The sequence below is a fragment of the Diadema setosum genome, chromosome 20, assembly GCF_964275005.1.
Source record: "Diadema setosum chromosome 20, eeDiaSeto1, whole genome shotgun sequence".
NCBI classification, from domain to species: Eukaryota; Metazoa; Echinodermata; class Echinoidea; order Diadematoida; family Diadematidae; genus Diadema; species Diadema setosum.
Window position 1 is genome coordinate 19,815,914 of NC_092704.1, and position 72,089 is coordinate 19,888,002.

Sequence of the window (72,089 nt, forward strand, 5' to 3'; positions counted from 1 at the left end):
GAATTATTCTTGAGCTGTCATCTCTTTAGAACGCTGATATATCGCTTTCAGTAGTTTTTGAAGAAGAAAGACGAACGGAAAGATTGAGAAACAGAAAGATAGATACAGACACTACATACTTCGATACATACATTGGAAAGTTTATTGAAAATCGACATGTCGGATGTGAATGGACATATGTTAGAGCTATCTGTGATAACGATAATGATTGTCATTGTGATAATATTGCCACTGTCATATAAACAACAGCTGTTATACTACTTGCTCATTCTCAGTTAAGATAAAATTAACAGTATCCACTTGAAAAATATGATTCCCATGAGGGGGGGGGGGGGGTACAATTAGAACGCCAACTCAGATGCAAAACAAACAAACAAACAAACAAACAAACAAACAAACAAACAAACAAACAAAATTGCAATCGGCCAAAGCTTAACCACGTACCACATTCTATTTTTTTCTTCTGGTGCCACTTCCGGGGTAAAAAAAAAAAAAAAAAAAAAAAAAGTGGGGGCCCAAAGTTACTACACCATATTTACATGTATTCCTATCATATGAATCGTGCAAAAAAGAGGGGGGCCGAGCCCTCCCTCCCCTCCACCACCCCCCCCCCCTCTGCCAGTTCCGACGGTCCTGAAAGTTGTACGATGCAGTTTGTGGTGGCTCTAGTAACTCATCATTACTACTCTCTTGTTCTTCGTGGTTACGTCAGACGTGACGCCACCCTTGCTCGAGTGTCCGCGGGACCGGAAGTACTGGACAGGCTCGATGGAAACAGCAGCCCTCATTCCTTGGGATGAGTGGGAGCCAATCATGGTAACTTGTTGTTAGGTTTATCCTTATCTCACACCTACAATCTTCTCTCCAAGAGATGCGGGTTGAAACATCTCAAACTTTGTTTAGAAGAATGCGATAGTTTAGATGTGTGAATGAACTCCATTGGTAAATACGAAAACCAATTTCACTTGTTTCACTTCGACCCTGAAAATCCCAAGATTTGCTTTGTTGTTGTTGTTTTTTTTTTTTCTACTTAGATTGTGATCAAGGGATCTCACAGCTTGAACCTGTATTATTTTCCATAAAACTGTTTGTGAACCTGCTCAGATATTAATCATTTTGCCACTGTAAATCGCCATGTCAAACCTCCAGGTCCAGGTAGAGGAGCTCGATTTCATGCAGCAATATTTACGTCTACAGCAATCATAGCTTATTATCCATGCAGTATTTCAGCTAGTCCAGTATCTTTTATACCGGAAAACAATATATTATATTGAACGCATTTTTTTTTTTTTTTTTTTTGGGGGGGGGGGGGTTAGTATAGGTGTTAGACCCCGAAACTTAGGCTTTTACTGAATACCGATAATATATCAGTAAATTTAAGGCGTGATAGACGCTTATTAGCTTTCTGTTTGTGTGCATGTAGCACTTTTCATTTATATGATTTACTTACAATACAAAATTCAATAGTCATAAAATGATGCACTACAAGTAGACAAAGCGAAGCAGCCAATACATCTGTTGTTTTTTTTAATAAGGATAGAAATAAGGGATGCTGAAACGAGTATCATCTCGAAAGGTAATGGAAAGTTGCTCATTATCCCTACCTAGATAATTTCTTTTCATAATGATATTATGATTATTTCCCCTCTCTGCCATAACAGAAACTACGTAAATTGAAATATTCAGCTTTCATATTGTCATTGCAAACTGATATAAAATAAAGGTTGTAGGTGTGACTATTAATTTGTAGCATGCTATAATGTAAACACTAAATATTCAAAATTGAAAAGATGGCGTTCAACTTGTCGACTATCATCCCGACAGGCAACCGATCTTGGTGCACCTCTGGTGGCAAGTCTTCACAGTATCGACTCTATGGAACTGTCTGGCATTCCTCCACAAACCCTCGAAGAGGGCGCTCATACGGTTGTCTACCGAGCAATTGACGGGTCCGGCAATGTGGCTACCTGTTCATTTACTATACGAATCGGAGGTCAGCAATCCTTTGTAATCCCAATTGTCAGTTCTTTACTGTACCTGTTGATATAACGACGTTTTGTAACCTGCACGCATTCTTTGTTTAGCCAAGGTTGTAGTTGCAACATGTGGCCTTTCTGTATTTTATTTAGTAACACTTATTAATTTGATCTGATTTTCGTTCGTTTTAATCGTTTCCCCCAGTTATAGTATGGTCTAAAAAAAAATCTGTATTTCATACTTCCCCTAATCTGATTTTATCACGGGACCTGCGGCTCTATATAAGCTTGCTTGTACGCAGGCCCCATCATTTTTTTTCGCATTATGACCTTAGTTTAACTCGCATGTATACAGACCTTGTGTTTATACCAAGACAAACTTTTGAACATTCCGGTGAAGTTCCATTTTAAATTATGTTCTGTATAATTTTTGTATTTATAAGATACTTTACTGTGATATATGTGAGAAATATGAAAATAAATTGAAATGAAATGAAATGAAAAAGAAAATAGTGGTCTATGGAACGAAAAGCAACTTTCGGATAGATGCAAAGAAGATGCAGATGATGATGAAAAATGACGAATTTCATTATGTGCAATGTAGCTCAAGACATTTCCATACCTGCCACTACAGTTGTGAATGCTTTGACCAATACATCCGCATAACACTAAAACTTATAGTACAATGTATGTTAGTATAATATTAACTGTGAATGGTTCCTTTATCTCCTTTACCTCCAGTAACTCGCTGCCCACCTTGGCAAGCTCCGTCTAATGTGAATGTCTTTGGTAGCTGCCTCTTGGGGGGTTTGTTCGGTACACGTTGCCTAGCAACCTGCTCACCTGGCTACACCCCGATGGGCGAATTAGAGATATCGATCAAATCATGCAATCGGTCATCGGCTGGCAGAAAGCGAGGCTTCTGGTACGGCCCAGATATCGCCTGCACAAGTAAATACTCGCTCGGCTTCTTATTATCTGTTTTCGACATCATCAGGCTTCAAATCGCAAAGATTCTTTTTTCTTTATTTGTTTGTTTGTTCATTTCAATAAAGAAACTTCAGCAGTATTCTTGTTGATGAACATGAGGCCCCCATCCATTTCAAGCTTAATCGTTTACGATGGTGGTCTCCTGCATTCAATTATCTCTGTCATTTACTGAAAGTACTGTATATTTTATCTTATGTTTTTGTGTATGTATAATGCTCAACACAATCACTTACGTGTATCTATTTGTGTACTGTTATCGATTTATTTCACTGCACTTGCTATTCTTTGTCTTTGTACTTTTGAAATTTGTATTTAATATGTATCTGACTGAATGCAGAAATAAATCAAATCAAATCTAATCAAAATAAAAAAAAACATCCTTGATAAAGTGAAGGGGTGTCCTCTGGCTAACTCACTAACTTAACGTTTTCGTAATAACAAAGACTAGATGTTAAAAATGATACACTTATGATATTTAATAGCTCAATGAGTATGCATCCGATGATACTGAAACTTACATGGTTCAAAGCTAAATTTTGTCAAAGACAATTTGGACATGATATTAGGTTTTAGTTTTATGAAATTCACGTTTAGTTTTTAAGTTAGTTTTCCAATAAGTGCACACAGCCATTTACTCGCACACAAAAAAATTCGTAACTACAGCGAGTTTGAAAATGAACAAAATCTGGAACCTAACTTCAATGAATAAACATGAATTTCAAGTAACTAATTCATCTATATCATATCCAAACCACCTCCATCAAAAGTGTACACTGTTCAGTTATACCCTATATCCATTTTAGTATCATCTGATCAATAATTTTTGAGTTGTTATAGATCAAAGTTGTGCCGTGTTCTTTTTTTTAAACAAGTTCAATTTACCAGGGCATCCATTTGTGCAGCTTCAAATGATTACATTTTAATTCTGTTTAATCACAGTATTGTCATAATTATTACGGTATTTAGGTATTTATAATGGATCAGTATTATGGGGAGTTGACTGTAATTATAGTACATGATGTGTCTTTTATAATCATTGTTCAATCTTTTGTTTATTTGTCATCCTTTTTTTTTTGAGGGATAACACACATGATTTCAAATAAGCACTAATTTTAGTACAATTTTGTGTTCTACAGTCGTACGCTGCCCTCTACCGTCGGCAATCAACGGGTTCAGCTCTGACTGCTCGACGAACGTCACCTCCGGAACGACCTGCAAATTTCAATGCAACCCAGGTTATAGGACACCCTCTGGTGACGAAGTTTCAATCAGGTCTTGCCAGTCCGACCTCACTTTCAGCGGACAAGATTTTCAATGTACAGGTATTCCATTGCTGTACGCTATCATATCTCTTCTCATGTCAGCGCCATTGAACTTGCTCGTTCCACTCACGAGAATCAGAAAGAAACATGAATGCATTTCCATTGTAAGATTTATAATATCAAATCTACAACCATAACAATAATTGATATAACATTTGCAAAATCCTCCTAAAGGAACTTAATCCATTGCTCCAATTGCTTACAAGAATCCGTTGCTTCCTTAGCGGTCAGGTAAAACAAATCATAATTCAAATACATATTTCATAACTCTGCAGGCTAGCAGGCTTTTACATCAGTCAGATTTGCAGTGTTGAGGCTTAATTTCCTCTCGTCTATCACAAACTTTGGTTTGATTTGATTTGATTTGATTTATTCTTACAAAGTAATGTCACTTCATTGCAGATACTCTCATCTGATTAACACTAGATGCAACTCGACTCTTTCTTCGTTAGTGTCGAACCCGATGTAATGCAAACGTATGCAAAATCGTTAACTCCAAGAAAAGAATTTGAATCACCATTCGCGTGTTCAATGCAAAATACTCCAACAAAACCCATTCTGCATGTTGGATCTGAAAACATTCTCTTCTCAGCAGAAGTCTGAATCTTCTCATGCTCATAATGCCACGACCACTGCAACTCCAAATTGTTTCTTTGTTTTCAAACGTCAGAAATATATTTTCGAAATATGAACAAAAGCTGGTAAAGCACAAGGCTGCATGTCACTTCTTCTTCTTCTTTTTTTTTTGTCTAATCTTTTCTCATATGCGTTGTACGTTGTACTTCCTGCAAACTATTTTGGCTTCTAGAAGTGGATTCCAGTCAAAGATTTGATTTGTCTCTAAGTAAACACAGGGAGGTAGAGACATAAAAAGATCCGGGAAAAAGACAAACATAGACGTACGTACATGTGTCAAATTAGACGAATATCTACGGCCTATATCCATACTGCGAAGCAATCGATAATATTACCAGTCCATAACGATGACTGACAGCCTAACCTTCCCCTGTTTCTCCCCAGAAATCAAAACCTGCCAGGCCGGTTTCGACATTGACCACGGCAGTGCTACACCGACAGAGTGTATGACACCGTCATCGCTTCCCTTTGGAACCAACTGTTCGTTCTCCTGTAACCATGGTTTCCAGCTCCACGGCCCCCAGTCTCTCCTGTGCACTACAGATGGAGTCTGGAATGAGCTAGTCACGCCCTATTGCCAAGGTAATCACAATCACCTATACTAATCCAGGTAGCCCCCAGCTGTTTGTTAGATTGATGAATTGATTTAAAGACTAATTGCAAGACTTTTTTCCGCACTTTCAGTAACAAAGATTTCTCAGCATTTTACAGCAAGACAATTACATGATTAAAGAGGATACGTTCAAAATAAAATGGTCCAGACTCTTGGGAATATATTGAGAGTAAGAAAATAAAACTGGTGGATTCGTTTCACTCTTACTGTCACCTAACTCATGATCTATGAAAAAGTATATTTGGTATGTGGAAATGTCAATGGTCCTGGCGTAATACTTGTGCATTGCTGTACCCTGCATTTGTGCCATACTTGTAAGAGCATGTCTCACTTTAATGACAAAACCTAGCTTCTGCAACACTTGTCATTTTCCATGAAATTTTGCCTGTATAGCAGACCATTGATGTCTGCATAGCAAGAGTAAACTTTAACATCACACTGCCTTCCTCCGCACACCAATGGAAGCTGCATTCTCTGTTGTAGTTCTTATCGGCCTGAAACAAACCAACAAACAACAACAATAACGATATGTGATGTCAGTCATACGTAATTATTACAGCTGATTTGCTGAACATGATTTGCTGAACACTGAATCCATCAAGCCGTCAATGACTGATCTAAAGCTTGTATAAATTTGAAAAAGATTAACATAATAGGAATAACTAATCTCTTTCAATCTCCACCAGCAATGGTAGGTTTTTTAGCTGAGAACAGTTTAGGGTTTTGGGTTTCTAGTTACGGTGTTCGTCCACGATTATTTGATGCGGTGAGGAACACGTTTAATCCTAAAGATCCTAAAGAGATTAATTTGATGATCCTGCATGCTACTCGCTCTGCAATCTTCCAACAGATATCCAGGCACCATCCTTCGACATGGAATGCCCTCACGTCATCAATGTGAACGCCACCAGGGGTTTCACCTCTGCTATGATGGGGTACACGGAACCCGTTGCCAGGGACAACTCGGGCCTAAACATCACAACTCGGTAATCTGGATGCGAAAGCAAATGGGAAAGTCAAGTACTCTAAATGTATCTAGATCTCTTCTAAGAAATATTACCGAGTACTCGTTAAATTATTCTTGGGAATAAGAGAGTTAATTAGGTGAGAGTAATGAGAGGAAAGTGTAGATGAGGAATATAAGACAGGACAAGATTGCGCAATGATGCAAATTTACGCCAAATCACCCTAAATCATTTATGACGATTAAAATCCGCCGAAATGCCGGATGTGAGGCTATGACCATTACGAAAAAAAGAATCAATCGTTTGTCCTAATTTTGCCTACAATCCCCTACATAACTAGAATCCCCCTTTTCTCTTGAAATATTTACTTACAATTTGATGTCTGTATCTGTTATTGGTAGAGGGTCTCATGGAGCATAGTTGTTGTTTTTCGGTCAGTACTACTTTGGGCAAAGCAAGCTGAAAATCAAATGGTATTACTAGTATTTGAAATTATGTCTTTCTCATATTTTTTTTTTTTAAAGAAAAAGGGGGCCAGAGAGCAGCAGCGTATTCTGAAATGGGTTTGACATTATGGTTTCGCTCGTAAAAGAAAAAAAAAAAAGACCCAAGTCATCTTTACCACTCTGTACTCTCAATTACAGGATCACGTCAGGTTCCGTCCCCCTTGATGATGTTTATCCAGAGGGAGTGACAACAATAACCTACGAAGCCACAGACCCCAGTGGACTATCCTCAAGATGCGACGTCAGAATCAATGTCCACGGTTCGTTGTAGTGTTTTTGTCAATGACTTCATATCATTTTCACTTTATTTCAATATCACTTTGGTCAATTTAGATTCACTCCATTTTATGGCATTTCATTTCATTTCGTATCATTTCGTTTCGATCAGTTTCGTTCCGTTTCGTTTCATTTCATTTCACTTCGTAAGTTTCCAGTTTCCACATAGGTAATTCGAGATGATTATTCAATTTGATAGTATGCGTGGCCGGTAAATAGTAAGTATGAAAGCTTTAACCAAGTGACAATATCAAATGAAACTGGTATTTCCGTAGTCGTATAAAGCAACTTCCAAAATATAGATAAAAATGAGGATCGACTTGTTTGAAAAATCTGTAAACATGAGAGAAGCATAAATCACTGCACACAATACACACACACACACACGCGCGCGCGCGCGCGCCCTCGTACAGATATTTTGACGACAGGAACTGGATACAGGGGGGCATTTCATGAAGGAACTTGTCGGATAAAATATCCGACAAGTCAATTATATCCGACAAGTTTTGAGAAATGCTTTAGTCTGATTGGCTGATTTCTCTGAACTTGTCGGATATAATGACTTGTCGGACATTTTATCCGACAAGTTCCTTCATGAAATGCCCCCCTGATGACATTATGACCACGATGGCTATTTCGAGGTACTCTCATTAGGGCATGCTGAGTAATTTTGTCAGATTAATTCAAAATCTAAACCACTCCCTTCTTAAAAGAAAAGAAAACAAACAAAAAACAAAAAAAAAAAAAAAAAAACAAGTTTCCTTCTGTTACCCATTGTTGTATGTAAGAGCAAATCTTGGAAATAGCTCTTATTCATCAACTGATGAGAAAAATCAGTGACAGATTCCCGGATGATCCTTCATCCAGTCTTTAGGTGTCCCAGCCTGCACTCCCCGATACATGGCTCGATGGACGGGTGCGAAGATCCGATCTACGGCAGTCAATGCAAGTTTAGCTGTGACCTGGGCTACGAGCTGATTGGACGTCAATATGTCTCATGTGACCTATCATCTGACTTCACACCTATTTGGGACAGCGCTCTGCCAATGTGCCGTAGTAAGTTGAACTATAAAGCTGTTCTTTACAACGTTATACGTGTATTATTTCTTCATTTTCCGCATTAAATCAACAGTTGTCAAATCTCGCCCCTGCTTAGTTTGTCTCAAGTTAAAACAATTTAACGAACAGCGTCAGCCTTTGAGACCTCCACTGCTTTTTTCTTACACAGTTTCCTTACAGCAATGTATATATACGACGGAAATGGCTTTGAATGTGATAAAGACTACCGATTTACGAATTTGGCCTGTGCACATTAGTTATCGTCACATGATGGGATTGAGTAAACAAGCTAAGAGTAAACGAAGCTACCCAACCCGGTAGAAACGATGCTCTCTCATTACCAAACTGTATAGTTGTAAGTATTTTGTACCTGTAATGTACAGTTGAGAACCACGGAAACAAGAAACTTGACAGCTCTTTTTGTATCCCATCATTCCATCCCGTTTCTTTCCCCCTCCCAGTAAGAATGTGCCCACAGCTCGTTGTACATGCACCCGCCTCTCTCTCGGGATGTAACCACCTCTCCCCGCTCCCGTACGGGACTACGTGTGCCTTCAGCTGTCCCACTGGCTTTGAGGCAATAGGTGAGAAGCAGGTGCTATGTCAGGCAGATGGTACGTGGACATCTGAGGACATCAAGTGTGAACGTAAGTCTAAGTAGTTGACAGTAACTAAGAGTTATTATGCCTGAATATGCGAATTTTAGACATTAAAGCTAGGTGTATTAATTAACTATTTCCTACAATTCTATTATACCACTTCCTATATATTTGACAGTATGTTTTATCGAAATTTCGCAGTAGTTCGATAATTCAACGTGTCAGTCAATTTTTACTATTTCGTACTTTTTGTTAGACGTTGTTGCCTTTTCCCCGGCCCATGTTTGCTTGTTTGTCTCTTCCGCTGTTTAATAATTCCATCTTTGGTTTTTGTCAAAATGTGAAGTCATTCCGCCTCTGACATGTCTGAAGGTGTACAAACTGCATGTTGAGAACCGGTTGCGATTTCTCCACTGAAATTCAATCAATTATTACTATTTGATTTATAGAATTATAGAATTATAGATGGATTTAGCACATCTACAATTCTTTAAGCTATTTTTAACATCTATTTCATGCAATGATGTAACTTGAACAATTTTCTGTTGTTTACGTTCGCTACTTTTACAGCATTGGAAAGTAGGCTTTATAAGGGTTAATCCTTATCAATGCGGCTAAAATCAACACCACAAAGAAATAAAAATTCTACAGAATAGGTAATGAAAATAATGAAGCACCGGGATTTGCAATGTGTCAAACAAGTTTCATTCTATTCTTTTGTATGTTTCTGTTTGTCTAGGAGAGGCTTGCCCACCACTCATTGAAACTTATGACGTCATTATTGCTCCCTCAACGTGTTTGTCCGACCCTCGTTACCAAGACACGTGTCACCTTAATTGTTCACTGGCGGGCTTTGACATCCATCCGACCGAGCTCCTCGAAGTCACGTGCTCGCCGAATCACACGTGGTCACGTGATGTCGCTGAGGCCACTTGCATTGGTTAGTACACATTTACTCTCATTGGTATCACTTGCATATATAGTTACTTTTATGGGTGCTTCTAAATATCAATGAGATAGCATCCCTTTTGACATATAGCTTTGACCAGCGTATGATGAGTATTCAATAAACAACATACATTTTGCGCATGGTTTGCCGGTTTTCATCGTGGTGTTATATTGAATTTGTTCGGTTATAACGAGAGAAAACTGCCAGTCCCGAGGATTTCGTTATAAAGGGGGTGCACTGTACGTACATACGTACGTTGTTATAACTAGCTAAATCGAATGGTCAGATAATCAGCAAGGTGAAAGTTGTGTTTTCGTCTTTATTCAGGGTAAACCTCTGTTTTTTATAGTCCACTCACAGCCCGCTATGTTATTGTCATCATCCTGTTTAAAAAACAAACAAACAAACAAACACTATCCTGTTTAAGGTCCCTATAGTCTTTTCCGCTAATCATGCTTATAATACCGCAGAAATTTAACGTGGGGGAAAAAAGTCTACACCACTGAGAAGGTAGTAGAAAATACCATTATGTATTATATTGTTTACATCTATCTCAGGGTGGTCCGAAAAAGAAATATAGTGGCCCGAAGTAAGTAAGAGGGGATAGTCCCAGTGATACTGTAATGCCCTTAAGATCCTTTAGTATTATCATGTTTTTGCACGATGCATAGCCACCTCCCCATAGGCTATTCATTATTGTTTTTCACAATCGTTTCTCAAAGCATTTTCACGTAATAGTACACGTAGATTGATCATGTACGTCTTCCTGCTTACGCTGTGAATATCTTCGAATAATTCCATCTGTGGTCAAACATATCATTCATCCGAGCTAAAAATCCAATGTCTTCTTTAGAATAAAGAAAAAAGTATACATCTAGTAGGCCTACTCTGCTTACAATACTGTAATTTTCCTTAGGGTTAGTACGTGGCACACTCTATTCACGTTACCAACATTACCCAATGAGTTAAGAAGCAGTAACTTTAACGTTTTATTGTTTGTTTGTTTGTCGCTGCTGTTTTTCGGCACATAGATATTGCTCCCCCAACCTTCACAAACTGCCCAGAGCGTGTTGTGATGTACGCAGACCGCAGTTCCGACCAGGCAGCAGTTTCCTGGACAGTAGCTGCTGAGGACAACAGCGAGAACCAGCCGACTGTGACATGCTCTCACGAACCAGGTTGGATGACGGCCGGTCAACACCACGTTTCCTGTACGGCTATTGACGAGAGACACAATGACAACCAATGCTTGTTCGACGTTGATGTCAGAAGTAAGCACAATCTCACTCGAAGTAATTTCGTTAGGAAAATTAAAAGTTGCTACAATAATATACAGACACTGGACAGATATTGCATCGAAAGAGGTTTGGAGCTCTATCTTTTAACCACAGTGCTTAGAGATAACTGCTCACTGACGTCGCTTATTCATAAACCAAGGTGGTGTGTGATGAACCAATAGCCACGGGAAGAACTTATAATAAACTCAACCTAATGAAACAGAATACACGACTTGCTTAGACTCACCTAGGAAACTTAGGTTAGAGAGAAAGGTTCCCTCTATCTGTCTATCTTATGATTGGTCATTGCACAGATGAAATTCTCTATGGAATATACAAGAACGTTATATGCAACAGGGTTTAGTGATTGTTGATTGTTCACTTCACCTTTCATTCTTTCCCACGCCGTTTTGCCATGTCTCAGTCCGCCGGTGTTTAGCATTGATTCCTCCCCAGTACGGCTTTATCGACGGATCATGTGACACATCCTTTGGATCGGTGTGTCACGTGAGCTGCTTGCAGGATTTTGTATGGGCTGGTTCCTCGGAAGTGAGCTGTGAATACAATGGAACAGACATGTATTGGAAATATGTCGACAAACCAGTTTGTGAAGGTACGACAAAGCAGTTTCCCACTACACTTATACGGATACGTTCAATTTCCATAACTTCATCAGAACGAAACTTTTCAACGCACAAAAATAATAAGGCCTAAAGTCATATAGAGACCTATATTTACACATGTCAGGAAGGAGTAGTCCATATCAACATGCTTATCGTCGCATCAACGTGCCGTTATTACTATTACCGGGTATTTTTATTAATTTATAGGTTTTGGATATTAATTGAGGTCTAAAATGACTGGCATTGAACATCTGTAGTCACATGCTTACTTCATGAATCATTTACGCATGAATGACAGGTATTGTTCCTTTGGAATAATATCCTCTACCCTCTTCTGCCTTTCATCTTGAAGACAGTGCATGCTTTTATCCATTCTCACATTCACTTAGTATAAATATAATTCAAATTCAAAGGTTTTATTTTCACTTCTTTCAACAGAATGTACCAAAAAAATATAGATTCGACATGCGTTTGAAGGAATGATACATAGATAGCATCATAGCAAAGAATAACATTTGTCAATAATCATTACAAAATTAGGCATTTTTCATACAGACATACATTCTGCGAAAAAAAGTGGAGGTACCCACTCAAAAGACTATGCTTGTACAACGTGGGCACCTCACAGGAGGAAAAAAAAAAGTGAAAACTTAACTACAAGTGTGCGGGATGAAAAAAAGAAGTGGAAAAGGGGAAAGGGAAGAAGCAGAAATACAAATAAAGAGACGAGACAACTAAAAACAAAAAGCCTAGATCAATCGATACATTCAAGATCAAACCAACAGAGACTAATAGCCATATTAGAAGTGTAGAGCGTTGAAAGCGACGAGAAAGTGATATATACAATTGTATGGAATTGCTGATAGCAGAACATATTATCTGCTCTGTGAAGGCACGTGTAATAATGTACAAGTTTGCAGTAAGAAAAACAAGGGATGCGATGTGGAATTCCGCGAAAGACGCGACCTAACAAGCCTATGAAAAATCAATAGCATCCTGGTGCTTACAAAACCTACCTACTGAAAAAGATAAACAAACAAAATTAATTTCTTTCTGTTACATTATAAGACTTAAGGAGGAATGATTTCAATCTTTTTTTGAATGAAAACAAAGAAGGAGCATTTTTTATGTCTGGACTAAGGGATTATTCTTCCATTATGACAGACTGTCACGGGCAAATTGTAGAAAGGACATTGACTTTGAATTTGATTGATTCTTTTAGTGAGTAATTTGATTTACAGAAAAGAAAAACAATTTCAAAATATTTGGAATTTGGCTTTTAAATGAATTAGAGCTCGGTTGCAGCGCCCTCTCACGACCGTTCGCTGAACTTCAATCGAATCCTGAGTATTGCTTTGGGTCTGGTAAAGTGCCCACCGGAACCACTTGTACCTTTAGCTGCAAACCTGACCTGACCTTCCTAGGTGATCATCAACCTTTGACCTGCTTATCTTCTGGTGACTGGAGTGACGAATTTAACCTCCTTTCTCTGGAATGCAAAGGTACTGTTTATTTGTTTCTTTTTATTAATACCTGACAGTTTTGCTCCAGCTTTGTCTATATCAACAACGTGATATGACTTTTTTCAGTAGTTCATAATAGATATTTTTTTTTTATGTATTACAGAGTTTCCATAATCAGTATGGTATTCTATGCAGTATGCAACAGTATTGACTGTACTGTTTCTGCCCAAGTTTGACCAAACATTTGAGCCACGGTTCCTTTTAGTACTCAAGTAATGCATGTACTCTTCGGCCTACTTGCATAACTTCTTACAGCAATATCCGACTCAGCAATAGCAACTATGTTTGCAAGATTTAATAATATTAATATTTGATAATTACATTTTATGACAAATGGGGAAATATTGTCGAAAAATAATGTGTTTTCTAGCGAATTCCTGGTGTAAAGCTAGTGTTTCTCTTACCCCGATTTGATCCAGGTTTTTCTTTTGCGACATAATGCTCAAGTACTTTGTTTTTTCTGTCTGCTGTTACTTCTTCCATTTTACTATTTCCTTTTCTCTCTATTTTGTTCTCTTCTTCTTCTCTTTCTCTTCCCCACTTTTTGTAGTGTGTGTATGTTCATTTTTCCAGTTGATTTATGACATAAAAACATACCGTTATTTTCGCTTTTTGTGTATCATTAAAGATGCATGTCAAATCTCAATAATTATATCGTATATTTTATTGACAAATCGTTTTACTCGAATTGAATTTTGTCAAAACGCAGACACCGAGGCTCCGTACATCACCTCTTGCCCTACTGAGCCAATCACCGCCATTCGAACAGAGATTTGGGGAGTTCAGGTGACCTTTGAACCACCCACTGCTGAAGATAAGGTCACTACGGAGCTAAGGGTCACTACCTACCCACCTGACCTAGGTTCACCCTATAACTTTACCTCCGACACGACTTGCCGCTACACATTCAGCGACTCAGCCAACAACAGCGCATCCTGTGATTTTGACGTGTCGGTCACAAGTAAGACTGGCTCTCATATATGTCTCCTCTTTATACAGCTGATCATCTTCAGTCATTGGCACATCGAGAAATGTGAATCTTTTTACACTTCTGTATAATTACAGTTAGCGAAGTCCTTGGGACGGGCAGTTTTCTTTCGTTACATCGAAATTTTGTTATTACCGTGTTCGTTATAACAGGAGTGCGCTGTATAATTCTGATCACGTCCGCTATGACCGCAGGGCAGCGTGATTTCATAGCTGATTGTAACGTATTACGATGTATATCGATTATGGCGTTATCCATCAGAAAGTGTAATATTCATTTCACAGCAAGACATTCTCAGATCTTTATCTAAACTAGGCGCCTAATTTTTTTTCTAAGTGCTTGTCATCAGGTTTATCTTTCCCATGTCTGACCAAAAATGAGATTAATCATGTCAGACACAACATGTAACGAGTACGAGTACGTTACAAATTACCTCTGGCCCTTTTATTATTGATGTAAACGCTTTTGAAAGGGAAAGTGCAGCGAAAGAAGAAAGCCATAAGTTTACGTATACTAAGATTTCGTGCATTGAGGTAGATTTTGTAGCTAAGTTGCTGTTAATACTGCGGTTGATGTTTGTTATTCCTTTAGGTCTGTTAATCCGAAAATGAGAAAAAAAGGTTCATTAATCCCAACATTTCTAGCGTAATTCTGAAGGTTCGTTATTCCGAAGATTCGTTAATCCAAACATGATATCAGGTTCGTTATTCCGAAGATTTGTTAATCAAAAAGGAAGGTGCCTACTAAAGAACATTATAGAATTAAAAAGCTTATTTCGTTTTCGGGTTAGGCTAAACGAGCCTTCGGAATAACGAAATTTATTTCATCTTGAATAATTCAGACTAACGAACTTGCGGAATATCGGATCTTCGAAAGAACGGACTGTGACCTCTTTTACTGATCTTTTCCTCTTTTTTTTTTTATTTTCCTGTCAGATGAGGTGACGCCTGAGATCACGTATTGTCCTCCCGGGCGAAACATCACAACAGATTTGTTTGTTTCTGAAGTTTTCTGGGAGAAACCGACATACCTTGATGTACCTGACATTGAGCTTCAGGTTTTCTGTAACATAGCAGACAATCCCATACAACTACCCCTGGGTGATCATCAAATCGTCTGCTATGTAGTCAATCCAGAGAGCCAGCTGCAGGTGGAATGTACAACAGATATCAGCCTTCGACGTGAGTTCGAATTCCAGTGTGTCTGAACTTAACAAAATGTGATTAGAAATTAGAAATGTAGGTTAAATTGTCGGGTTTTTTTTGTTTTGTTTTTTTGCTGTATCCAAAGATCAGTCAAGATTTCCTGCACAAATAAACAACAGTAAATACGAAACATCTGTTTTCTTAAAAAAAAAAAAAAAAACCAACGTGATCAGAAACAACAGCAATGCCAAAAAAGAAAATGGGATACTACGGGAGGTGACTGTCTTGACTCAGCTAGTTAGAGAGTTGCATTTGAAGAGTTTGTTCGCAAAAACCGATAAGTCCATTTTTGAAGATTTTGAAGTACGGTCTCTGTCATAAAGTACAAAATAATACCTTTTAAATGATAAATTGGTCACTACATATAAAGGTACATTTTTGAAGTTATGGTCAAAAGAAGCAAAAATTTTCTTATTATTTTCTTTATTTTTCTTGACCTTTAATCGCAAATATCTCCATTTGGCAAATATGGACTTATCGGTTTTTGCAAACAAACTCTTCATTTGTTTTTAAAATAATACAGAGTTGCATTTTTGTTCTAAGAATAATGAGCTTACTAGCCCTGTCTGTGCTGGAAGTAGATGGATTCTCCTTGTTTCACACTGTCTGCATTTAAGAAAACGATCTTGACAAGCGTATCACAATCGATGTATGAGTGCCAAACGAATGGGATGCGAGTCACACCTGCTCGAGACTTTTAACAACAATTGAAAAAAAAAAAACATTCACGAGGGAATAATAGCAAAGGCACATTATAGAAGAGAGAAAAGGTGGATGGCTGATATCACACCATCACTTTCGTCTCCATCTCAACCCGAAGATCATTCCCAGTCCTTGTCAGATAGCCATGTATGCACTGACATCACATCCGGTATGAATGCCGACATAATAGCCAGACAATTATTTTTCTCTGATTTCCTTCATTCAGCGGTGGAGTGTATTCCTCTACAGCCACCGAGAAACGGCTTTCTGGCCTGCGACGAGTTTGCATCCGGGCGATTTTGCAGCGTCTTGTGCAACGACCAACACGATATACCGCCCCCTTTGTCAAGGAGCATTCCCGCCCTCTACGTCTGCGGGATGTCTGGCAGCTGGTTACCAAGCAACACGGTTCCTGACTGCACAAGTTAGTGTAGAATATACAAACACAGGCGACTCCCGTTATGGCGTAGTCCTCGGGACGCGCCTTTTATCTTCTTCTTTCATAGGCAAGCGAGAGGTTATCTCATAAATATACATTACACAGACAGTGGAAAGTCCCGAATCTCTCATAAATTAGCATAAATCAGCGCGACTGCAACTACTACATTATTGTGTACCAAAGGAGGTACCACCTTGCGTGTAAATACATACATTGTAGACGTGTGTGTGTGTACACGAGCACAAGATATTCATCTGTGTATTGAATCTGTCTGCATCCACTGCACCCACAGTGAGAAAATGAATTACTGTGTAAAATACAGAAATCATTACAAGTACGTACATGTACATGGAAGTAAGTTCATTGAACAACAATAAATGACAAATAAGGAATTACATAATAGATAATATAGATCTACTGAAAAGCAGTTTTAAATAAGTGAGTCTTGAGGGCAGGTTTAAAACAGTCAGCATTCGAAATAATGGATAACTTGAGGTAACTAGTTCCACGGTAAGGTCCAGCACGTGCGAACTTTGGGTTTAGTGTTCCCTTTAAATCATAATAAGCATGCGGATTCTGGCATGGCGTCGAGATTGGTCATGTCAACAACATATTGACGAGGGCCTTCGGTGCGGTAAGTTGGTTGCCGACTCGCTCGGTACAGCAGAGCTCACTATCCAGCTGTTGGATGTTCCAGAGAAATGTGAACATTGAACGTTTGAACCGAGACGTTTGAAGTTCGACTCACCACCCTGAATGTTCCTACTGATCTTATAATTCGGACAAGTTTCTTGTATACTACCATCTGTTCTACGAAGGACATAGTTCCATGGTTCTACCAAGGAGGTTGTTATGGGATGTGGGGTGTACGTGGGTTGCTGGGTGCTGGGTGTTTCTTTCATTACCAGTTGCCACGGAACTTTTTAATTCTACTTCTTCAAGTTCAGATCGCAGTTGGTGCACGCAACCACCAGCTTGCAGACAGTTATACAGTTCACCGACGATTTGTGCACGCGTACACCAACGCACACAGACACACACATACACAAAACACACAACATCTCTGTTTGAACACACGCAGAACTATGAAAACTTCAATAAAATCGAGGTTTCGCTGCCCTGCCTAATGAATATTCATGATGTAATCTCTCGTTTTGCTACGACAAAAAAGGCCAGGGAGTTTTCTTTCGTTACAGCCGCACAAATAAGTATATGAAATATAATTACAGATAATGATTTTTGGACCTGACTATGAACTTCGTTGTAACGAAAATTCATCGTTATATCCGTGTCAGATAAAACTAATATGCACTGTATGCAAATTTTGAATGTGGTATCTCCCTGTACCGCGAACCTCTACCGAGTGAAACTGTTAAAGAACGGTTGTATTTCAAATTGTCATTGCACGACCAAAAAACATAAAAATGTATTATATTAAAATTTCCACATGAGGCAAGGGCGGATCCAGAAATTTCGTAAAGGGAAGGCGCCTTTACAAAATAGACCAGTTCGTAATTCCACTTTGCGTATGAGCAGAAAAAGGTCATTTGTACCAACAGGCATTTTGGTTTGTAAATTCACTGAGATAAGCATCTGTGATGCGATGATTATTCATGTGATCCTTATCTAAATGGTGCTTGCTAATGCCAGCACATCCACCTGACAGCGATAATGGTATTTCACAATATAAAAGGAAATAGACTGTTATTGCATTCTTTATTGCATTCAATACAAAACAATGAAATGGATGCCTGCTAAATTGTCAACTGATGGAGTATTCTGAGCTCACGACATTCTTTGAACATGAATTCCATAAATTGTTACGTCGGGCAAGCTTATGTATAGGTTTTCCCGGCCAATTTCGCACTTTTGTCAGTCCATTTGATAAAAGGTTCATTCAATTTAGCGAAAATCCTCGTCATTGCACATTCTGTCATTCGAAATTGCAAGTTGGTCGTTCAATTTAGCATTTCGATCAATGAAATTTGCACATGTGCCTTTCGAATTCGTAAAACGAGCATTCACATTGGCACGTGCTCTTCAGTCATTCAAATTCGCCAACACTGGCCGAAAGGGGTATTTCAGTCATTCAATTTCGCGTATGGGCAGTCAAATTCCTAACATGTTCATTCAAATTAACGTCATGTTATTTCTGTCTTGAAAAGGTGATAACATTTAAACGCGTATTTCTATGTGACTTTTTGTTTCATCAAGGAGGTTTAAGAGATGGAGTTCCAACTGGCTGTAATTATTCAAACAGTTGTCACTTTTCTATTGATGTACAAAAGAATTCCACAGGTGCATCTGTGCCTTTGGTGGCGGGGTTTGATGCCGCCGTCTTGCTGAGCAATCTGAAGATTCATTTTGAACGTTAACTTAATGTTGGCTATATTTTGCTTGTTTATCTATTAAATGAAACGAAATCTCACTTAATGATAAAGCTCATTAAACAAAGGTCAATCCCTTCAAGAAATATGTGCAAAAGTGTAAATCAGAGCTGTATTATGTGAAAGTGTTTAAAACTGTACCCTCCTGGAAAGCCGGTTTTATCGCTTTTCAACTTGATTCCTCCAAATAAAACTGATATGGAATAATCTTCGAGTATAATTATATATTAATAGATATATCAGATTAGTGGCCGGGCACGGCCAGTCGAGTAATTTTCATTTTCATTTCATCATTTTTTGCGCAATTTCTATTCGCGCATCCCCGTGTCTTTACCAGTATATACCACCTATCTTTTATAAGTAGAGATGGCGAAAAGTAATTACCATCACAAAGACATATTTTCGTTAGAAAGTGGCTGATGATTATGCAATGAGACATGAGTCAATAATATGTCTTCCTATCTGCGCGGCAGATCCAGTTTGCCACATGCTTCAAATGCTTTCGAGTGGCGGCATCAAACGTGACTTCAAATGAAATACGACAGTTGTGACTCCATTCTCTTGAACCTCCTTGGTTTCATCCACGCACTGTTAAGCAGTAAAAGTATCATATTTTTTCACCATATGTAGCTCGAGTTTGTTGTTCTGTAACGCCCCTTCTCTTTCATACATGTTATTTTGGGTCTAGGGCAATTACCCCCTGGGCAATTACCCCGGACCCTTCCCCTGTCCCTAATCCTAATCCTAATCCTGAAACTAATCCTAACCATAACCCAAACTCCTAACACTAAACCCAACCCTAACCCTAATCTTAACTTTAACCTTACCACTATCAAGTATTTAGCCGGGGGGTAATTGCCCTCTGGGGGTAATTGCCCGGATACGTGTTATTTTAGGCCTACATGTACCAATACTACAGATTATCTTCATCTTCTTACAGTCATGACAGCACAAGTTAGATACAGACGTATTTCTCAAGAAGACAGAAAAAGAATTATAGGAACATTAAATGATGATCATAACCTCGACTTCCTAGAACTGGCCGACACACTCGGAATAAAGCACTCAACGGCCAGATAAGTTGTGGCCACATGATGCACTATATCCTCGGACTGGAAGAACCACTAAGCACATTAATGAAGAAAAAAACGGTTGCCAAAATCTCTAAAATAATTACGAAAATATCAAATGTAATGGCGCTTGCAAAACAATAACTATGTTGACAAAAAAAAAAAATGAAGAAAAAACCAAAGCATAAACATGAGTGCTAAATTGACTGCAAAAGATGTTAAATTGGATGCCCAAAAATGAATTTGAATGAACGAGTGCGGCATGTCCGTGATCACGTGACTATATCATTCTAAATTGAATGAACGAATAACGAAATGGTGCTTGTTTTACGAATTTCAATTGAAAAAGTGTTTATTAGAATGAGGCTGAAGGTAATTTGAATACTCCAAAATGAATTTGAATGAAGAGATCATAAAATTGAACTACCGAACATGTCATCTACGCTAAATTTCGCTAAATTGAATGCAGCAATTAGGAATTGGACTGACAAAAATGCGAAATTGGCCGGGAAAACCTATATTATGCCGCTTTGAAAACGAGTGAAGTGCCTAACCAACTGAGAAAAAAGAAAGGTCATTTGTACCAATGTGTACATGAGCTAATTACGAACTGGCTTATCAAAGGAGAGCGCACGCGCCCCATTTTTCTTTTTATTTCTTTTGTTTTAACAAAAAAGTAAAGAGGGGGCGCGCGCCCGGTGCGCCCCCTCCGGATCCGCCACTGTGACTCGGACAACTTTACAGCAGTGACGACAGTGTGTGTGTGTGTGTGTGTGTGTGTGTGCGTGTGTCTATAAGCATGTGTGATTATTTGCTGTTACTACGATGTCCTTGCTGCGAAAAGAAGAGACTATGCTGTATGTGTGTGTGTGTGTGTGTGTGTGTGTGTTTTGTTTTGTTGTTTGTTTTTTTTCCGGGGGATGGGATTGTAGTTAACCAAGATTTATTCATGATGGTTGCGTGTGATTTGCAATAAGCCAGTTCGGAGTTAGCTCATGGGCGCATTGGTCCGAATGACCTTTCTTTTTTCTCAGTTGGTTAGGGGCATTTCACTCGTTTTAGAGCAACATAATGCGTAAGCTTTACATAACAATTTATGGAATTCGTTGATCCTGTTCAAACAAAGAATGAACTTGCGTAGACCAGATGACCAGAATGATCCGTCAGATAACACTTGGGAAAGCATCTTTCATTATTTTGCACTGAATGTATTAACAATCTCTTTCTATTGATATTGCCAAATACCACTTTTGCTGCCAGGTGGATGTGCTGGCAAGCAGTATTTATAAGTATTTCATGAATAATCATTACATTAAAAATGCTTATCACAGTGAAATTAAAAACCAACATGCCTGTTGGTCCGAATGACCTTGTTTCTGCTCATGCGCAAAGTGGAACTCCGAACTGGCTTATTGTTGTACCCTATTAAAATTTCTCTGAAATATAATTGCACGAAAATGTTACTAAGAACAAAATCTTAGACACATTAGTTCACAAAATAGGCCATACTATAATGGGCGTACTTTCACCAGTAAACTTCAATACCACGATGCAGGCAAGCGCGTGGCTTCCCGCCTGAACCTCCCGTTGGATGTCATGTACTTCGACGGTGACTGCTCAAACGAAGACGGGCTGAGAGAAGCATTCACTGCGATATTCCGCGAGAGCAGCTTCGCCGGCCTGTGTGCAGTGGGCTATGATTGCACGGTAGATCAGGTTTCGATATCCTGTGGGCCTATCGACAGTAGGAGAAAGAGATCGATCCTGGCAGAAAAAGGACTGGACAGCCACGATAGTGACGTCATCAACACAGCTACCGTGTCGATTGTGAGTTTCTAGGGCGGAAGATAATCTCTGAAAGTGAGATACTAGGCCAATGATTCCCCCCGTTTATTTGCTAATCAGAATTAACGGCAGTTACAGTAACTCCAAGAACATTATAAAGCCGCAAAGGATAACAAAGAAATAAAGAATTTGATTGTAAAAGGGGTTAAACGCCAATATAAACATTTCAAAGTACATTCATCATAATTATAGAGCAAAATAAAACATTCCCAGGGATACCTCACTTGTATCATAAAAAGAGATATCATTGAAGTTATGATTTAAAATATTCAATATTTGTGTTTTTTCATATTTCTCGGTTTTAAGGAGCTTTAACCTCAAATATCTCAAGTTGTCAACAGCAATGGAGTTAACTCATTCTGCTATCAAGCTCTTCATTATATTAATTTTCGATAGTGTTGTACTAGGAATTGTCTCACTGAGAAGAGACGGATGGCATCTCATTTCAGAGTACATGTACCATGTCATCTATGAAATCAAATATGTGTAATCATGATAATGAAAAAAAAAAAAAAACAACCACTGACAATATTTGGCAGGCCGTAGACTTGCATTCTTTTCCCACTGAGATAGCAGTGTTCCACCTGTCCTCATTTTCATCAAAATGTGTCTGCTGCAGGTGGTTGGAGTGAACCCAAACAACTCTCTACCTGGCAACCCGTCGAGCCTGCGGGCTTCAACGATGGTCAAAGACATTACGGCACACGTACAGCAGCGTACTGAAGAACTCTTCAGTCAGACTGGCGAGGCACAAGGGACTGGGCGATATCGAACATCCCTCCGTTTTGGGCCACCTAGCATTGAGTGCGATTATGGCTATGTAGCAGACAACGACAAGCATATTTGCAGTAAATATGGATTTTCATTCCTGGTTTTTACCAGAATTGATTCTGGTTTGTATTCGTGAAACCATAATGATTTTTGATAATTATGTTAGAGTCATTGTTATCTGGGTTCAGACGTCAGGTCCACTGAGTTCATATGCAAATACCTATGCATCAGTTGGTTTTCAAAACAGATTGAAACTGGCGTAATGTTAATTTTTCATCCGTTTAGAATGAAAATGGCCACAGTTTGCTGCATGTATGCCGAAATGAAAAACTTTACTCAATAAACTGAATGAACACAGCGATTTATATGAAAATATCAACATTTTACAGAAATTAACCAAGAATGAAGAATGAAAATTAACCGTTTGCAGTAGACTTACAGAAGTTGAGTACAATGGACTCGAAAAAGATTTGGAATCAAAACAAATTCAAGTAAATTCAGGGCATTTTGTGGGTTCTTTCAGTTGCATGCCCCTCAGGTTACTTTGCTCAGCTAAAGACTAACGAGTGCGCCCTATGTGGGAGAGGTTTCTACCAAGACGAAGGGGGTCAGACTGAGTGCAAAAGTTGTCCAGTAGGAACGACGACAGCTAAACAGGGAGCTAGTGACGTCAGCCAGTGTGAAGGTGAGAAAAAATCGAACACTGAACGGGGCACGATAGGACACTATACATCATGAGCAGACATTCCGTGATGCGACACAAAATGAGGACACTAAACGCTTAAACCCTTAATGTGTGTGTAAATTGTTTAAGACTAGAGAATACGCCAGTTCGGGACTCCACTTTCGGCAAGAGCACAAAAAGATTTTTGTACCAACAGCGCATGTTGGTTTTTTAAAATTCACCGAGATAAGCTTATGTTATTTTATGATTATTCAAGTAATCCTTACAAACGGTGCTTGCCAGCACATCCACCTGACAGCAAAATAGGTAATTTGGCAATGAAAAATACTGTATTAAAACAATGTAAAACATTCAACGCATTTAATGGAAACTTTCCCGCGTGTTCATTGATTGATTTTTCTGGTGACATGTTTTGTCTACGTTTGTTTGTTTGAACATGACTGATGAATTCTATAAATTGTTAAGTCGGCCAAGTTCATGCATTCTGTCACTCTGAAAACGAGTGAAGTGCCTAACCAACTGAGAAAAAAAGAAAGGTCATTTGTACGCATGTGCACATGAGCTAACTCTGAACTGGCTTATTTCAATTATGTATTATTTTTGAATTTTTAATGATTCCATGGTCTAGTTTGATATGGCCTTGTCATTGTGTGAGAAAAAAAAAGACTTATCAAGAGGTAAGTGCGAGTGATCATTCCTTGAGATGAATCTGTTTCACGATAATTGCTGTATTATATGTAAATGACAGTTTTAATATTTCACATTCATCTCATCGATCTACATGTATTTATTTACCGTCACTTCAGCGATCGCGTCATAGTGAGTGGACAGCTTGTTTGATCACACACACACACACACACACACACACACTCTCTCTCTCTCTCTCTCTCTTCTTTCTCTCCCCCTCCAGTTCCATGTCAAGCTGGTACCTACTCAGTGACGGGCTTTGCACCCTGCTTCATGTGCAAGAAGGGCTGGTATCAGCCAATCACAGGCCAGTCTGAATGCAGGGCGTGTCCTGATGGCATGACGACACCTCACCTGGGCGCCGTGTCGCCTGACACCTGTAGAGGTAAGTACTAAAAGCCTTGATGTGTTGGGAAGAACAAAGAAAACACCACCACCACCATCATCATCGTCGACAACAACAACAGCAACGAACCCAAACGAATAGACAAACAAGCAAAACAAATGAAATAATCCAAAGCGTTTACAATTATGCCATGAGAAACATTACATTGATTATGAAGACGTTAAAATGGCATACAATGAACATGTAATATAATAGTTGAAACATTATGAATGAACCAAGGTGCTATGGCTACAGTACACTATGTTCGTCTTGAATCAGTACGTGGATGTTGGATCTCTTTTTTTATGGCTAGAGTTGGATATCAATTCAGTATGTATAGCATGTTAATTATGTTTTACATGTTTATGGCCAACATATGCAATCATGTTACCTGGTATTCTATTTGAATCTTACAGATTGAGATCAAAAGCTCTTATGTATATTTTTTGCCGAGTTGTTTATCTTGGAATGACTGTTTACTTCTGTGAAGATCAGTTCAGCAATGAATGGTCATACGTAATTATTCGCTCATACTTTCGCAATTTAGAATGGCAAGTGCAATTCCACTATGCACGGTCATGGATGACTTTGTATGTTTTATTAAACTCGTGAACTATGTAACTTATAACAGTAAGTAGTTCATCTCTTTTTCAATGTGGAGAACAGTTTCCTTCGTAACCTTTACTTGGGCAAGGTTTTTGTTTTCATCAGGTACTCCCAAGGCCCGAGAACAACTGAAGCAAAGTATTTGTTATACGTTGTATTAACGCGTTCCGTACAAAAGACTTTTGTCATACCCCTTCCCCGTGTTGAGGTCTTGTTCTGAGCATAAATAGCAACGCAAAGCTCGTTTTGATCTACGGTTACTTGATCGTACTGTTATATTCGCGATTTTTCTTTCTTCCTTCCCATTAATTGATCTTGAGGTTTGTTTTTTTCTCTCTCATTGTGGTGTCACCTTCTGAGCTAACCTATACGATCTCCGTGCTCAGCACACCATCAATGTGGTATAATATGCAGATTAACCTATTTAAGTAAATTAACTCAACCGATGGTCTATTTTAATACTTACAATACTAATACATAACCTGTCCTGTATCCCAGAACCTTGAGCAGTTGGTCACATATCACCCTCTGGCCTACAACCTTGCCAGCCGTGTCCGCGAGGTTTCTTCCAACCCAAGGCTATGAAATGTAGCAGCTACACTACAACGCAGGCTGTAGGAGCGACCTCTTGCATAGAGTGTTACCCAGTTACTTCACACCTCAGTCTTGCTTAGTGCAAAATACTTACTATTGTAGTTTATGCTATTATGTTATAATTTTTGTACTTATGATACTGTTGGCAGTATGAATATTATTATGATGATGATTATGATCATTATTGGTGTTAACATGATCATTACTACATTGTAACTGTTGTCATCCTTCCCGTTATAAATAGGGATTTGATTTTGAATTGATTTGATTTGATTTGGTTTTTTCTCTGTATGGCATTTTTTTACGAATACATCAATTCTCTGTAATTTCATGAGCGTTGTACAAAAACGGCACTGCACAGTAACAATGACTGTTTTCATATATCTGTAATATAATCACATGCGTTACATCTTGATTTCCGTACTTTAATAGGGGGGGGGGGCACCAACTTACCAGCAATCTTGATTTGTATTGTTTCATTTCATTTCATTTCCAAAAGAAGTATTGATATGATATTTGCTCATACATACGAAATCAATGCAGCTTTTTTTCTTTTTACAATAAAAAGAACATGGTTTAAGGGAATGCAATCATGAAAGGCAAACTATAACTGAATTATATCAAGAAAAAGTTGTCAGAAATGGAGGGAATTGCTGAAAAGCCTGGCTTGTACAATGCCGTCCCATCTATTGTCATAGAAGACACAGCATTTTTTTTTTTTTTTGCATTTCACAGTATTTTCCTCAATTACATTCAATTACAATGTTGTATTGATTTTGTGTAATTATGTGTATTTGAATGTCTTACTGCAAGTACATTTTTGTTGTTAGAAATAAAATAAATGAAAAGAAATGACACTAGTAGAAGGAGTAGCAATATCGTAATTCTGAATTCTAATGTGCAGTTGCCTCGGCAAGAACAAGAAAGCTTCTGAGAATACGGAAGCAGTTCATTGACATTTTTTTATATTGTTTGGTTGTGCAAGAAAGTAGACAGTAGGGAAAAGTGGGGAAATATACCCTTTGCCTCTATACTCGCCTGCACTATACCTAAAATTGCACCATTGCCCAATTCCTTTTTTCAATGAAAGCGTTTTTCAAATGAAAACACGAAGTGAAAGGTGAACCTGATGTTGTAGTAGGGTTTCTATATCTGTCTCTGAATAATTTACCTTTTCTACTTTTGCAATTTTGAGTGTCAAGCAGGAAGTGATGTACGTATGAATTCGTATGTATTTAAGCAGGGCCCCGCTATTTCGCAAAGGTCGTTGTGGGGTAACACCAGTTCTTCTTCTTGGGCCAAAACGAAGCCACTGGTGTGTTTTGCCGTGACGTATATTGCGCGGATCACTATAACAATAGCAATGCTCTTTAATACGAGGACTACCGTTTTATATGTATTTGCATAAAAGGTACCATGATTTCAGGCAAAAAAATAAAGGAAAAAAAATCCTAGCGTGAATATCACGCGGTGTGTCTTTGAATCAATATAGAGAGGATAAAGACTGGTAAGATCGTCAATGGTTTGTTTTTGTTCCAAGCTAATTTTCAAATTGGTCATAGTTCCTTGACCAAATTCTGTTTTAATAATTCAAAATGCTGGTTCGTTTAAGAAAGGAGAATTACGTGCCTTTGATAAACCTACGGACAAGTAGCTCACTCAACTTAGAATTACTGCAGATTTCATACATTATACTGCCCATGTACCTAGGTCTGCGTTATCCTGTTTAGGGGTAAAACGAATCTTCGCTCAAAATTTCTTTAATCATTATTTTGAAGAAACCTACGAAATTCTGAAGAAAATCAAATTGTGTCCTGTTATTTCTGACAGGAATATGACGAACCAAACCTACGGATCCGTTTTACCCCATATTTCCGTGCTAAGTGTAAAACGCATATCATTTTATTCATCATGTACATAGTATATTGGTGTGTGGTCGTGATGATAGCATAAACAGGGTAAAGTACAACACTATTTCAATGTACAAAGATGTATGTGACTTCTTAGCAGGCTGTCTATAAAGCAATGCTAGACGGTCGTTGCCTTCGAAATGCACGTATTATGTCAGTTTGACATGCCCTGTGCCGGTAAACATCGGGATATTTTAACTGTTTTCTGTTATTAATTCAAATAATGATAATTTCAGTCCCACAAATCGATACCAATATACAAATATTTTTATTCTTTCAAATTTTTATTTCACAATACACCTCTTACATGTAACACTAATGATTCCATGCACGATTTAAGTGTCAAGAAATAATTATTATCGCCCAAAGAGGTCAAGGAAAGGTTCCTACTTGAAAATTATCAGTCCGTTCACACCGTTATACGACTAAACATTTATCAAAATGTACCTCAACAAATACTATCGATATTCCGTAAGTTACCATCTCATATCTGAACCTGTGAGTGATGACACAGGAAAAGAGACATTTAAGTCATGTCCTACACCAGTGCAACGCCTTGTTTAGGCCTTATCAGGCTATGATTACAAATATCATATTCAAATCATGTCTTAATTCTCTCTTATCTGGTCTATGTTTCAGATGTGCAAAGGGAGATCATCTTCCAGTCATTGTATATATCTTTTTAAATCACGAAATATACTTACGTACACTTAATTCATTCACGCATTCGCACAAATGCAAGTGTAATACACTTGCACTCAGTTGTGAAGCATGGGAATAATGAAATAAAGTGCCTTTCAACTAACCGTATTCATTTGGTGTTCCTTTAAAATGTCTATCCATTTTCCAGTACCCGCTACATGGTAAGTACGCTTTAACTGACGACGTGGGGATAAATACTTTCATTAGTGTGTAGTCACTAAAATTCTAACAAAAACGAAGACTATGACGAGACGGCAAATAAATGTTCTTTGAATCACTGATTGTATTTCGAAAGAGTCGTATTACCGTTGTAGCATTATTCTTTAAAAAAAAGAAAAAAATCTGTAACCTGGCTTACTAGCATAACAAATTGCCTAATACTAAATGTTTCAAAATGAATTTATTATCAGTGGTAGATTCTTGAGCAATGTTGTATATACGTAAAATGTTCCACGGTATTTCAAGACTCTAGTACAAACAGAAGGCTTAAAAAACAACAATAAAATGCCGTTCCAATAAATCAGTTTTCCTAGCGAAGGAAGAATGCAATGAAGGCAAGTAGCAAAAGACCGAGTTGACTTGTGGGGACCAGTCTGCTGGAACCTGTGAAGAAATGAAATATAATGGAAGATAATCATGTTCATTATCATGCCTTAAAATATGGATGGAAGGGGAGTAAAAATATTATATAAATAGAAGAAATGTTGAGATTTTTCGTTGGGCAAAAACACAGTTCCGACAACATCAGCAGTATTATGATAAAAGCGGTTATAGTAAAACAAAACAAAAAAAATTAAAAATAAAGTTTGAATTTGAATTTGAAAAATTCGAATAGAATATTGAAATCTGAGGTAAGTCCTTGTCTGTATACAAAACGTCAAATTTCAAACAGCCATGTTTGCATGTGTTTGGATTTATTTAACGTGATCCGAGGGCCCGTCGGTTGTCCTAGAGTACCTACATGACGTACATGTACATCCACTGTTGACAGCGAACTCGATCCTGAGATCTCCCAATATGGAGAGTCGTACAGTGGTGTTATCCACCGAGCAACATCGGTTCTTCAAACTCTATTCAGTGCACTAGCCCGTTATAATGAACACGGTTAAAGTGAAATTCTCGGTACAACGAGGTAAAAATTCAGATCCCAAAATTACCCTCTATACATCCCTTATATTTCACCTTTCAGCTGTAACGAAATTTCGAAATAACGAAAGAAAACCGCTGGTCCCGAGGACTGCCTTATAACGGCGAGTCGCCTTTACTCAAAGAATTTAATTCAGCTAAGAAACAGAACAGTTGACCAGATACTTGTTTATAGGAAAACGACTCACTGTTCTCCCATCCGACTTTATCTCCGTTCTCCTGGTTCGTCGTCTGTAGCCACTCCATCAATGGCTCGAAATATTCCAAAATGGCGTCTGCGGACATCTCACGTTGACCGGTCAGTGCCTCCATAGCCTCCGGCCAGGGCTGGCTCTTGCCCATCGATAGCATGTTCCTATCGATAGACGTGAGCGAAGAGATTAGTACAACGCATCGCCATGTGACGTACAGTGATAAGATCTTTTGTTGTTAACGAACATTCTAAAAAATGGCAGGGCTAATTCATTACAAGCCTATACAGATAATTCCCTTTAGTTTTAGATGAACGTCGTAAGTATAAAAAGCTCAAGTCCAAACGGTTGAATATACAACATGAAACAACGGATTAACAGTTTTTGTTTTTTGTTTTGTTTTGCTTTGTTTTGCTTTTTGCTAGGTTATACAGGGCCCCTAAGAATAACGGTGTATAAACCACTGAGAGCCACTGGAGCTGCCCTAGGTAAAGCATACTAAATAGACAGGTAATTTATAGATAGATAGATAAATGAATAAATAAATAAATAAATAAATAAGCAAACGGCGTTCGAGGATATTAATTTCTCCGTTAGAATTGATACTAAACTTATTATTCGGCTGTGAGCATGAGTCTCCTGAGACAGCTGACATCATGATGATTCATATCTTGATTTGCTATAAGTTATCGTAGTCCTGGCACAAATAATTATAATATTATATTACTCGACACAATTTGGTAGCCAGTTTGTCACCAGTAGTCTGCTGACACAGCGTATAAAAATGGTAATTTTAAGAAAAATAAAAACAAGACCCGATTAACTTTTATATCATTGAAGTGTCATTAAAATGTCACTTTAAAAAAAGGGTTTCTTTCAACTCACGCAAGTTTGGTTCCGGCTTCCTGAGAGTTATAGAAGTCACACTTATACAGAGGTCCCGTGTGGCCTGCCTCCTCGCACAGTGACTTGTAGAATTGGAACTGGATTACGGTACGGATGTAATATCTGTGGACGGCAGCATTGATTATTCATGGTAGGATGGCTGCTGCCGTTAAAGGCTTATATTCTTATGGCACTTGTTAAACATGTTAGACAAAAATGATAGCAAAATTTGATATAACTTCATTTCAAGATTATGATACCGCAAAAATACCTCATGCTGGACATTGATGAAAGCAGAACAACACTGTGCCCCTTAGCGAAAACGATAAATGTCTCTTAATGTTTTTCTGACAAAAAAAAAATCATGTTCTAAAGGCAACATGCATAATATTATGTGCAAGGAAAGAGAAAGAAAGGGCGAGAAAGGGGGAGGGATGAAATCATGGTCTAAGTGTGATATTAATCATGTCATCTGCCCATCACACGGAAGCTCGTTCACTTACCCAATGAAGGGATAAGAGATTATGATGTGATACATTGCTCCAGGGTCAAAGTCTTCTTCGGTTCTCGTCACCGGGGCCTCAACTCCGATCATGTCTTTCCTGGAAGGTACAAAATCAAACACTGAAATATCTTTCTTTCTTGGGGAGGGGGTGGGGGATTTGGGGGCAAGAAGCAATACCCTCAGAGCTTTGAAGTTATATATATATTTTTTTAATTACCTAAAAAGCTCAATCAACATACTACCAGAGCACTGGAGACTTCATCATTCGAATGTTCATCACATAACAGTCTGTCATTATTTCACGCCAATCACGGGGGGGGGGGGGGGGGGGGCGGTTTTGAATCTTACTTGAGCTGCCACCATCTCTCCATACCGCTGTTGACGTCCACATCCCCGGCAAACACGTCCCATCGCCACTGCTCCAAGGCCAGACTAAAAGGGATGGTTGCTATGGTAGTGAGACTCATCTTTAGCAGGAAATTGATGTCAGTTTCTGTGACTAATGGAACATGAATAGAAAAGGGCAAGAAAAGAGAACAAATGATAGGAAATAAACAAAACAAAAATAAAAATAAAACGCGGAAAATAAACGAAAAATGAATAAATGAAAATAAAAGGGTATAAAGGATAGATGTCTATGAATACATAAGAAGATACAGCTTCATCAATATCCGAAATATTCATCAAAGTTTAGGTTCTCCTTTGTATTTTAGAGGTATACCAGTGACAAACACATAAAACAAATCCATCGACAACAACAATAACAACAACAACAACAACAAAGTGACTGTAGATGTGACATTAATGAGATTAACTACTTTGTTCTTGTTTCTCCATTTGATGAGACAAGTACATTGTATATCAAAAAGGCAAATGTATTATTTGGGCCTTCAAATTAAAGCCACATGATGCATTCTTTTCTTTTTGATTTTGTCAAAACAGTGACACAGCGACAAGGATTCTTAAAACTTTTGGGTGATTCCTCGTTTTTCACGTATATAATGTAAATAACTTCGCGTGAAAAATGGAAGAAAATTAACTAATGAAACAAACACACATAGATAAACAATAATGGTCTTGATAATGTTGCTTGAGTTGCAGAGGTCACATAATTTGCAATCGTCTTTGCATCTAAATGTCATTGGTAATGGATTTTTTCAAGGTTTTGAGCGACCCCCCCCCCCCCACCCAACAAATCATCTGTCTAAGGACCTGTGCGCAAAGTATATGTTCACTATTTGATATGAGGGTTTGATTAATATCCATTTTTAAAATTAGGTATTTTCCAATTCACTTCATTCTCACAAAAATCAAATAAGTAAGTGTTGTTGAAAAACTCTAGAGAATATACGTATTATTATTTCATTAAAGAATAATATGCTCCAATTCACTAGTTTTGTCAATACGCTTTATGGGGAATAGACATGCACCAATGCTCCCTTTCACTAACTATCTGGTTTGTAATTTGATGAAGTACGTTTACTTTTATTACTAAAAAGGGTAAATGACTAAGCCCTATTACACAAAGTTATTTATCTATCGTCGTTCATTATCTGTACGTGTGTCTCATGTTTTTCCGTGATTAGTTAAAATATACCTAGGGTTAAGTGTTCATTTTCAAGCAAAATAACCTCCGTAGCAAGCGTTGTTATGGATTGTGGAAAACACACGCCTCTCCCTACATGCCATGAGTAGTATCCCTGTCTAGCATTTAGAGAAGTATTTGGATTGTCTTGTTTAACCTTCGTCACCGTCATCAGCTCCTTCAAACAACCCAACAGCTTCAAGGTGTTTGGGCGTGGCCACAGACTGGGCCATAACCTCCCCGATGGCCTCATGGAAGGCCCCATTGGCTCCGTCTCGAAAGGCCACAGGCTGGTCCTTGTACTGCATGAAGTACTGGATGTGACCCAACTCGTGGTGTATTGTCAGGAAGTTATCCATGTTCATCTCCGTGCACATCTTGATTCTGGTCCAGCGAAAGATGAGAAGAATTCAGTGAACCAACTGCAAACGAGCAACAAGAGTTTTAGCCATGTACATGCAGAGGTCGTATACGAAACTGCGCTGCAAACATAGTTATGACGATATTATTTTCTATCGACCTATGGTTAAAAGCGTGTATGTATTATGATTATCACGACGTGTGTGAGAACGGATATTCAAAGTCCGTTAAGAGGCAAATCGAATTATCAGCTGGGGTTAAAATTACAGAGATAGTAACAGACGCAGGAGGGGAACATACTCAATGTTTATTTGTTTGAATTGTCTACTTGTAAGGTAGTAATGCCAATGACAATTGAACTACGATGTGATAAAACCAGCGGTAACTATACTTGCTCATGTATAGCATTTATAGATATACAGGTACACCAAAAGATATAAACATACGTCTAAACATCGAGAGCCTATATATTTTGAATTACAGACGTTCCATTCGAAGGTTTTGAAAAGTAACATCGAGGTTCCGAGAGGAAGAGTCAGCAATAACCTTCCCGAGATTGCGTTTGATACTCTCCATGTCTAGTATGATCTTACATACTTGATCGCTGATCATTAATGCAATGATATGGCGTTGTTATGGCAGATCTTACCAATGCCGGCGAACAGACGAACAGAAACAACATTTATGAACAGGGAGTTACTATAAATCTTGTCATCCGCCATGAATGCGCATATGCTGTTAGTCAAAGAATCGATTGTAATTGATTACTGAAGAATGCATGCAAAAAGGCTGCTACACTTTGGCCGACACAGAGACGTGCTAGTCTCAGTTGCAATCTTGTAATGTTCAGGCGTAAACCAAACGCCTACAATCAAAGTTTTCAACATCTACAACTATCACTCACAATTACTGATGATGAAAAGTTTCCAAAGATGAGCTCGATGGTATATATGAAGTAATCAACTGTTGCTTAATTGAAAGAGAAGTAGTAGGGTTAGAAAAAAAAAGTAACACACTTACGCCAAGTTACTAGTTCTAATATTTTGGAATAGATTGACCAAGATGAAATGATCGTAGCATTGCATCATCCGAATTCTTAAATAAACCTGGGTAACTTTCTATCACTGTTATCGAAGCCTGACTGACAGCACCTGGGCTCAAGAAAAAACATACCAAACAACTGACAGCCAATTATGACGTGACCCACCTGAAGTCCCTACGATTATAGAAATCCCAAGCCGAAGCATGACACACCACGTCACGGCCGTCGGTGGGTCTTTCAAACAAAGAGTTCACCCAGAAAGCATCATTGGCCGGAAGCAGACCCATAGAAGTGTAAAACTCATCAGCCATTCGGAACATCCGGGATACATTGTAACCCTAAAATTTCAATCACAGACATTACTTCAAGTTGATGTCGTGCATGCTGAACATGTGTAATATGCGTGACACAATACATCAAGTAAGTGTATTTCGTATCAACAAAGCTAAAAAAGGATAAAACGTAATGTATAAAATTTAATGCTGTTTTCACGGAATTCATAATTACCTGCTCAATCATGGCGTCTGTGACGTCAACGTTTGGTCGATCGGGAAAGGGAACAACGCGGCTGTAAATGTTACCCCAAAAGCGCCCCCACATGTCACCTGGGAAGAAACATCATCTCATTAAGGAAATTAACTTTGTTGTTCCATTATAGGAACTTTTGTCAATACTGTTCTTGGGTAATGAAAGTAATGAATACACATGATCATAAAATGATGAGCACTGTGCAATCTTGAATGACCTGAATATAAACATAAATTCATTTTCGTTACGTTACTATTACCATCGTCACGATCGTCGCTGCTATGGAGCGACGAAACAATGGATCCATTTTATCTATTTTTTGTTGTTGGAAAATCACATTTTTAGATTAATCGTCAGGAATAAGAAAAGTGATACCCTGTCGAAATCTTAGCTGTCTAACCCCTTCAAGGAAGCCACCACACCATGACAAAGGAAAGATGATATACCATTTGTTTGTTTTTTGTTTTTGTTTTTGTTTTGTTTTTTCGGGGAGAGGGGTTGCTCTCCTGAACAAAATTTTGACATCCCAACAGCGCCATGTCTACTTCAACTTCCTTTCGTTCTACCTCTTGACCAAGGTTTATTATAATCATGGATACCTGACGATTCCCATGTGTGTCTGTCCGTTACTCTGTCTTCTTATTGGGCTTCCAGACCTTTTTTTTTTTTTAATCTGACTTTATTCCCGATCTTTTTTCCCCTTTTTGCATCAGTTCATTTTCTTTTGACATTCTGTACCTGAGGGGCCCACATTCTACAAGCATTGCCTTTTTAGTGGGTCCCGCCATTTTTCGATATTTTGTGTAATGTTATATCGTCTATATCACTTCAGTCAATTTTCATTACAACATTATTTGTTACCCCAAGGTTCCACAATTATGTTCTCTTTTCAATTTTACTTTGTTTTGATTATGTAACCTTATTCTCTGTTACCAATGAAAGTGAAATGTTTATGTTCTTTTCGAAAAATGAAATAAAGTTTGAATTGAATTGAATTGAATTGAATTAGTGTGGTGATGATAACGGCAATCTCCTCGTGGAGAACGACTCCATATACAGTAGGCCTATACATTCTAAGTTAAGACCATTAAATTTTTCACTTTTGCAAATGAAATATTGGAGTTTAAATTTTTGGCGGCCATCTCGAATATCTTAGAATCCTTAAAAATGAAAAATTTGGATCATCCAGATTTGGATTCGGATTCAGCACCCTCGAAATACGGTAAGCCTTCATTTTTCTGGTGTAAAATTTTAGTACGCGATTTTAAAGGAAGTATATAGACATTTCAGATTTTGGCGGCCATTTCGGAGGCCATTTTTAATATCTCAAAATCCTTAGGAATGCATGACTTGAATCATCCAGATTCGGACTCGGCATCCTCGAAATCGAATAAAACCATAAAAAAAAAAACATCGGGTGGACGAGAAAACAAGGTTCAGCGTCTGGCACCCAGACTTACTCCATATCTGATGATAAATTTTTATCGAAAGAACAGTGCTAACACCACAGAAGCTATCCTTGGTAAATAGGACCACGTTATTGTTTCCATCATTATCATTACTACAACGTAACATAGGAGACAATCAAAGACCAGATTCTGGAATAGGGTATATTATCGATAGTTTCCCACCTACCAAGCACGTTAGCTGGTAGGTATCCATCAAGTGGTACTTTGTCCCCATAGATGCCGTGCAACTTGCGCCGCACGTACGCGTGGAGCTCCTTGTAAAGTGGCAGGATGGCGTCGTAGAGATCGTACACTTGAGTTTCTAGATCGTCACCGTAGTCTGATCTCCAGGAGTCGCCCAGATCATCATAACCTGTCGTGGATGGAGCATAATAGATCGATCGTACATCTTTGAGAATCTGTTCCCTGAAAGTTAGCATAAGAATTGGATTTTATAGTTTGTAACACTGATTTGATTCAAGCGTGGTCCTACTATAATGCGTCAAATAGTGATTTGATTCACATTGGTGCGGTTGTTTTGGAATTGTTATCTTTAAAAGGGAAATCCAGTCCAAACATAACTTAGTCTGATAAAAAAGTAAAATCTTACAAGTTCAACGGTAAATGTTTGACTGAGATCGGATGAAAATAAGGAAGTTGGACAAGCATGCCCCTGTTAAAACCGTGACTGTGACAATTAGACCCAATGCCCATGGTTCTCTGATGAGGTTAGGGAGGCCAGGAGGCGTCGGCGTCGTGCAGAACGTCGCATGTTGAAGTCCGGCATGCAGACTGACATGGACCTGTATCGTCAAGAATGTGAGCTGTACTACAGTCTGATTACTGATGCAAAGTCCCAGTACCTGAGAAAAGAGATCGCCAATGCTGACTCGAAACGACTATTCAATTTCGTGAAGAAACTGTCCACCCCTTCTGACTCTGCTATTTATCCTGAACACTTATCTGACTCAGAACTGGCGCACAGGTTCAGTATATTCTTCATGAAGAAAATCGATGATATTGTGTCTTCCTTTGTATCTGACGTGAACCATTTGGAGTTATCCGTCCAGGCTCCTGAGAACTCTTTGAACTGCAACCTGAGCGAGTTTAATCCAGTCACTGATGAACAGCTTCGACGTCTCATCATGCTATCTCCACCAAAATCTTGCAGTCTGGACCCTCTTCCAACTTGGCTGCTCAAAGAGTGCCTTGATGAGCTGCTTCCGGTTCTAAAAAACATCATTAACACATCATTGTCATCGGGTATAGTTCCAATACCTTTCAAGACATCTCTTGTTTCCCCTCTGTTGAAGAAACCGAACCTAGATCCCGATGTCCTGAGCAATTACCGACCAATTGCCAATCTGCCATTTGTGAGTAAGCTTCTTGAAAGGATTGTGTCTACACAGTTAATGTCTTATGTTGACAGTAATCATCTGCTTCCTACAAACCAGTCAGCATACCGCAACCTCCACTCAACAGAAACTGCCTTGTTGAAAGTGCTCAACGATCTCCTTCTTGCTGTCGACAAGGGCAATGAGGCTGCTCTTCTTCTTCTTGACTATTCGGCTGCGTTTGACACGCTCGACCACACGTTGCTACTACAACGACTTAGTAATGACTATTCCATCACAGGCACTGCCATCCAATGGATCAAGTCATATCTTCAAGATCGCAGACAGAGGGTGATAATCAATGGCACCTGGTCACGTCCTAGTCCTATCAGCTGCGGAGTTCCGCAAGGATCCGTTGCCGGCCCCCTTCTTTTTCTCCTCTATACAGGTCCACTCACCAGAATCATCAATTGTCATCATGGAGTCAACTACGCTATATATGCTGACGACACTCAAATTTACATAACTATGTCACCTGGCGATAGGATTGCTACTGTTAATTCACTGAGAGAATGTCTCAACGACATCAAAACCTGGTCCACTGCCAACAGACTCCGTCTGAACGAAGACAAGTCTGAACTCATCCATTTCTCTTCACAGTTTAGGAGCACAGTTCCTCTACCAGATCTAACTACTCGGGATGGGATTATTAAGGTCTCTGACTGTGTTAGAGACCTTGGCTTTACTTTGGACAAACACTTAACTCTTAAACACCATATCACAAACATTTGTAAGTCCGCATCATGGGGTATTTTCAAAATAGGGAAGATCAGGCGTCTTCTTGATCAATCATCAGCTGAGCGGCTCGTCCATGCCTTCGTCTCCTCCTATCTGGACTACTGCAACTCCCTCCTTGCCGGCCTCCCTCTTTCTCACATATCCCCTCTCCAACGTATCCAAAATTCAGCCGCTAGATTAGTCTCCCTTAGTAGGAGACATGACCATATATCTCCTGTTCTCCGCTCACTCCATTGGCTTCCAGTACATTCCCTTATTACTTTCAAGATCCTACTTCTGACGTACAAAATCACACGTAATCTTGCACCCATATATCTTCAAAACCTAGTCTCTCTCCGCTCCTCCTCTTCTGCCAGACCCCTCCGTTCATCTTCCTCTCTCCAATTACTTCATGGCCCACGTACAAAAACCCGTTATGGTGACCGAGCCTTCTCTTCCATTGCTCCCACTCTTTGGAATAAACTTCCTCTTTATGTTCAGAATGCCTCATCTGTCGAATCATTTAAAATTCTTCTTAAAACTCACCTGTTTAATCAGCTGTAATATATATATTTTTTTTCTGGAGGCGCACACAGTTATCAATTATTGTACCATTGTATCACATGTATTTTTCTTTTCTTTTCTTTTCTTTCTTCTTCTTTTGTTACTGTTAACGTTAATTTTGTTAATGTTATTGTGTTTTCTAGTCTATTTGTATGAGTAGCAAAGTGCGCTTAGAAACGTCAGTATGAAGCGCCATATAAATGCAATTATTATTATTATTATTATTAAGTTATGACATTTTGAAGTTTTGCCAATCTCTATAAAAATTGCAAATGAGTGAGCTGACCATGTCATAACCTAACTATTTTCCATTCGTCCTGTAGGAAAAATGACGAAAATTCAATGTTTCTGTCATTGAAGTCTGAAACATGATATTATTCCTGGTTGAATTACTTCAGAATAGTGATCAGCAAGACATATCAGGATTTGAGCCTCGGGCATAATTGCGTTTGAATGAAAAACTGGAAATTTCAAAATTTATAAAGAAACTATAATGGCAAATTGTGAGGGTATGACACGCTCACTTTTCCACTTGCATATTCATATTGACCGTTCAAGAACTGTTTCCTGAAAAATTGGCGAATCTTTGATATGTCATAACTTCCTTATTTTTCACCATTTTAATCAAAATTTTACCGTTAAACTCGTAATATTTCACTGTTTCTTATCAGACTAACTTATATTTGGACTGGATTTCCCCTTTAAGAGATGCACTCATAATGTAGGTCTGCAAGAGTAGTGTACAAGTACAGTAATACAGTATACCGGGGAGGAATGCACATTTCGTATAGATTGGTTCTCTTATCACTCTTGAACAGCAGGCAGTGGACAATGGACAATAAACTACGAGAATTACAACCAATACCTTTAATTGCTCTTATTATCTGTATACCTAAGTGCATAAAAGACCTTACATCTTACAAACATAAAACCCTCCCTACGCATTTTATAACTACCTGTATACTGACCTAACATTCTATCTATCTATCTATCTATCTATCTATCTGTCTATCTATCTATCTATCTGTCTATCTATCTATCCATTTATCTATCCATCTGTCTGTCTATATACTTGTTGTACGACTGTTTATTTCAAAGACTTGAAGTAAACATTAGAGAAAGAGGCTGTAATATGACACAATAAAGTTTCCACAGAACAATTATTTATCACGGAAGTCATTATGACTTTATATTCCGACATTGGTAAAACTACCCCCGTTTGTCCCATGGTTTTGATTCTCATATTTACCGTTTGCCTGCGCTCCTTCGTTGGCGATCTCGACATACCTGGCGTAGAGGGGCTTATTAGCCACTCCCACCACGTCACGGAAACCCTTCCAAGCCCAGACCAGCTCGTCCCAGTCTGTGGAGGTGGCCATCACTTCATCCAGTCCTTGTTGTAACAAAAGAAAGCAGACGACAGTTAATGTACGATTAGTAATCACTATAGTTCAATAGTTTAATAGTTCAATAGTTTATTTATTTCCATCATCACAAAGAGAGAAAAGAAAAAGTTGACATAATCCAAAGTGATACATTTTTTTTTTCATTTCTCTTACACTCGTCCGATAAAGGATTTTTTCAATACAATATAAAGTATATTATACACGAATGGTGTCGTAAAAAAGAAACAATGCACTTTGTCATGGCAACAAAAATAATAAATAATCACAATGATGGAAAACAGTGTTCCACTAAAAAAGCCACGCTTGTAAAACGTGGAACACTGGAACAAAACAACAACAGCACCAATTTGTTATACCAAATAGACATATTAATTTAAATTCTTCTATATACTATTGTACATTTTACTAATTGATATAATGATGTTGATACTATGAACAATACTTACTAGGATTTTAGGATGCAATCGTATAAACTATATAACATATCACATTTGTGGCACAGACACTATGGGGCCAGGTGTGCCAGGAAAATTGAATGGAAAAAGATATGCAATCGGCCACAAAAAAACATAACGACGACAACAACAATAACACAATACACAGAAATAACAAAATTTGAGGAAATGCACTCAGACAGATACTGGACAACGAAGAACGAGGAAAAAGTAGCAGGGAAGAATAGAAAAGGAAAAGGAGAGGGATGGAAAAGGTCTGTGGACACACTACAAAATCTCAAGGAAAAGTGAAACATGACGGGTTTTTCCATTGAACAGAATTAAATGGTATATTTAGAAAACAAATATTTTTTGAGTTTATACTTAAATGTAATTAACTTCACAGATTCTTTTAGATCATTATCTAAGCTATTCCAAAATCTGGGTCCGGTATAAACAAATGTATTTTGAGTGTGTACAGTTCTATCTAAGGGAAGATGAAATTCTTTAGATTGTCTAGTGGGATAATTATGTACGTGGCTGTTACGGTGAAATAAAGAATAAAATATTTTGGGTAGATGATTGCAGTTGTAATTAAACATAAATTGACCAAGTTGTAACAAATACAACTCATTTATTTTCAGAATTTTGTGCTTAAGGAAAAGCTTGTCAGTATGTGCTCGGATATGAAGGTTAAAAACGATTCTGAGCGCCATCTTTTGCAGAAGAAATAGTTTATCTAACAATGTCGAATATGTATTCCCCCAAGCAAGAATTCCGTAATTCAAGTACGGCAATACCAAACTTGAATAAAGCGTAATCAAAGCCGAAGAAGGAAGATAATATTTCAATCTATTCATTATGCCTATGTTACGTGCAATTACTTTACAAATATTGTTTATGTGACATTTCCATGATAACTTATTATCAACACAAACACCTAAGAATTTAATAGACGAAACCTCTTCTAGAGGAGTAGTGTCAAATATAACATTACCTGGTAATCTATCTAAAGAATTACTGAAAAACATATACTTTGTCTTCTCAATATTCAGTGACAATTTATTTGCATATATCCATTGTGAGACATTCTTCAATTCATCATTCACTGTACTAATCAAAGTATTAGGGTCAGGGTGGGAATAAAAAAGATTGGAATCATCCGCGAATAATATGAAAGAGAGTTTATCTGAAGATCTATAAAAATCATTAATGTAAACTATAAATAACAGTGGGCCTAACAAACTTCCTTGCGGAACACCACATTCTATTTTCTTCATAGAAGAATCAAAACTGTTGACATGTACATATTGAAATCTGTCAGATAAATAACTCGTAAACCATTGCAAGGCTTTTCCGCGAATACCATAATGGGATAACTTAGAAAGAAGTATATCGTGATTAATCGCATCAAAAGCCTTTGAAAAGTCCAGGAAGATGCCTATTGTATGCGAAAATGTATCAAGTGCATGTGTAATCTTTTCCACAAAGGTAAGTAAAGCGTGGGTGGTGTTGTGATTTTCTCTGAATCCAAATTGAAAATTCGTAAATATATTACTCATATTGAAAAATTTTACAGTTCGGATATATACTATTCTTTCCAAAATTTTAGAAATTGAGGTTAATAACGATATTGGTCTGTAATTATTGACATCATTTTTCTCCCCTTTCTTATATATAGGTATAACTTTGGCAGTCTTCATTTGACTTGGTACAAGCCCAGTACTAAGTGATAAATTAATAATATATACTAAAGGATCTATTATTTGAAGAATTACATTTTTCAACAAATAATTATCGATTCCATCACAACCTGGGCTTTTCCCTTCTTTCAAATTATGAATAATATCAATAACTTCTTCATTATACGTAGGGTCCAAAAATATAGTTTTAGGATTAGGTATATCTAAAAAATCATAAAACACTTTATTAGATGAAGGGATACTTTGTGATAAATTTTTCCCAATCGATGCAAAAAAATCATTAAAAATTTCGGCCACTATAAAAATTAATAATTTCGGCCACTATAAAAAAGACCCGACACCACATCTTCGATTGAATGAATTTTCATAACTCTTCGGGTAAAAATAAACCCCATGCCAGTCACTATAGTGTATGCCTTGTTTAAGTTTTACCTGATTATAGTCATATTCATTATATGTCAATCAAGGACGGAAGAACCTTCTACCTACAAGGAATTGCAATATTCACATGCTCCCCTGTAGTAAGTTATGAACATCGTCCAATAATAAAACAGCATCAACAATGAGAATGTTAGTAACATTGGCAATCAAAGTGTCTGTAGTTAATTCATGGCTTACCATGGCCTTTGACCCCCTCTTCGATCACACTGAATGAAATCTAAATGCAACCACTGGGAAGATGCTACAGGCTTGAGAAGCGCAATTATCAGCTTGTGACCACTCTCATCAATTTTTGTTATTATTTTTTTTTCTTGGCCTGAACTGTCCGTAGTGGGTGGGGACGGGATATATTGAAAGTCTTGAGCAGTAATGCTCATACACAACGAATTCAGATGAATCCCATCGTGAACAAAATGGGGCGGATGCTATAATAAACGAGGATTTTGCGCTGCATTGCGCGTACCGCCCTACTTTGGCAAAAGGAAGCAAGTGACAAAAGTGACATTTCTCGTAAAAGAGCAAATTGTGTCAGTCATTTACACTGTATGATGTCATGGACTATCATGATGTCTTATGAAACATATCTCTTATTAAGATAAGTGTTTCTGCATGGAATTTGGCCTAGAAGAAGAGCTCATTATGCGAATTATGAAAACATCAATAACTCAAATTCGGATGGTATGTCACTTGCTTCCTTTTGCCAAAGTAGGGCAGCGTAGGTCTTTACTTGCATATGTCACGCACTTCTGTACTGTTAAGTAACATTTATTGATAGAAAAACTCTTTTGGTCCGTGCACCTCGTAAGTGACTATATTACAGACAATATTATTGCTCATCATCGGACAAATCTATGATACACAACGGTCACAATGAAATAGAAAGAGGCTAAAGAAGACGGCATTGTTACCAGGGTCGAGGAAGAGGCATTCCGTCTGGTCTTCCGGGCGGCACACTTGTCCTTTACTATATATAGAGTTCATCTCAGCCATGATGTTGTTATACTGAAATAGAAAATAGAAGATAAATGTTTGTTGTCACCTTCAAGTTTTAAAGGGACTGCACAGTACTGGTTGAGGTGAGGATTCAGGTTTTTAACAGTTTTGGTGAGATAATAAGAAACCTCGTATGAAATATGAAAGACCATGAAATTTCAAGAAGGATTCAATGTTTTCATTGCAACTGATTGACAAATTGCATTTCGACGGAAGAATTTCATGAATTTGGATTCAATGTTTATTTGATGAAAATTGGCCTTGAAATGGCTGAGATATCCAGAAAAAGCTATCCTAGTGAAATTGACAGGCACGACTTTTATTAGGATCTCTTTGTTTAACCTCGTTTTTAGATATCTTATTTTTCGATATTTCAAAACCGATTTTTTTATCACATAAACTTTTGATTTCCCTTAGAATAATTGTATGCTCTTTAACATTTCATAGAGTGGTTTCTAAATATCTCGCAAAACGTTACAAGCTGAATCCTCACCTCAACCAGTACTGCACAGTCCCTTTAACCCTTCATTATGCGAGATTCTGAAATAAATGATTTTAATTACTGAGTAGACAATCAGTTAACACGATAAACTTATCAAGCACAATCACGTTAAAAGAAAAGGCAGACATTGGACACTGTTAAAGGTTAAAGTTTATGACTTTGCTCTCTGCAATTTATGATAAAAATGCTCTGTCTTTATTTCTCAATATTTTTCCATTTTGTTGTACTCTTTTTCTGCGATCATTTACATATTATTTTTTTCTTTGCTTGTCATTCTTCATAGTCGTTTCGCTTTATTTTTGTTTCTTTCTTAACTTTCAATTCAATCATAATTCATTTCCAATCAACGAAAATCAAAACAAAGTACAAAGTATACATGTCATAAAATAATATTGTTCAAACATTTGCAAAAGATTCATGTAGTATACGAGATAAATTATATAAGACACATATATATATATATATATAGAATATATACAATAATTAGAAGGAACAATGCATATTATACTTCGTGGGCGTGCGGAAAATAAATTTGATTATGGAAAATAGTGATCCACTAAAAAGCAAAGCTTGTGGGACGTGGATCGCTAGATAAATAATGAGTAAATAATATATTATTCGAGGTTTTTTTTATAGCTATTGTATTTAATATAGATTATTTAAGTCATTTGTAAAGATATACATGTAGTTATTTTGAGATACGCAGGTCGGGAAAAAATAAAAAATAGAAATAGAGTATCAATGCTAACTCTTTCCATTAACACCTTCGTCTTTATTGTAATGTCAATGTTTACACCAAAATATTCCTATTATATATATATATATATATATATATATATATATATATATACAGAGGAGCAGGGCCGGCAAACGGGGGTGGGGGCTTTTTGTGCATAACATATAGGAATATATAGAGTCTTACCACTTTGGTCCCCTCCCCTTTTTGTTTTACTCCGGTTAGGCCCCCCCCCCCCCCATTATATATATATAGAGAGAGAGATATATATATATATATCATATGTACATATACACAAAGGAGCAGGGCCGGCAAACGGGGGAGGGGGGAGCTTTTTGTGCATAACATATAGGAATACATAGAGTCTTACCACTTTGGTCCCCTCCCCTTTTTGTTTTATTCCGGTTAAGCCCCCCCCCCCCCCCCTTTTTTTCCCTTTGCTTGTCAGCTGATTAAACCCGGAAGTGGCACCAGAAATATAAACGTAGCGCAGGCCCTGTATAGGCCTATATATATATATATATATATATATATATATATATATATATATTTATATATATATATATATATATACAGGTATATTCATTTAACCAATCAGCATTGTTCAAAGGGAATCTCATTGCGTTTTTTTTATGTGGGGCAAAAGCCAAAGGTACATGTATCTCTTTCCGTGACTGCTTTAATCACTTTAATAGAAGGTGGCTGGCATGCTTCAGAGCTTGCTGAGAGGTGAGGATCTAATCACACAGATAACCGAGACACTCATACCTGATAAATATAAAGGCAGAACCTACTAGCAAATGCAAACAAATAGCAGCTTAAGGATAGCCGTGATTTGCACAGTACACAATAACACGGACAAACGTGATACGCCTGGTTGCACTTTAGAGTTCATAATGGGCTCGGGAGACGTCACATGCGTGGTATTTGAGTGGAGGTGTTTTGGGGATAGCAAACTGAAGAAGTACCATTCCTCAAAGTTCGCAATCTAAATGTGATTGATAGGTCATCCTCTGCAGAGAACATTGATTTTGACAAATACGCTTAGGTTTCAATTGCGAACAAAAAATGAATACTAATTTCTGCCAGTATTTCAAAAGAGGGCATTAAAAAAGAAAAGAAAGACGTGGCTTGAAGTGCATTTTCTCCATTCATAGGGCCAATCTAATCACGAAGCATACTTATCAAAAACAATAAAAGCAGCAACAACCACAAAATGTTCCAAGTATTTCTAAAAAAAAGAATTCAGCATGCTAGAGTTCATCTGCTGGAGAATAATCTCCAGAGAATAACCGTCAGTCAGCATATCGGCCGCATCATAGTGTTGAGACCTTACTAGTTAACTTATCAAATGATATTTTGAGAGATATGGATGATGGAAAGATTACTGTTCTGTTACTGCTTGATTTATCATCAGCATTTGATACTGTTAATCATACGATTCTGGTAAATACTTTGAAGTCATTAGGTGTTGATGGTAAAGCTCTTGAGTGGTTCAAGTCAACTGAAAGGTTTCAGGTTGTTTGTGTTAATAATGCAAAATCTGATCCTGCTCCATTAGACTGTGGTGCCCCACAAGGATCTGCCGGGAGCCCAAACATTTTCTCGATTTATCTGACTGGTTTGAAAGAGATTTTACATTGTCACTCTTTTAATTATCATTATTATGCTGATGATATCCAGATATATACATCATTTCTACCTACCCAAACCAATGTCGTTGACATCATTCAGAAACTTGAGGCTTGTATCCATGAAGTCAAAAAGTGGATGAGCTCTCATTCATTGAAGTTAAATCAGGAAAAGTCAGAGTTGTTATTACATATTGGCTCCAAAGTTCTACTTGACAAGGTCAGTCTTCCTTCTTTAACGGTTGATAAGGATGTGGTTATTGCTCCATCTAAATCGTGTAGAAATCTTGGAGTATTATTTGATTCTACAATGTCCATGTCTGTTCAGATTTCTGCTGTCTGTAAATCTGTGAGGTATCAGCTACGCAATTTGGGCATTATTCGCAAGTATTTAAGTCGTTCAGCCACAGAAAAAATTGTTCATGCTCTTATATCGTCCCAACATGACTTTGGTAATGCACTCCTATTGTCAGCTACCACAATCTCAACTTTCACGGTTACAAAAATTGCAAAATTCAGCAGCTGGCATTGTTACCCTTACCAGAAGAAATACATTACCCTGTTTTGTCCTCGTTGCATTGGTTACCCGTTGAATCTCGCATTGTATTTAAATTATTACTGTTTGTTTTTCATTGCATAAACGGATCTGCCCCAGAGTACAATGTTAATTTGCTGACATTTTATAATCCTCCCAGATATTTAAGGTCATCCGATTGTAGATTGCTTGTTGTTCCAAAAACGAAGAAATCATGGGGGATCGGTCATTTGCACATGGTTGACCTTACCTGTGGAATCAGTTGCCTCAAGCTATATATCCGTTACATTTCGAATGTTGACTTCTTGAAACTTGCCCTCAAGACTCATTTGTTCGTAACCGTTTTCCATTAGAATTGCATATTATGATTTTTTTTCCATCATTATTGTGTTATTATTCATTTTCATGTGCATGTTTGTGTAATGATTTTTGTATTTCATAACTCACTTTTTCTACTGCGCCTTGAGCACGTTAGTTATGTGGAATTGGCGCATTATAAGTACCCTGTATTGTTATTATTATAATTATTATTATTATTCTTATTATTATTATTATTATTATTATCATTATTATTGTTATTACTGTAGATATCTAATATATGACACTGAATGTGAATGCAAAACGTCTTTATTTGTAATGAATATATCTATCATGTATCTAGTTCTATCAATTTTTCGTATTTTGTTTCATTTACTTCGTTACTTCGAGGCCCACACCTGGAATGATAACAGCAGTAAAAGTCCAACCATCCTTATCAGAAATGCACACACACACACACACACACATACACACACACACACACACATACACACACACGCATGCATACACTCACACGCACACACAAACACAAACAAACAAACAGAAAAGAGTCAGACTTAAATTGATTACTGAAAGAGCTTGAAGCAGATAAGCATGGTCTGCCATTTTCTATGACTATCGTGGTTATAACAGAGAAAGAGAATTGGAGTACATGCCTTTGATTTTAGATAATTATGAATCAGTCAATGATGCATAACCTGATGAGGTTAAAGGCGAATTACCCCCAAATATAATAAATAAACATGTGGATTGAGTGAATGCAGCTATATTAGTAGAACACATCAGTGAAAGTTTGAGGAAAATCGGACAATCAGTTAATAAGTTACGAATTTTTGAAATTTATTGACTAGGCCGCTGGATTAGAAGACTACTACAGATCATGACATCACACATGAACTACGGTATAAAGAAAATTCCACAAAATATCATTTCATGTGAAAAGTACACATTCCGTGGGCTTGTTACTGACATTATGTCAAGGGTAATTTTATTTTTGTTTTCTGATGCTAGAAAAGAAAAAAAATGTTTAATTTTCTTTATATTTTCTTTATTTTTTTATTATGGTAGTACATACGTGATGTCATGATCCGTAGCTAGTCTTCTGATCCAGCGGTCTCATCACCAAAACTTCAAAAATTCACAACTTTTGAACGGATTGGCCGATTTTCTTCAAACTTTCACTGACGTATTCTACTAATAATTGCTCCATTCACTCAATCATGATGTATTTTTGGGTTTCATTCTCATTTAAGAAAATGCTTACTTCTTCAACGGTGTCGTTGTCTAGGGCAGAGACGCCGATGTCTCCTATGAAGCGGAGTTCCCTTTGCATTGTTTCTGGGAACGTCGACAAATCGTCATTAAACTGCTTTGCTGTCATGGCCGATTTCTTGCTGAAGGCGGATGACCGGAGACTAGCTTCCACCTTGCAAAGGCACAATAAGAAAATCTCTTCTCTATAGAACTCGTAGAATAAACATCATAACTCTATAACTCTAGTATCCTCCCAATGAAATTAGTCAGATCTATGCAATCGTAAAGACACGTTAATTTTTGTTGTAGTTGTAGAGGTAGCCGCTATAGACAGGGCTGTTAACAAGGCCTTTCTCTCGGATGAATCATGTTAAATAGTCGGCAGAAGGCCGATATAGACGGTGGTCGCTATAGACAGGTTTGACTGTAGTTTGTATAATTACTTCATGTATGTAATCTCTGCTTATAGATTTTTATGAAAACAAAATGTATTATTGAGTGGTAACAATTGCTGTTGATTTTCAAACTTTTCATTAAGAGGAAATGATGTACGCGAATGTGAATAGAATTGCACATAGTTACATGCTGTAAGCAAAGAGTGCAAAACAGAAAATAGGCAGAGGAGCACAAGTTAAACCAAAAGAAAAAAAACGTAATATAACTACCTGCTTCTGTGCATTTTCCGTGGTTAGGTTCGTATAGTAGACCCAGCTTGCTTCGGCGCTGCTACTGAAGACAACCTCGGCCTCTGTATTGTACTCTGCCAAAAATACCACAGCATCGTCCTGGGCGTCCCGACGTTCGCGTGGCACGCCCTCTCTTTCACGATGTCGAGATTCAACTCCTACTGACATTGAACCACTCACGAATATCGCCAAGACCGCTGCCAACAAAAGCGATCTATATCGCGCCACAGCCATAGTGGTCGTCTCGAAACCTCTTGTTGGTAATCTTCTGTAGGGCAGGCTTGTCTTAAGCGTTTAACTATCTTTTTTTTAAGGACCAAAGACTTCTTTCAAACCTTCTAAGTGTGCATTAACCTAAAATCATAATAGTATTTCATTTCAAGGATATGTAAAATCTGTTCATGATTTCTCGATTTCAAAACACCTAAATAAAAACTGAAACCCCTGAATAAATAAATTGAGTAGCACAAATGCGAAACCTCAACTACGCCAGACACACCAAACGCAGATGATTGTATACCTCCAAACTCGGCTAAGTCATGTCAGCTGATTTGCAGATATTCTTAGCGCTCCTGCATGAGGGCTGATTTCACGGAGCACGCAAACGATTTGCAAAGGACGCGAATGGCAAAATCCAACATTCGTATTTTAGTCTGCAAGAGATTGCCAAACGAACGCGGGGGTTCGGAAGTGTCGTCTATTGTTCGCGGATGTCGTTTTTGCTTCGGAGAGAATTTCCAAAAAAAAGGGAAATTTTTTGCGAACCTTTTCCGCACACTGGGTCGTGATTTGCTCGTGATTTGTTCTCGGAAATGTCTTTAAAGCCTCGTCATATGCGCAAGATCTTCGCAAGACGTGCGTAATGTTCGCAAAATCTTCGTGAAACCCCAAACAGACCCCGAAACTTTGGAGAATATCTCGCGTATGTTTTGCGAAATCCGCGAAGTTCTTCCGATCATTTTAACGATTTTTAACTGTTTTAACTTTGACTGTTCGCGTACCTTTTGAGACATTCTCACGAACGTTTGGCGCATGTTTTGGGGCAAATCCGCAGCTCTACGTTTTCTACAAATCAAAATCGTATCACACATCCACACATCAAACAACTACATAGGTGCCTAGTAACAGAAATTTAAAAAACCAGCAAAGAGAACGAAATAATTGTTGTATATAAAAAAAAATCACAGAATACACTTAAAATGACTCTAAGGTACGCCAAAATATTCAAAACTTAAGATAATGTGTTGGAGAACCTGCATAGAATCAAATGCTTGTGGGGGTAGGTCCTCAGAAGAACTGTCGGCACACACACACACACACACACAACAGGGAAATGAAAGGGAATGAAAGGAAAAATACAGGAACAGAAAAGAATTCAACTGAAGACAGCTATCAACTCTCCTTGGAAAAATTTCTCCCATGATTATCAAAAAAAAAAGAAGCGTTGTTCGCATTTCCGTCGCGTGTTCTTCGTGTACGTAACTGGCTGCACTTTAGCAATAGTACATACGACATTCGCACATACATCGCGAGAACTTCGCACAAATTGCGCAAGAATGATTTTCGGCTTCCTTGTCGGAACACATTCGGAGAAAAACTTTTCCGAATGTTGGAATTTGCCATTCGCGTCTTTCGCAAATCGTTCTCGTGCTCCGTGAAATCAGCCCTTATAGAACGCACCAAGACGTTGTGCTAACGATACGCCCGCTTATTAAAACGATTAAAACTAATGACCTTTGATACCTAATCGCTGTTTTTACAATCGATTTGATTGTTTTTTTTTATCCATATGACCCTCTGAATTACATTGACAGTGATGTTATCAGAGTTTATCAGATTTTTGACGATTGTTTGAGGAGTGATGTAGGAAGTCTTTTACAGATTAGTTTATGTAGAGATAGCTATTTACTAATGGGTGACATCTTGTGTATTTGTGAAAAAAGGGGTGTTCCGTACTGCATGCATGGGATGAAACACTTCGGTGTCATGTGACATAACTCTTTTAAGGATGTTAGTTATGATGACGAGCACTGTCGTACTGTGAGATAAATGATACCTCTAATAGTACCTCTGTATAATAGAACCTCTATTGTTTGTATTCAACTTCTTGCTACAATCTTCAAGTACCATCTAAAGTAAAACCCGCAAAGGAGACTACAATCTTCAAGATAGGAGACCATGCAAATTTGTGTCAATATTCATCTCCCGAAAATCTCTGTTAACTTCGAAAATCTTAGAGATAACTGTTTCTTCAAGGACGATCACCTTCCTTCAAAACCACAACATCATATCTGACTCCGGATTCGGCTTTAGAGAAAAAACATAACACGACTCATGCCATTCTAAGTTCAGTTTCCATTGAAAAATCCTGTCGTACTGTCGGTTTGTTCTTAGATTTCTCTACAGCGTTCGTTACTATAGATCACAACATTCTATTATACAAACTTACGCACTATAGTATCAGAGGTAAGGCCCTAGAATGGTTCGAGAGATACCTTTCTGGAAGAAAGCAATTAGGAAATGACTTGTCTGTGGTTCTAATCAAACTTCTGTTTGAGTCTTCGAGTGTTCTTTCTTTTATCCTCTTTGCTGAAGAATCAAATTTATTTTATACTCATAGTGATCCTAATAAATCAGTACAATGGATAAAGTCGAATAAATTATCTTGAAATAAAGAAAAAACAAACGAACAACAACTGTATGTTATTTAGTAACTCGGTAACTCACCTTCCTGACCAAGTGATATTTGACGATGTTGTTGTTAAAAAAAGTCAAGACTACAAAGTTTCTAGGTACAACGTGTATTACGATTGACAATAAGCTAACCTGGAATTACCGTACTGATAACATTTGGAACTTAATAATTTCAAGAAATATTGGAATCATCAACCACGTTAAACGAATTTGTCCCAAATCAGCACTTTTTACGTTGTATTCAACTCTTCTATCTTACCTCAATTATGGCCGATTGGCATGGGGAAATGCAGTGCAAACAAAAATAGACAGAGTTCTATTGTCACAAAAAAAGAGCAATGTGATTGATATGAAATGTCGCTTATAGATCACATACTAATCCTATCTATTCAGCATGTATCTTGAGGCCACGGGCATGCGTAATATGTCACAAAAAACATACGATGCAAAAGATGTTGTAGGTATTAGAATTTGTGTGCAAGTCGATGCAGAGAGCAATAACAACATTACGCCATTTAATTAGCTGATTTAACCTCAACAATATCACCGTTCCGAGGAAACAATGTTTTAACTCAAGGATTCCACAGGTTTCTTACTTTCATACGAATCAATTGAAACTTGCAAAGCGTTTTAAGTGATATAATTATTTCACTCTAATCAAGTTTAGCCTGAATATAATCTATGGAGTGACGTTTCGAAGAATGAAATGTAAGCATGGTTATGTGGAAGTCTCGTAACAGATTCTAAAGACAGAACTTCTGTTTCTTACCAAAGAAAATAACATTTATAATGATCAGTGATGGCAATAATGATAGTATGATAGATGTGAAGATGATAATGACAATGATAATGATAACAATTGTGATAACAATCATCACCGTATTGAAGTTTTCAAAGTAAGTGGCAATTATAATGATAGAAATGATAACAATACCAAGAATAAAAGTCACAATGATAATAACCGTCATTATAGTCATCATTGTGAACAATGAAAGATACTAAAAATTCTTAACCTATTCAACATATGAGATTAAAAAAGAAGAAGTTTCGAATATTCTGAGAACTGGCTCTTCATTAGATGTGATCACAGTGAGTTGAAACAAGCGGGGTCATCCCACGAAACGAGTCATACAGCCCATGAATTCGACATTTAAAAAAAGGTCCTTGAGTCACACAGCCCATGAGTTCGACATTAGGTAAATAAGGCCCATGAGTTCGACACAAGGTAAAAACAGCTCACGCGTTCGATATTACAACACGGGGCTTAATGTGTCGGTCTCGTGGGCCTTGTTTGTTTTAGTGTCAAACTAAAGGGCTGGACTGTTTTCACAGGAAAAAAAAAAAAAGAAACCCTGCCCAGACGTTCTTGCGGTTACTCTGGTTTGAGAGGCTCTATTAAAGGGGAATCATGCAGTGTACGGAAAGGTACCGAGCGGGGGAGGGTGGGGGATATCCCCCTCCCACGCGAGGGATATGTTGCATTTTCAGACTTGAAATTCGACGGTGCATATTTTGGGTGAAATATTAGGACAATCGAAAAAAAAAAAATACCAATTTAGAAAAAAGAAGAAGAAAGAATTGCACATCTTGGGAAGTATTGGAGAGGGGGATGCCCCCCCCCCCCCCCCACCCACCCCGATTGCGCCGGCCCTGATCAAGGTTCGATTCCAGAGTCTAAGTGAGCAATATTGTGTAAAATCGTACCGTCCCTCGTAAAACACTTTGTCCATCGGATAGGACATAAAAAGGAGGTCCTGCATGTGTGAGAGAGTCACACTCTTGCACGTAAACATAGTGTAAAAGATCCCGGTTCATTCATTCATTCATCCAAAGAGCAGGGTGCATAACCCTGTGAAGTGGTCCGTCCTCACATCTAACTGGACCCCATGGAAGACCAGCTTAGCATAGCTGAATATAGGCTATCTAGCCATCTTCTGAGACTCCGTTTACAGTGCGGGGCCGGGCTCGAGCCTCGGCCGAGCCCGGCCTCAATTGCGCGGCCGAGCCTCGCAATTTTGTCCGTTTACACTGCTGGGCTCGGCCGCGCTTTTAATTCAAACCTTTCAATATTTTGTCGTAGTGGCGCTCTGCTTGTAAACAAACGCAATTTGGTATAGTCTGGTTTTCAGACCCTTTGCCAACTGGATTCCGTGGCGACGAAGTCGCCGTTCGGGCAAAGGCCTTTGCCGAACGAAAAATCCTTTGCAGGACAAAACCACCTTAAACTATACTAGCTTTCGACGTTGAGGGGGTTAATATCCTGAATAGCGAAATAGTACGGGCAGAGGGTTTGGGAGCCAGACTAAATTTGGCCGCGCATTTGGCCCAGTTTGCGTTTACACTGAGAAAAGGCCGGCCGCGGCCGAGACCACCTCCAGAGCGAGGCCAAATGCGAGGCCAATTTTGGCCCCGCATTTGGCCTTTTGCGCGTTTACACTGAAGTGGGGCTGGGCCGAGCCGCGGCCGAGCCTCGCACTGTAAACGGGGTCTTAGATGGAAAATGAAACCAACCAACAAACCGACCGACCGACCAACCGATCAACCAATCAACCAACCAACCGACCGACCAAACAACCCTCTTCCTTTGTCCTGATCGATTTGGAACTCCCCAGTAATGCCTACCGCTCTCAAGCAATTCATGTGTTGAGATCAGCTTTGGGAATCTCCGGCTATGTTACTTTCTCGTCCCGCGTCGTTGTAAACTTAATGATAAGATAGGGAAATTCCTCTGCGCTTACTTTCCATACATATCAAATCATATTAGACATGCTCCAGAAAGCTAATTGCGATGTAATGATTTCCGTAGTTAACAACATCGATTTCAAAACGACTTGAGTATGTTTCCAAACATTGTCTAACTGAGCCATTGTAAATGCAACGCCTCGGAGTATACACTTGTATCAATCAACACCTTGATTGAAATCTGTGACATTATTGGAATCACGTGATCATGCAGTTGAAAGAGTGACGAGTTACTATGCATATAATAATGGTGATGACACCATTTTTTTTTTCTTTTTCACGTTGCCTCGAAATGATATGGGTTAGCAATGGTTAGCATGCGTTGAATGGAGTCACCGATCCAAACAGACTGAATTGCGTGTGGGAGGGACAAAGAAATCTACGTTTGCATCGATGGTTTTCGGATCTCGAGCCAAGATATGGACAATTCTCTAAAATTGGCCTGAAGACGATTGCTTTCGTAGACACAAACCACATGCAGACTTTGTTCCCGCTAAAACTAGTCGCTAAAACTTTGCCTTGATTCTTAATGATTCTATCCACCAATTGAACAGATCTGAAGCTGTATTCACAGTCTGCAAGATGAGGAACTTCAAACTCATCATCGTATCTCTGAGTGTTCTTGGTCTAGTTATCCACCAAACTGGTAAGTAATAATAACAAAATATCTGCCGTCATAAAAAGCAACATGTTGATTAATAACACCAAAAGTACCGTCGCCTACTCAAGATTTCCACTGTTCACTGTTGCATTACAATTTACTCTATAGAGATCTCACCCCTACCGTGTATCATCAACTTATTAGAGTCTAACGGACAATTCTGAATCCCAATATGGGTGTCGTATTATAGTGACCTCTTATTTTGCGTTTATTGTTTGTGTGTTTGTGTGTGTGCGTGTGTGTGTGTGTGTGTGTGTGTGTGTGTGTGTGTGTTATCAACTTGTGGTAATTCTTTTGATTGTAGTTGTTTTCAAAGCAAAACCAAATACAGTTACTAAACAAAGGGACTTGAAAATACAAAAACTAAATTAGGTAAGTCTTCCCTCTATACTGTACTTCTTTTAATTAAAAATGGGAGCAAGGAATACCTTTTCTTGTTGTGAATGAAATATTATATTTATCCACTCTTATAGCATATAGATAGCGCGTATGTCTTCTGTTGTTGTTGTTTTCTTTTTACATTTCCTGAGCCTTTGATACCATCACAGAACGCTGAAATTATACATGTGTATTCAATGAAAATGAGCTACAGTTGTGTGAAGACAGTAACAGTGGTAGTAGAGAATTCTGATTGTTCATCTGTAGCAGAGATTTGAAAGGATTCCTCCTTCACTACATGCATGCAAGTGACATGCCTGAATTAATGTTCTCGACCCCCACTGTAGAAAAAATACTGAGTAAGCCTGTATTTAGTTTTCAATATAGAGAAATACAATCATCACGCTCCATTGGGTGCTTTCATTAATTCAAAATCATACCGATGACAGAGCATCTGATTTTCATACTGGCGTGATTGTAAGGTGTCTGTGAAAGAATTAAAGGGATGGTATAGTATTGGTGGAGCTGAGGATTTGGCTTTTAACTTTTTGCAAGATACCAAGAAACCACTTAGGAAATGGTACAGAGCATGCCATTCTAAGAGCAAATCAAAGTTTATTTGATGAAAATTGGTTTTGGAATGGCTGAGACATCAAAAAACAAAGTAAAACAAAGCGATCGTAATAAAATGTGGGTCCAAATTTTTTTTTATTATTGCCCTGTTTTGGGTATCTCAGTCATTTCATAACCAATTTTCATCAAATAAACGTTGAATTCCTCTTGGAATTACATGAATTACATGCTCTTCCACGTTTCAAAAGATGTTTCTCATTATCTTACCCAAATAAGTTAAAAACCTGAAGTTAGGTCTCAACCAAAACTATACGAGCCCTTTAACACTAAATGTGCACAAAATGTACCGGGGAATACCCAGCGAACAACAATAGCAAGTGATCAACCTCATAATAGAGTTCTGGCTGGGTGAAGAAGCAGCTCTACAAATAGTCAATGCAAACATAGGATTTTTGACTAGGCACTGCCCATCCTTTCAGAGTTAAAAACCAGCAAAATACCCTCTGCTCAATAGATTATATCTCATCAAAATATCAGTATTTCGTTTGAAATCTGTGATATAAAAAGTTAGGAGTATACTATTCATCTGATTAGGGTGATGACACCTATCAATTAAGCCAGTCTTTCAATCTCGCTCCAATCTGTACTTTTAAAAATATCTCAAGAAAGGAAACGATGTATCATTATAATGTTGATCTCTTAATTGATAACAATATGACACATCAATTTTTAGACTTATTCACCTCATCTTCTTATGTTTATTTGATATTCAAACCAACAAGAACAACAAATTCAACAGCTAGCTAACTATAGATAATGTATTTATCAACCGCTCAGAAAACGTTGTTAGAGCTTGTATTCTCATTACAGATGTCAGTGATCATTTATGAGTATCTCCTTTCATTGTATATATAGTGGTGATCAGGTACATAATGACAATAGTATTAAAAAACATGTTTCTAAAAGAATAATTAATGAGGCAAAATTAATCAAATTTCTTTTTTTCTACAGTCTGTTGAATTGGAAAAATCTTGAAGAGGTTTCTATGGCTGACGATAAATATGAGCTTTCTTAGCATTCTTAGAAATGTACAATGAATGGTATTTTTTTAACGTTAACATTAAGAAACATAATAATAGCCCAGCTTGGTTTGCTAAAGAATTGAAAAAAAAAATGTGTCATTAAAATTATGTATTTTATAGAAAATATGTAAAAACTCTCACTCAATATCGCAAACAGATTTGTAAGCAATGTGAAGAGCTTACTTGCAAAAGGGCCTAAATAGTTTTTCTTCAAATCATTATTTGATAGTTTTTCACACGGCTAGATAGACATTCACTATGTGCATCAAATTGACTATAGTTCAACTCCCCAAAGTTGCAGGATGTTTGTTAAAATTGATATGAAATTCATGTTTTCTTTCCAATAGACCTAAAAAAAAAACCCCAACAGTTTTCTTTCAAAATGGGCTATACTCACATCTTATCTATCCTGTTTCCTAATTGGCTAAAGCGAAGCCACCGTTGGCTTTACTGACCAATCAGAAGTCAGCACACAACCAGTTGAGTTGAACACTGTGTGAGGATGTGTCATGTAATTACTAAATCTGACGGCGGACCGATGCGCATGGAAGCTTCACGAGTCGCGAGTGGGCGACTTGTTGAAACTCGCGCAAACGATTTTGTTTCGAAAGATATAAAGAGACCTATTAAAACTTGGCAAAGTGCTTTTAATGGCGCCATTAAAAGACCAGTTTTAACAGTCTGGGCGAGTTTTAAAGAGTGTTAACCTTCCTTACATTTAAAGACCCCCATCGTCTACAGATCACAGGCTTCAATCCATATTAGCCATACCTTTTGCAAACACACATTAAATTAGTTACTTTGTTTGCTTAAAATAAATTCTTTTCCAATCATAATTGGCTTATTTTCATTAAAAAAAAAGATACGAGAGAAAAACAGAAGGGGAGAGGAATATGGTATATCGACAAACATCATAAAATAAATAACAACCCTGCTGGAAAGAACATTGTCCCACAGTGTGAAACACAATGTGAACACAGTGTGAAATCTCTTCACACTGTTAAGTTCGAGCGTTTTAACATCGTGAACACATTGTGAATCATCGATTCATAGTGTGAAACAGAACATTACTAAGTGAACTCTCTGTGAAAAAACACAGCACAGTGTGACATTATCTTAACACTGTTAGATTTGAGTGTTTCCACATAGTCGACTAAGTGGACACATTACGAACACACTGTAAGACACTGTTCTTTCCAGCAGGGAAAGCCCAGCAAAGGAATTCTTCTTCTTGCTTATGAGGCAGCAGCAGCTAAATAATGTCCCTCAATTGTTGTAGCCAAGTTACAGTCTGTGGAGTAGGGTGTGTCAGGTCCATGTTGTCAGGAGGGCGGAGATCAGGGCACTCACTCAAGATGTGTTGAGCAGCAAAGGAATTGACGGAAAGCCTTATTTAAAGGGTGTCTATGATGGTTACAGTTCTTATTCCGAAAGTACGCAATTCCGAAAATGAAATAAAGGTTCGTTATTCCAAAGGTTCGTTAATCCGAAATTGAAATAAAGTTCGTTAATGTGAAAATGAAATAAGGTTCGTAAATTAGTGACAAAATACGGTGTTGTAGTTTAACAAATGGTAGGATATTACGGAATGAGAACATGCACCCACCCACCCACACCTAGGTATTTCCCACTTTTGATCCTTAATAGTTCAAAAACTATATCAGATAACACTGACATTGATATGAGCAATAGCTGAATAGTGTATCATATTGTTGGAGGTAATTGAAAAATGAAACCATAAATTAGTTTCATTAAATTCAAGATTAGTTTTTAAGTTAGGGTTCAGATTCAGGGTTCAAAATCTGGAACCTAACTTTAGAATTAATCATGGATTTAATGAAACTGATTTATGCTTTGATATTCATATCACCTCAAACTAAATTGTACACTATTCAGCTATTACCTATATCAATGACAGTTTTTTTCGGTAGTTTTCGAACTATTAGTTTTGTAACACCTATACAGCGACCTAGTAGAAGCACAGACAAGTATATAAACGCACACAAACATACACGATATACATACTTATTGACCAACTGCAATACAACCTTAATTAGTAATGATTTGATTTGATTTATTGGTTTCTGTATTATCATTGTACATGCACATTCATGTACATGTGGGTATATGCATACTTTATTACATAAACATAAGATCAAAGAATATTTTTTCGTCATTGGCTTTACACAATGTACAGCAAAACGTATAAGTAATACAACAAAGAATAATACAGTGGGCCTACAGCATAAGCGTGGCTTAATTTGCGTGCAGCCCCCGTAATGATGTTAATGATGAAAAGAGATATATTTTCATCTCCTCCTCCGTATGCCATCCTTTTTACCTCTTCTACATCATCATGAGAATGAGCCATGCATAACGTATATCTATTAAAGAGGCCACTCAAAGGCAAAAAAAAAAAAGAAGAAAAAGAAACCACACATGCGTGAGATGATCATTTCCTTTGAAAGGATCCTGCGTGCTCCCCTGGTCATGATAGATCAGCCCCTTTTAACCCTCATAACTACTCTCAAAAACAATGATCCCCCCCCCCCGCTTCTCCTCAGATTATTCAATTTTCTTTCAATTTTTGTTTTTCTGAAGTTTCGGAATTCCGAAACACACATATTCCCTATACCTAGAGGTTCGTTAATCCGCCGTTTATGGCGTTATTCCGAAGGTTCGTTATTCTGAAAGTTCGTTAAACCGAAAATGAAATAAGTTTCGTTAATCTGAAAATTGAAAAATCAGCGGCGAATAATTGCTCATCCTGATGATGATGTAGAAGAGCCTGGCTACGCCTAACCCATGACTGTGGGTTTCTGGGCATTGGATCACACTTTCTTCCCCTCATGGTTTGGGAGACTTTTTTGGAGTCCAGTACGCCTAACTTGTCACCAATTTCAACTTTTCTTTTTCATTTCTGCAAGATTGTTGCCAGAGAGCTACTTGTGTGGTGAAATCTACATTGACATATGGATTACAAGGAGCATCCATCGGGACAGCGTTTGGAAAGATTGGCATACTTGTGGGAGGCGGCATCGGCGCCCTCTTTGGAGCTGTTCTGGGCGTTTTCTCATGTGAAGAACCACAACAGGGTAGATGAAAATCCATGTTCATAATAATATGTATTATATATGTATATATATATATATATATATATATATATATATATATATATATATATACTGACATAGAGATAGAAACATCAACAGCTTAACATTGTAAAACCAACAGACCGAAAATTAGATGTTTCATTAAAATCGCTCTGACACCAAATGACCGTGAGACAGGTGGAAGCTCTGATTTCTTTGACAATCAGTGTCAGTATGATGCACCAGTCTGAGTGCGTCTGCACGAATTGTCTGCATAAGATAACTATGAAGTTGTTTAGCCCATGATTCTCAGCTGAGTTTGTTTAGACTAGTTTCCATAGTTACCGCTCGTTTGCTATTCCTTGCGAAAGAAAAAAGCATGAGCACCATCTGCTTTATAGAACAGTGGACAAAATGTTTACCCAAAAATCATTTTTTTTCAGATTATGTAACATTTGCTGATGGAAACATCTAGAATCAGTGGATTTACCCATTAAATCAATTTGGCACATGGCAAGATTATAAAAACACGGAACATTATGATTTAATCCTTTTATAGTAAGGTGATATCTTTGCTAATGAACTTGTTAGAATCTTAAGGCCACCTCATAATAACTACACGATTCGACCGGTCGCACGACTCTGGTGGCCGCGCATTATGCGATGAGAACACATAGCATGCGCACTTCACTTGTGTCATAGCATGACGTCAGTACATATACTGTAGCGTGATTGGTAGAAAGTTCCAGGACCGGTGGTGAAAATTCGACATGTCAAATCTCCACGACTGGAATTGCGACCCAGTCGCAAGACTGGAATTTGGCAAGGCTGGTGACGTCACACTTCTGGTTGCTAGGTCGTACGATCCGTGAATTGTGGCAAAGTCGTATAGTGTGCCGTGGCCTTGAATGAATGAACACAAGAGAAAAATAAACAGATAAAGAGTTGACATCCTAACCCATCGTCATTGTGCAGTTGGTGCTCTCAGGCAATGCGTAACATTCCTCTGACCCCTGATTGAACGTGACCTGGTTCGGGGGCCCCTGCTGGATTGCGACTTCTGCGCTGTATTCTTCTCGCGTGTCATGTTCACACGTTCGATAAATTTCTTGCTATCCTACGTTCTTAGTTCTGCATTTATGTCACCCTGACAAGAAAACTGCGCCCATCCCCATTTGAATTATCATAACATCAGTTGCTGTTTCCTGTAAATGTCTTCGCTTGTCAATGATATATTACTTTCTGTTGCATCATGTGGCTTCTGTGAGTCTTTTTTCTCGATCCCTTTTCCCTCAATTATTTTGTCTAAATGACTATCTGGGCTCCATATTTCCCTACGCCTGACTTATTCTGGGATAAACGACTTAAAAAGCTTGCTTTTATGTAGGCCCATCATATTTTTCTTGTATACTTTGCAAGATCGTAGTCACCAATACTACTGTAAACAGACCATTGCGTTTATTTTCCTATCGAGACAGTTGTACATTCAGGTGAATGCTTCACCTAATTTGCACTTTGTAATTCTTGTATTTGTATAATTGTATTTTTGTATGTAACTTTATTGAGAATTATGAAATTAAACTGAAATTGAAAAATAAAAACCCACCGTATCGACTAATGATAAAATGTCTTTTAAATAATTCAATAAGCTTTCCTTTACAGATGGACCAAGTCAGTAGGGATTACATTCCACATTATTTCATCAGCACAGTCTAACCCTTAAAGTGCATGACATAATAGTTCTCGAATGTGACTACAAGATTTGATTACGTTTACTTCTTTCCCTCAATGAATATATAGTTGACACTTCGCCACCGACGTTTAAAAGTCCTTACAAAGATTGTAATGAAGAGGACCCAGTCTCAAATCTAGGAAAGAGGACGGTCCTTGAACCAATCAGCACACGCTTTTGGCCCGAGCCTTCAGCTGCCGACACCGAAAGTAACCCCGTTAGTGTAGAGTGAGTATTGATATAATCATTCTCTGAGAAAAAAGCATATTAGCAATGAAAGACGAAGCCGAAGAAACTGAAATGTTGTCAACGTTACCATGATTTAATGATAACATTGCTGAATTTAACCATGTTCACGAATTCAGATGAAAATTGAGGAAGATACTGACCAATAGAAACCAGGGAAATTATGACAATCACTAAAGAAACAACAATCACGAGCATGGATGACGGAAATATTACAACAGTTTTATCAGTATAAATAACGGTAACACCAATGGCGTTCACAGCATCATCATTCCTTATAAAATATATCAAAACAGGATGTCATTATGTTGTGTCTGGCAGCTCTCAGAACATATCACAAAAGGGTGAACATTGTGTGCAGATACATTTTGAGGTGCTGATGCTGTTTATTACCTTTTAGGTAAAAACAATGGAAATAAACTTATTTGAAGAGACGTTTCACCAATCAGCAATTGGCTTCCCCTAGAGAATGAGGATCCTGTCCAGTAAGAGGAACAGCCTTTATAATTGCGTGAGATTGTGCTGGACCTTATCCAACGCGTGAAAGACGACTTGGAATCCTGCGAATGGCCCGGTCCCACGTGTGCGACAAACTGAAGCGCAGACCGTCCTTCCTTGTTGAGTGTTGGTCCCCATACTTGTTCCTGGATGGCTTTTTCTTCTTTTTGCGGGGTCTTCATTCGCTCGAGGAAACCAATTGATAATTGGCGAAGTGTCCCTTAAAATGAGTTTTTATTTCCAGTTTTTATTATGCAAATAAACATCATTATTTACTTTCCCTGGATGAATGAGATGAACTTCAGTTTATTTTGAGATCATGTTTTAAAGTTTGTACCACAATGACGATTGCAAATAAAGGATTTGAACAAGAGTTATGTAACCACACAGCGTCTTGCATCGCAATCACCTGGTGAACTAGATATGAATGGTTGTAAGACATGGTGAAGGTGGCACTGGACCAAGAGTTAAAAAGTATCACAAATGGAATAATGCCAAATTAGACACAAAAAGTTCTAACAACGATTGAAATCATCTCTACATTCACCACTTCTGTATTTCCCTTATCCTTCCCACTTTTCCACTCTTTTCCCGCCTTTTTGTCTCTATGCCGCAGGTTATTGATCCCCTTACCGGAGGAATTCGGCGAAGGACGCCACGTGGTCTCGTACATTGCCCAGGACTCTGCTCCTGTGCCGAATCGAGCCATCTGTGTCTTGGTGTTTGAAGTAGAAAGTTAGTACATTTCCATCCACTCCTGTCTCATAGTAACTATACATTTGCCTTCTTCCCTTGAAAGATAAGTCTTGGGAATAAGTCGAAGAGGCCTACCTCGTCGAGTCGGTTTTGGTCATTCCTTTATTCCTCCACTGATTCACACGTTGATTAGTTTCTTTTTTTTCTCCTACCTGTCATTATTTTCATTTTCAGACTTTTTTCTTTTTTGTAAACAATAACACGTTTTCCATTGGAAATGTATGTTATTAGAATTATCATCATGTTGTAGTTTTTTTTTTTTTTTTGATGATAGCAAAGAGACGACCTACAGACAAAACGAAACGTAACTAGGAATTGCAGTTTATTAGAGTTTGAACTTCAAAACGTCTTCGACCCTACTTCCTACGGTATTCGTCATACTTAAAAACGAAACGAAGAGACTATGCGAAAAATAATACAATTTCAAGTATTGAACAGCGAGACGTAAACGCAAGCGACGTTACAATCAAATGTTCTGACGCGTGTTCGGAGATGGCCATTTTGGATAGCGTAGCCTTTACATCCTCGGCATTTTGTCAGATCGCCCAAACTGTCCCTGAAGCGCTGCTTTTATCTCGTTTCGTTATAATGATATTATATAGAATAAATCTCCACCGGTGGTCTATTGTAATTTATCACAAAATTCACGTCAATGTACATTTCGGAATCATCATTTAGAGCGAACAAAAACCTAGAACCAGACGGGAAGATTTTACTTGCACATTATGAAAGTAAGACACTCATCACTTCACCTCCTTGGTGACAAATACCCTTTCATCTGCAAGAATCTTCAGGGGGCATTTCATGAAGCGTTTTGTCAGATTTTTTTTTTCTGACAAACAAGCTACTGAAATCCTTGCGTCTGATTGGCTGAGAGCAAATTTGTCCGACATGAAATGCCTCCCATACAGGAGTGAAGGGGGCAAATTAAGAAGAAGAAGAATGATCAAGAAGGAGAATGATACAGAACGTGATCAATGGTAGGCACTGTATGGGTCTTCTTCTTTCTTATTCCTCCTTTGCCACATCCCTTATTTGTGTTTGCCTTTCCATCCCTACACTGTCTGTGGCCATGTTTTACATGTTAATCGTTACAGTTCTGAAATGTCCTGCTCGTCCACACCCACCAAATGGCTACCATGATTGTTCCTCTACATACGGTGCTACGGTAGACACCGTTTGCCATTACAGCTGTAGACAGGGTTTCACCCTAGAGGGCGTGAGAGATCAAGTGTGTGCTGAATTTGGGACGTCCAACACTGTTGACTGGGTCACCAATCCCCCGACATGCCAAGGTATTTCTGATTGCTGTTGATAGGAACATGTATTGTGAGATGATCGTTTTCGTTTAGTATTAGTCATTGCCTGAAATATTTTCATGTATAATGATAATGATAAAACTTATAATAGAAATAATGATGATGATAATAATAATAATAATAATAATAATAATAATAATAATAATAGTAATAATAATAATAATATTAATGATAATAATAATGACAATAATAATAATAATAATAATAATGATAATGACAATAATAATAATAATAATGATAACGACAATAATAATAATAATAATAATAATAACAACAATAATAATAATAAAATGTCAATGATGATAATAACAAATAATTTGATGAAGTTTGCATTTCCCCCAGAAATATCGTGCCCTTCTCTCGCGGCGCCATTGAATGGTCATTTGACATGCACGAATTCAAATGGCTATAACAGCATTTGTTCCACTCGGTGCAATGACGGCTACTCGCTCCCGCTGGGGGCTTCCAGAGATCGGGTGTGTCTGGCGAACGGATGGACAGGTGTCAGTGTGTCTGAATGTGTAGGTGAGTATAGGCTGGATTGTTTGTTGTCGTGGTGTGATCTTGTTTGGAGAAGCACTGACGAAATATAAAAGAAATTGGGCAAACAAACAAACAAACAAACAACCAAATCAGTAGAAAATTGTGTTATATTTCATTGTGTTTCATCGAAACAGGAAACACGGCTTGTCTTAACATTCGCTTCAAATCCAAACTTTTACATGTTGACGACGCTACATCTTTATTTCGTTAACCAGACACTTTCATACTCGTCTGACGTAACATGAAGCAGCAAATTTAAAGTTCTGTGTCACTAACAGAGTTTGTTTATTTGATTGCTCTGTCTTTAGTGGGAGGATGGAGATTTAGGGACAATGAAATAAGAAGTTTGAGGAAAACTTTTAGAAGCAAATCATATTAGATGTTTTCCAGCACAATTTGTTCCGTTTCTCTTGAAGCTGATTGTGTGTGCGTGTCAGTAGTTTTAGTGGAAATATAAAAGCAAACAAAGGGAAACTGACCAGAAATGAATAAAATGTATTAGTGAAAAAATGAGCAAAGAAAATGGGATTCCGTCGGGATCCCGATGAAATCCCGTTTTCTTTGCTAATTTTCCCTCTAATTTATGGAAATATGACCTGAACATAATATTGATGTCAGTTTATAGTTTTCTTTTCCCAGTCGCATGAGATTGCAAAATTAAGCAAATATTTGTTCTAGAATTTTAACTTCAGCCTGCCCCCTTCCCATCCCCAACTTTCCTTTATCCTCATCGACAGACACAACCGGGCCATCGTTTAACAACTGTCCCGGAAGCGAACCCCCAATTTACGCGCCGCCAGGTCAAACCCAAGCGGTTGCTGACTGGATAGTGCCCTCAGCGACTGACAATTCAGCGGCGACTGTTGATGTCATCCAGGTCGAAGGTCCGCCACCAGGAACGGCGCTTGATCCTGGCATCTATACGATTCGATACACAGCCGAAGACGGAGAGAGGAACGTTGCCGAGTGTGCCTTTACTAGGATTGTTCAGCGTAGGTCAACTTCTTAGTTTGTCGATACGGTGATGGCAACAGTTTACAGAGGCCATGGCATGAGGCAAAATGGAGGAAATCATAATGCAGATGTACATGTACCTTCAAACGATAGAGCGCTACTTGCTAATTAAGATAACGACATGAAACTGACGATTTCACAACAATGTAACAGCACCGAGATACTCAAGGGTTAGGACAGTTACAATCATAACAATGATGATAACAATCGTAATGTCTGTGTGGCTGCCTCACTTAACGCGATTCGCTAAGTGAAGAGTTTCGGTCGAGTTCGAATAAGACGAAAGACTCGAAAAGAAATTCATTCAACTGTCCAACTTGTTTATGGAGCAAAGTTTGCAAAACGAATCATTTATTGCGTTCACTCCCGAAGAGGTTCAACAAAAGCTGTATAACAGTCGAAGAACAGCAGATGAACATCACGACAGTAGGACAGTATAGATAGAATACTGGAAGGAAACAAACAGATAAAGCACACGATAAGTTTGAGAACGAAGATACGAATATAACAAGAGTGACAAATTCTAAAAGACTATTTTACAAGTGCAAATATAATAATCAGAAATGTGTAAAGTTAACAAGGATACAGCTACAAAAAGGCTATTTCAAGACTTGCTTTACAATGTATTTCAGCTGAAAATATATCAGTCTAATTCTACTATCAAACTACCAAAGTCAAAATCACACACATACAAAATTGCTATATACCTCTAACCAATATATTCTATACAGTTTCATCAAAAGTTATTTGTGTTTATACAGTTATAGGTGAAATGTCTCTGTCGAACATTACAAACCAAATTGCATAATTCCATCCTAAAGATGTCAAAGTCACTCTAATACACACTGTAGTTATGCGTATGAAGACATTTGAATATAATTACATTGAATGTTAGTCCTGATGACGAGAAAACCCAAGCAAGAAAGCTTAAGAAGAAGAAAGCTTTAACTGTATACAAAACTCTTCAAACGTGTATATATATATATATATATATATATATATATATATATAATATATAAAAACATAATTTGTTGTGTAGTGGAAAATGGAAACAAAATTGTGTCGGTTTACTTATTTCACACTCACCAAGTTACTGCAAAATATGATAAAGTATTAAGCTCACCAATTGGAGGCTTTGAACTGTCTAAACTGGAACTGAAAAAAAAAAAACGAATTTCGAAAAGTGCGAGGGTCGAGCTTGGTGACCCTATCACGCTGGCGTTCGAGGAGTATACTGACCAGCTTGGCTTTCTGGCTGGCTTTCTGGCTGGCTTTCCAACAGGGGCGGCGCAGGCGTGGGGGCCGTGGGGTGTCATCATAAGGTGTCATCACTTTGGGCCCCCACACTTTTTTCAACCCGGAAGTACGTAAGAGGCACTACAATGGGAGGGGAGAATGAGCTGAGGACCTTGTTTTTTTTTTTTTGTTTTTTTTTTTTTGCTTGTTAGCTCATGAAACCCGGAAGTGGGCCCCCACACTTTTGAAAACAGTGCGCCAGCCCTGTCCAAGCCCAAGATATTGCAAAAGCTAACTTAGTTCCCACGCCAAGGCTGCCAGTAGAAGTTGGGTTCAAACATGGGGAACTACACAATTTAAAAGGGGCCTTTGTTGTGTGCTTGGGAGGTTAAGTTTATGAGTAAGATAGGGCCCAAGCGTCCAACTCCTATACATAATAGAGGCTGGAGAGACATTAGGGGCTCTAGGGGCAGTGCTGCAAGCTGTATATCAAACATCGAGTTGCAAGTATACAGGGGTATGTAAGAGACATGTGTATGTAACAGTATATACCAGCTATGTACAAAATTGTCACCATGAGTTATATCACAGTGCACAAATTATATTCAGAATACATCTGAGCAATATATATACGAGATGTCTCTTCACTGCATACTGCTGCAGTGACAGTCTGTAACATCAAAATCATTGCAACGTGAGACTATGTCATGTTTGATGATAATACAGTAATATGGAGATACTCCCAACATAAGTCATAATAATAATAATAATAATAATAATAATAATAATAATAATAATAATAATAATAAAGGTCTTATTTACCCAGGGTAGCCTCTTCAGTGTTGCCTATGTTCTACCAGAGGGCCCTGCTATTATTATTACCCTAGCATTGCCAGGTACCCATTTATACACCTGGGTCGAGAGGGACATAGTGGGTAAAAACATCTTGTCCAAGGACTTAAGCACTGGGCGGGATTCGAACTCGGGTCCTCCGATCCGGAGTCGGGAGTCTTATCCACTATACCACAGCTCATCCGTATCTATGTGATTAACGGGCATAGACTTGCTTAAAAGCACTGCTCTACACACTGTAAGTAACCTTTATATTTATTGTCGTATCCTTTTGCCATTCGACTACCTGGGCAGTAATTCAGTGCAGTCCATTACCGATTCGACTTGGACTAGAAACATACTGCAGCGCCAGTACTTACCGCGGCTCACAGTGCACATTCTCCTGCAGTACTGGCTTCAGACTTGAGGGTCACAGCTCGACCACATGCGAGAAGCGAAACACACGAGGGGAGTGGACACACCAACCTCCCGAGTGCCTTGGTAAGTCAGATTCGAACTATAAACCTGCCTAAATGGGGTTATGAAAAATATCAGTGCCCTGCATGAATCCACTTTTTCCACTAATAAATTGTAGATTTGATAGAATTATTATAATGATCATCAGTATCACCAATCCTGAAATTTTTAGTAGCAAACTCTGTCAAAGACTCTACTAATAGTAAGTCCTACACAATTCACTTTTTTTTTAATTGACTGATTTTCGAAGCCTTCTTGTTTTTCTTTTTTTTAAATTCATTCATTTATATGTAAATAAATAGATGGATAATGTATTACATGTAATAAAAAAAAAGTAATAAAATCATTTAACAAAATTGTAAAATGATGAAATAAACCATGATGATCATGTGGAAATTGGCAAGTATAATAAAGTGCTTCAAAGACTAGGTACTATGACTAAGAAAAATAACAGCAGCAGTAACAACTCTTCAATGAATCAACGGTAATGTAACAATTCATATAACTTACATGTTTTTAATGCTTCTGTTGTGCTGAATCCTACCGTCAGAATTACACTGTACGGACATAGCGCCCCCAGAGAACGGGTTTTTCTGCCAGGGAGTACGCTGCCCCACAGTGCATGGCGCCCTCTGTTGCCTGGAATGTCTCCCAGGTTACAGGATCGCAAATGACGTCAGTGGGGTGTTGCAGTGCGCTGCGCATATCGGTTCGAAGCAAGCCAACTGGATTGGGGAGCGACCGATTTGCGAAAGTGATATCTCAATTAACTATCTTCTTTTTCTTTCAATTGCATATAGATTACTGGAGTGTTTAGGTTGCTTGATGTATAAACAGGTGACTATATGCACAAAATGATGTAGCGTATCTACGTAGTTTGTGTGTGTGTGTGTGTGTGTGTGTGTGATATACGCGCAGTCAAATATAATGAATGCTCTTTTTAATAGATATCCAGTTCTTTTATCTCGATTCTAATAGGCCGTGTTTTCAATGCAGTCAGCCATGTTGTTTTATCATCGACTGTAATACGATCAAAAGGAGCACATTTCTTTTGGTTTGTCGTGTGTGTGTTTGTGTGTGTGTGTGTGTGGGGGGGGGGGGATATGTTCGAGACTTAATGCACGCTGAGACAGGCTGATATCCCCACACTACAGAACTCGCACATCGAACGACACAACTTGACAGAGCTGTTTCTACAGTGGACTCCCGTTATAACGAAGTCCTTGGGACCGACAATTTTCTTTCGTTATATCGAAATTTCGTTATAACCGAACAAATAAACAATAAAAATGATTAGAGTAGATAATGTTGCGGCCTGAATTTTTACTTCGTTGTAAGCGGAATTTCGTTATAACGGTGTTCGTTAATTATAACGGGAGTGCACTGTAGTATTTATGTGGTTGTTTCGATTTGTTTTGTGTTAATTTCAGTTTTTGATTTGGTTTTCCTTGTACGCCAGTGCAAACATGCGCCGCCCCCTTCTTGGACGGCGGACTGATAGTCTCCAATCCAAACTCATCCTGCGCCGTGTCGTCAGTAGTGCCTGCTGGGGAAAGTTGTGAGCTGACCTGTAGAGAAGGGTATGTCCTGACAGGGCAAGCCATCATCGAGTGTGGCCCGGACGGCTCCTGGCTGCAGCCAACACCAAGATGTGAAGGTACGAGGGGTTGAGGCGCTGTATTGTATAAATAGGGATGGTGTGAACTATACCATGCTATGGGAACTTAAACAGGACATCTTGGGTTCTGCATATTCATCCCTCCCTGAAGAGTACATAAAAATATCTCTCGATGCTAAGGTAATAAAGCCCTTTTGATTTGATTCTTTTGGAGAAAAGTGAGAAGCCTACTCTGAAAGGGATGCCACGGGTGATTACAGCCATAGCATCTTCGAAGAATAAAGCATTACTTCACCTGTTATGTATGTTATCATCAGGTATAACGAAAAACAAGCTCAGAAAGAATATCGTATCATTACGTACACACATACACTAAAGCATCAATATTAGTCAGCACTTGTATCTTTACGTGAACGACTACAACAGTACATTATGGATGCATCCACACTAAATGTCGCTCTTGTGTTTGTATGAACAACATTATTATAGTGGTAATCAGGTACTCTTGTAGTTGTTCACGTAAAGATAATATGTGCTGACTAATATTGATGCTATGTGTGTACGTAATGATACCTTATTCTTTCTGAGCTTGTATTTTTTTAAAGGAGTTTTGTTGATGTCGCTTGAAGTTTTGTCTCTCACATTCCTCAGTCAGTGTAAAGAACGATCGACAGATTGCGAGGATCGTGAATTTAGGAATACAGCTGATTTGTATAGGTGCACTTTTAAACTTTTCAAGTCCAGGACTCTATCAGTTGATCAAGTTATCAGTTGATTTACAGAAAAATAAGAGGCGCTATTTAACCTAAGTCAATGAGAATTTGAGTGTTTTCATGAAGCAGAACGCTGATGCCTAATAATATTTTGGTTTCTCTTTGTTCGGAATTTTAAACAGCGATTGAATGTGAGGCTGACGCTTTGCCTTCGCCGGCAAACGGGGGCAAAACCGGGTGCTTTTCGAGAAAGGAGCGATACGGCACGACCTGCACACTATACTGCAATGTAGGCTACAGCCCGGCCGTGCCTGTAGCTCGGACGTGTATCGCCAATGAAAATAACATTGGTGTCTGGAATGGGAAGACTATTTCATGTTCAGGTAAATGAAACTATGGACCTACAACGAAACCAACGAGGCACCATTTGTTTGAAGATGGGAGGAAGGCCATAAAGGAACCACCCCTTCCTCTCTCCTAGCTTTTCACTTTCAGTCTTTTTCTTTCGGTTGTTTGTTTGATTTTGTTTGGAGGAGGGGAGAGGTTTTTGCTTGCATGATGTAGTTTAACATGACAGGGAGAGCTGTATA

General features: G+C 38.2%; 2 protein-coding genes and 1 long non-coding RNA gene across 3 annotated transcripts; 2 read left to right on the plus strand and 1 right to left on the minus strand.

Annotated features, from left to right (window-relative positions):
• Nucleotides 1-2,833: 2,833 nt before the first annotated feature.
• On the plus strand, nt 2,834-9,004 carry LOC140243690 (P-selectin-like). The gene is made up of 7 exons (XM_072323353.1): nt 2,834-2,927; nt 4,103-4,288; nt 5,309-5,506; nt 6,388-6,523; nt 7,147-7,268; nt 8,152-8,340; nt 8,805-9,004. The coding sequence occupies exons 1-7, from the start codon at nt 2,834-2,836 to the stop codon at nt 9,002-9,004; spliced, it is 1,125 nt and encodes a 374-aa protein (XP_072179454.1).
• A 13,708-nt stretch (nt 9,005-22,712) lies between these two features.
• Nucleotides 22,713-24,452, plus strand: LOC140243836 (uncharacterized). Its single transcript, XR_011902254.1, has 3 exons — nt 22,713-22,798; nt 23,245-23,406; nt 24,317-24,452. It is a non-coding gene; the product is annotated as an uncharacterized lncRNA (long non-coding RNA).
• Nucleotides 24,453-28,684: 4,232 nt separating this feature from the next.
• Nucleotides 28,685-49,528, minus strand: LOC140243480 (angiotensin-converting enzyme-like). Its single transcript, XM_072323153.1, has 13 exons — nt 49,274-49,528; nt 48,619-48,780; nt 43,548-43,641; nt 39,905-40,048; nt 36,168-36,353; nt 34,512-34,609; nt 34,170-34,342; nt 32,760-32,986; nt 31,366-31,516; nt 31,016-31,114; nt 30,513-30,635; nt 29,625-29,791; nt 28,685-28,893 (listed from the first exon to the last, which is right to left on the minus strand). The coding sequence occupies exons 1-13, from the start codon at nt 49,526-49,528 to the stop codon at nt 28,820-28,822; spliced, it is 1,953 nt and encodes a 650-aa protein (XP_072179254.1). The 3' UTR covers nt 28,685-28,819.
• Nucleotides 49,529-72,089: the final 22,561 nt, after the last annotated feature.

Coding starts and splice junctions, on each gene's coding strand:
- LOC140243480 (XM_072323153.1), bottom strand. CDS start 49,528: ATGGCTGTGGCGCGATATAGATCGCTTTTGTTGGCAGCGGTCTTGGCG. Junction 36,354..39,904: donor CGAAGGAGCGCAGGCAAACG/GTAAATATGAGA, acceptor CATCCACGACAG/GTTATGATGATCTGGGCGAC. Junction 28,894..29,624: donor TAAAGTCGGATGGGAGAACA/GTGAGTCGTTTT, acceptor ATTTCTTCACAG/GTTCCAGCAGACTGGTCCCC.
- LOC140243690 (XM_072323353.1), top strand. CDS start 2,834: ATGGGCGAATTAGAGATATCGATCAAATCATGCAATCGGTCATCGGCT. Junction 4,289..5,308: donor ACAAGATTTTCAATGTACAG/GTATTCCATTGC, acceptor GTTTCTCCCCAG/AAATCAAAACCTGCCAGGCC. Junction 5,507..6,387: donor AGTCACGCCCTATTGCCAAG/GTAATCACAATC, acceptor ATCTTCCAACAG/ATATCCAGGCACCATCCTTC.